This window comes from Capricornis sumatraensis, chromosome 20, assembly GCF_032405125.1.
Source record: "Capricornis sumatraensis isolate serow.1 chromosome 20, serow.2, whole genome shotgun sequence".
NCBI lineage: Eukaryota > Metazoa > Chordata > Mammalia > Artiodactyla > Bovidae > Capricornis > Capricornis sumatraensis.
In genome coordinates, this window is record NC_091088.1 from 63,277,462 (window position 1) to 63,348,798 (window position 71,337).

The 71,337-nt window shown below is 42.1% G+C and overlaps 4 protein-coding genes and 2 pseudogenes across 4 annotated transcripts in view; 1 reads left to right on the forward strand and 5 right to left on the reverse strand.

Moving 5' to 3' along the window:
* Positions 1–12,010: 12,010 nt before the first annotated feature.
* Positions 12,011–13,240, reverse strand: LOC138096886 (zinc finger protein 84-like). Its single transcript, XM_068993133.1, has 2 exons — positions 12,391–13,240; positions 12,011–12,303 (listed from the first exon to the last, which is right to left on the reverse strand). The coding sequence occupies exons 1-2, from the start codon at positions 13,238–13,240 to the stop codon at positions 12,011–12,013; spliced, it is 1,143 nt and encodes a 380-aa protein (XP_068849234.1).
* Positions 13,241–14,022: 782 nt separating this feature from the next.
* LOC138096887 (zinc finger protein 577-like) lies at positions 14,023–28,038 on the reverse strand. Its single transcript, XM_068993134.1, has 5 exons — positions 28,024–28,038; positions 25,618–25,744; positions 24,780–24,875; positions 15,947–16,042; positions 14,023–14,036 (listed from the first exon to the last, which is right to left on the reverse strand). Exons 1-5 carry the CDS (start codon positions 28,036–28,038, stop codon positions 14,023–14,025), a joined length of 348 nt encoding a protein of 115 aa, XP_068849235.1.
* Positions 22,087–22,988, reverse strand: LOC138096109 (zinc finger protein 577-like; annotated as a pseudogene).
* Positions 28,039–32,716: 4,678 nt separating the features above from the next.
* Positions 32,717–41,156, reverse strand: LOC138096888 (zinc finger protein 649-like; annotated as a pseudogene).
* Positions 41,157–47,466: 6,310 nt separating this feature from the next.
* On the reverse strand, positions 47,467–62,390 carry LOC138096890 (zinc finger protein 1 homolog). Its single transcript, XM_068993135.1, has 4 exons — positions 62,238–62,390; positions 60,071–60,100; positions 57,306–57,474; positions 47,467–49,420 (listed from the first exon to the last, which is right to left on the reverse strand). Exons 1-4 carry the CDS (start codon positions 62,388–62,390, stop codon positions 48,327–48,329), a joined length of 1,446 nt encoding a protein of 481 aa, XP_068849236.1. The 3' UTR covers positions 47,467–48,326.
* ZNF613 (zinc finger protein 613) overlaps positions 60,256–71,337 on the forward strand; it is an 11,188-nt gene continuing 106 nt past the window's right edge. Inside the window, exons 1-6 of the mRNA XM_068992096.1 lie at positions 60,256–60,327; positions 60,845–60,890; positions 62,611–62,818; positions 64,411–64,537; positions 64,822–64,914; positions 69,639–71,337. The exon at positions 69,639–71,337 is cut by the window's right edge and continues 106 nt beyond it. Of these exons, the coding sequence (XP_068848197.1) occupies positions 62,804–62,818; positions 64,411–64,537; positions 64,822–64,914; positions 69,639–71,335 (1,932 nt within the window). The 5' untranslated portion in view covers positions 60,256–60,327; positions 60,845–60,890; positions 62,611–62,803 and the 3' untranslated portion in view covers positions 71,336–71,337. The remainder of the gene's footprint in view (positions 60,328–60,844; positions 60,891–62,610; positions 62,819–64,410; positions 64,538–64,821; positions 64,915–69,638) is intronic.

Consider the following 71,337-nt stretch of genomic DNA (forward strand, 5'->3'; position numbering starts at 1 on the left):
ACAGATGCTGAGGCAGCAACAGCACGGGGCAGTCAGGGAAGCTCTCGACAGTACTCTGTATGATCCTTCTTATTAGAACCATCACAATGTCCCTGCAGTTACAGAGAGGGGGAAAGAGTACAATGGAGAAATGATGGGAAATACATGATCAAATTATATGAGGCTAAAGGGCAGTAACAGATGTCATCTCACTGTGCTACCCAATAGTTCACTGTTATGTATTCTTCCCTGAAACCTTAAATAAGGTGGGAGAGGTTAAAGCGTCTGTCTACAATGCGGGAGACCCAGGTTCGATCCCTGGGTCAGGAAGATCTGCTGCAGAAGGAAATGGCAATCCACTCCAGTACTATTGCCTGGAAAATCCCATGGACAGAGGAGCCTGGTAGGCTACAATCCATGGGGCCACAAAGAGTCAGACACGACTGAGCGACGTTCCTGTTCCTGTGCATATCCTATTAAGGAATAAAATAATTACAAAGATATAGACAGGAAAAAGTTAATCTGTGTCCTCTGTCTCTCATTTCTAGTCTTATTCCTCTCTCCCCTGAGATAATCGTATATTTTAGGTGTGCATTCTTTCACACCCGTTCACACAAAAAGTGTGCCTGTGTTTGCAATCAGTAATAATAAGTATAGGACTAAATGTGCCACTTATGTTTAGAAATTTAAGACATTCTCTCTCATAAAACATGGACCAAAGGGGAAAAAAAATCATACTGAAAACCTGACACTAAGAAAATATACTGTGGCCATGTGAGACAAGGAATGCAAGGAATTTTATTACCGAAATTCACCATATATATATATATATATCTTGATATTATAAAATCCACTTGATATATCTAAGGAGAAAATTCATATGACTATCTTCATTGATGTTAAAAAAGCCTTTGACAAAAATCAACCACATCATTTTTTTTTTTAAACCACTCTAGGATATAGGAGTTTATGGATACCTCCTTGGCATAATTATGAATTTATATATTAGCACTTTACTGAAGGGGAAATATTGCCAGAACAAAGCAAGGAGGAATGGTATTTCAATTAGTAATTCATATTGTCCTCTAAGTGCAAGTCAATATAATTACACAACAGAAAACAAATAAGCGTAAGCATTTTAAAAGAAGCAAAATTATTTTTGCGTATGATATGATGGTATAGCATGAAAACCCTAGAGAATCTATGTTGAAACTAATTCAACTAATAAAATAATTTATGGGAATTCCCTGGCAGTCCAGTGGTTAGGTCTCTGTCCTCTCACTGCCCATTGTGGAGGGCCTGGATTCAATCCCTGGTCAGGGAACTAAGATTCCCCCAAGCCCCATGAATAAACAGATAAATAATAAAATTTGGAAGGTAGAAAGCTTTAAAATTAATATATGAGTCATATACACATATAACAATCAGTTAGATTATGTAATGGAAGAGAAATTTTATTTACAAAACCAATGAAGATTTATAATTTTTTAGGGATAAACTTAACAAAAACAGAAAATATCAAATATCAAAGTCAATATAATATCAAAGAAAATACCAAAGTAATATCAAAGTCAATATAATATCAAAGAAAATATCAAAGTAATATCAAAGTCAATATAATATCAAAGAAAATATCAAAGTCAAGTGAAAGGACATTCCATGCTTTCTAAACATTCTAAAGACATCAGTTCTCTCTAAGATAATTTAAAAATTTAATGGACCTAGTAAAAATAACAACAAGCTTTTTTTCTGGAACCAAATGAGTTGGTTTTTTAAATTACATAGAAAGTAACATGCAAGATTAGGTAGGAAGAGCATAAAAGAAGTGTGATGGGCTATGGAGTAGTTCTAGCAGTTGTTAAAACATAATTCAAAATCTCTGTAATTAAAAGGGTTGTACTCGCATGTTTGTGTGTGTGTGCTCAGTCATGTCCAATTCTTTGGAACTCCAAGGACCATAGCCCACCAGTCTCCTCTGTTCATGGGATTTCCCAGACAAGAATACTGGATGGGTTGCCATTTCCTTCTCCAGGGGATCTTTCCGACCTAGGAATCTAACCCACATCTCCTGCATTGGTGGTAGTTCTTCACCACTGAGCCACTAGGGAAGCTGAACTAACTGTATATTTGTTAAAAAATACAATATAACATATATATAATATACAGGCTTCCCTGGTGGCTCAGCTGGTAAAGAATCCACCTGCAATGCGGGAGACCTGGGTTCAATCCCTGGGTTAGGAAGACCCCCTGGAGAAGGGAACAGCTACCCACTCCAATATTCTAGCCTGGAGAATTCCATGGACTGTATATTCCATGGGGTCACAAAGAGTCAGACATGACTGACTGACTTTCACTTTTCATATAATGTACGTATAATATAATATATATAATTATATAATATATATAGTATATATATCTTATATTGCAGGTGGGCTCCTTACCACTGTGCTACCTGGGAAGCCCATACTCACATAAAGATGGACAAACTGAGCAGTAGAACAGATGAAAGATCAAAATCTTTTAAAATGGAGCCCTCGATATATTGTGTATAAAAGACTATAGGTGAATTCCTCTATGACCCAGACATAGGGAAAGGCTAACTACGACTGAATATCAAAAGACAATAAAATATTGATAAAATCAACTATATAAAGGTTAAAAAGAAGAAAGTTTTCATGAAACACTGTAAGTAAAATAAAAGACAAAGAACAGTTTCTGCTTCTGTTAACAGTTGGGCAAATTCTACAAATAACAATCATAGACCCTGGACAAAAGATACATATATACATACATTTCTTTCTTTATGTTATATTATTTATATTTTTAAATGAGTATCTATAGTTAGTTCAGCTTCCCTGGTGGCGCAGTGGTGAAGAACCATCTGCCAATGCAGGAGATGTGGGTTAGATCCCTGGGTTGGGAAGATCCCCTGGAAAAGGAAATGGCAACCCACTCCAGTATTCTCGCCTGGGAAATCCCACGGACAGATGAGCCTGGCAGGCTACAGTCCATGGGATCGCAAAAGAGTTGGACACAACTGAGTGACTAAAAAACAACAGAAGTAGTTCACTAAAGAGTGAACAACAGCAGGCAAATCCTGCTGGGATGACACTTGGAAGAAGCATGAGTTTCCTTTTTCTTTTTTTAAATGACTCTTCCTGAGGGCAGGCTGTAGCTAGTATCATGCCTTAAGCCCAAATAGATTCCCCATAATCCTACTGGTCTAAAGAACCAAACGACAGGATAACCACAGAGGGTGCAAAGTAAAAAAAAAAAAAAAAAAATTCTTAAAAAAAAAGGAAGAAAAAAAGAGAGCCAGAAAAGTGTGACCATAAATCTTAACCAGCACGTCTCTCCAAGACTCTGGCTGACCCCCGGAATGTGCTTGCAAGGGGCCAGACAGCAAACAGTCCACCATAGCGTGCTGCAGTCCAGCACACTTCTAGAACTGCAGGTTCTAGGGATCTTGTCTTTACCCGCTTTACTACAGATGGTAAGTTTCTGCAATAGGACTCAAGATGTCTCTTGATTTTGCCTTTTCCGCTGGATGCTTGGTGCTTCAGGGGTTTCTCTTTATGGAAAAAAAAAATAAACTGACAGCAAGGACAAGGGGAAAAAAAGTCTTGAGTGTTCCAAGTGCCACAGGGGCAAGCATTGGGCAGAAATAAATATGAAAACGAAAATGGAATTCTGAAGATCAGGTCAAGCACTGGTGAGTCAGGCATGGTTAGACTTGCTCTTTGGAGTCAGGGACTGTGACATTTGAGAAAGCTGCCAGCTATAAGAGCACTGGAAATAAACCCTGAATCTTCAAGGAGACCGACATGAAGACAGTTGTTTAAAAAAAAAGGAAGAATGGCCTTCAGTTCAGTTCAGTTCAGTCGCTCAGTCGTGTCCGACTCTTTGCGACCCCATGAATCGCAGTACGCCAGGCCTCCCTGTCCATCACCAACTCCTGGAGTTCACTCAGACTCACGTCCATCGAGTCCGTGATGCCATCCAGCCATCTCATCCTCGGTCGTCCCCTTCTCCTTCTGCCCCCAATCCCTCCCAGAATGGCCTTAGAAGAGGCCTACTCACCCAAAGGGGAATTCTTTGAGAGGTAGAAGAATTGGAAGTGATTAGGAAGACAGAAGTAATTAACAGAGCTACCAATTTCTGTACCCTCCCTGTAGCTCAGCTGGTAAAGAATCCACCTGCAATGTAGGAAACCTGGAATCGATCACAGGCTTGGGAAGATCCCCTGGAGAAGGGAACAGCTACCCACTCCAGTATTCTGGCCTGGAGAATTCCATGGACTGTATAGACCATGGAGTCCTAAAGAGCTGGACACGACTGAGCGACTTTCACTTTCTCTTTTCACCAACTTCTGTATTTCTTTTTTTAAAATTTAATATGCACAGGCTTCTTAGTTGCTCTGTGGCATGCAAGATCTTCCCAGATCAGGGATCAAACCTATGTCTCCAGCATTGGCAGGCAGATTCTTTACCACTGAATCACAAGGAAAGCCCCAATTTCTGTATTTTTAACTCACTTCCCAATAAGCAGCTCACAGTCCATTCAGAGAATATACCAGGAGATACAATTTATTGATGAGCTTTTGAACATAGGGCCAAGAATAGGCCCTTATAAGTTAATATTGAATGTTCAGTGCCAAAGATCATTATCCGATGAATATTATCCTATTTTACATGGATGGAAAATGAGCCAGAGAGGCTTTTTTTAACATTCTCAAGGTCACTCAGTTCCAGTAAATTGTGACTCAAGGTATGTACTTCTGATTTTTTAAAAAATAAATTCATTCTTTAGTCTTGAAGCCAGATTGGTTTCTCCTTTGCTACTAAAGTTTACTCAATATATTAAGTGAATCAGTGGGTAATTCAAATCCTACTAGCTGATTTTAAGAAGGCATTTTTTTTTTTTTCCGCTGCACCACTCGGCTTGCAGGGTCTTAGTCACCCAATCAGGTACTGAATCAGGGCCCTGGCAGTGAAAGTGCTGAATCTTAACCACTGGACAGGGAATTCCCAAAGGCAGTTTTTTGTCCTTCCTTGTTGTTTATGCTACTGTATAGCACAGAGAACTAAATTTAATATCCTGTGATAAACCATCACGAAAAATAATTTATAAAGTTATATACACACGTATATAACAGTCACTTTGCAGTACAGCAGACATTAATACTGTATATCAACCACACTTCAATACATTTTTTTAAAAAGCAGTCCCCTCTCCGACCCCAGTCCTGCCTTTTAAGGTATAAGAGGCACTTTCACAAAGCTAAAGCAAAAAAAGAAAAAAAGAAAGAAAAGCACTGATCTGTGTTGTAAAGGGGTTATTCTTCTCTACTATGGAAATCTTTGCTAAGAAGAAACTCCTAAACAAATCAATAGCCTTCTTTACTGATTAAGACATCATATTTGGATGTACTGCCTTATTTTTCCTAAGTATCTTAGGATTAAATCACTGGTAGGTTGGTAAATGCAGGCATGGTCTAGGCAGTCTTTCTGTCTCTGTCTCTGTCTCACACACACAAATACACCAAGTCATTCAGATCCATCCCACAAAATCTCCAAAACACCATCAGATGGAATTGGGAAATCAACACAGAATCACTGAGATGGGGTGAAATTTAATGAGTTGTTGCAGTGTCTGTCTAGCTGCAAAATATTGGCTCTAACATCATGCAGGTGAGACCACCATGACCACCATTTACCAGAGACTTGCTGTGCACCTGCCTGTCACTCTCTTAAACATTCAGCCACCCTGCTCACTATTCAGAGTGATACTGTCCTAATCCCGGCTCACTGGCTGGGAGGCTGAGACTTGCTGTCAGGAGTCCCCGGTCCCTGAGATTGTAAGAGGCAGAGCCAGGAATTGAAGATAAGCTGCTCCCACCCCCTGAGTAAGACTGGGCTCTTACTCAGTGTTGCTTTGAAGCTGTGCCTTTTGGTGGCAAAGAAAAACATGTATGACATTACAACCCCACTAGGTCCCACGCCCGTCCATTTCTCCAGGTCCTTCCAGATTGTGGAATCAGTCTGTGAGGCAATAGTGGAGCAGTGTGAGTGTGAGTGCCCACATGTGTGCAGAGAACAGGGGCCACGGCTCAAGAGTCTACATGTTAACCCTGAACTCTAGACATCAGAAGTCTCAACTCTGGGTCCAGCGCTGAGTGGTTTGGGTTAATGGAAAATCTCATCTCCAATCTTAAGGGGCAAGAGCAGGAGGAAGAAAAGCAACCCTTACTCTTAGGCTGGGCACAGCCTGGGCAACGCCCATCCCCCTTCCAGCTGAGTACCCACTGCCCTCCCCTGCCTGCTCTGGGGTCTCTGCTGTTACACTTGCCCCGTCACTCTCTCAGCCCAGAAAGGAGTCCAGCTGAGACAAAGCTGTCCTGAGACACAAGGGGGAAAAGCCACTGTCCTACCCAGTTCCCCAGATGCCCTCTCCTCCTGGACACTGTCTCTCTCACCTTGTTGGAGTCTGAGTTGTAAGGACACACTCACCAGGGTAGATCACTGCTGCTGGAACAGGTAGCAGGACTGTGGCTGTCAGTAAATATGTGCCGTGCAAGCCATGGTAGCTATGTGTCTTGAGATCCCCTGAGTTCATCTCCCCACCTAAAGAGTTGCAATTACCCTGGCACTTGCAAGGCACTGACAACTTCTGCAGAGGGACCGAGGTACATCTGCAAAGAAGCTGTCAGTGTTAGTCCCAAGACAAGTCGGCATCCGCAGTTCCTGGGGATTAAGACAGAACTAATTAAAAGCAGGTGCAGCTGAGGGCAACATTTTCCTGCCCCCACTGCAGTGAATCCTGTGTGTCCAAGGGAGTGCAGGACAGACAGGGCATTCAGCGCTGTGCTGGGAAGGCAAAGTGGATCCTCAAATCCTGACCCCGTGCCCCCTCCCCCCCCCAGCCCTCCCTCCCCTCCCCTGCAAACCAGGGTCACAGAGATGAGACCTGTCATGTTCATGTTGGACTCTGAGCTGTGGCGTTGTAAGAGGGAAGAGTAAATCTGACTCCGTATTAGATCTGTTTCTTCCTAAACGTTGTGCTGTTGTCTGTCCTTAGTCATAATGCACATTTTGCAAAAGAATGTTGCCTAAAACCTGAAATATATAGGACAGCCCATCCTCAAGACTCTGACCATTAAGCCTGTGCTCTGCAACAAGAGAAGCCACCGCAATGAGAAGCCCATGTGCCGCACTTGAGAGTAGTTCCCACTCTCTGCAACTAGGGAAAGCCTGCACAAAGCAGTGAAGACCTAATGCAGTCAAAAATAAATACGTATATTATTTTTTAAATGTTTTTAAAAAATCAATGGTTGCTTCATAAAGTGCTCCAACCTTTTTTTAAAATTTAATCTCACTTGAATCTCACTCTCTTGAGAGTCCCTTGGACTGCAAGGAGATCTGACTAGTTTATCCTAGAGGAAATCAGTCCTGAATATTCATTGAAAGGACTGATGTTGAAGCTGAAACTCCAATATTTTGGCCACCTGATGCGAAGAACTGACTCATTGGAAAAGACCCTGATACTGGGAAAGATTGAAGGTGGGAGAAGGGACAACAGAGGATGAGATGGTTGGGTGGGATCACTGATTCAATGGACATGAGTCTGAGTAAACTCCAGGAGTTGGTGATGGACGTGGCGTGCTGCGGTCCATAGGGTTGCAAAGAGTCAGACACGACTGAGCGACTGAAATGAACTGAACTGAAGCAGAAATGAACAATGGTACTCCTTTGGTGTAGACTCAATGTCAGACACTTTCTGTTGTCCACTAGCAACATTTAAATAGGAAGCAAGAATGAAATATTTAAAAAGAAATGAAAGATCTATATATTTTACTCCCCTTGTTAAAAAAAAAACAATTCATATAAAAAGTTGCAGAAGAGACAATAATCTTTGTCTTGCTGGAGGTTTACAGGAACAAAGTGAACTGACCTATGTGGACAACAGCTGCAAAAAGCAAGGATACTCACACCAAGAAGTCAGTGATAACTAACCATGCCCCTCCCACTCCTTGCCTTTAAAAGGGCTTTGCCGAAACCCTTCCAGGAGCCAGGGCTTTTTTGAGCACGAAGCACCTGTCTCCTTCATAGCCCTGCAATACAATCTTCCCTGCTCCAAACTTTCACATTTCAGGTTGTTTGGTTTCACAGTGTGTCAAGCGCATGAACTTGCATTTGGCTAATAGTGTGTCACCATTAAGGACACAAGCTGTGTCTGAGGTGCTGGATTGCTGGGAAGGCTCTGGCTGGATCTTATTCTCACTTGCAGGAGCCCTGATTACTCCTGCTAGTCCCTCCACCTTTCGTGCCCAGATCTGTCTTTTTGAACCATCTTGGGGCCAAGTCAACACAAGTGACCCAATCACTGTTGAAACTGCTTCCACACTAACTTGTTGAGTGCCTCTTCTATGTAATGATATAATTCATATAGTTCCACTTCCTCTTTTTTTCCTTCCACTGCCCAGGGTTAACTGTACACTTGTCTTCATGTTTCTTTTTCCATTTTATGTGTATGTGAAATAAAATTCACACTTTATGCTAAGACAAGAAATATGTGTTTTTTTATATTATTATTTTTTGGCTGTGCCATGAGCCTTATGGGATTTTAGTTCCCCAAGCAGGGATCAAACTCCAGCCCTTGACAGTGAGAGCATGCAGTCCTCACCACTGGACCACCAGGGAATTCCCGGAAAAATTTAAACATAAAAAATTTTTCCTGTCCAGTGGCCTTCCCTCATCCCCCACTGTGCCTTGTGTACCTACATTAGGCATCGACCAAAACTCCCCCATCAAGAGAAATACTGGCTCAACCATTAAGAGCAACATCCTCCCAGAATCAAGACAACTCCTTAACACTCCTTCTTGACCTTGTAAGGGACCACAATGATGCTTAGATCTGGGGTGTGTAAACTGTCAACAGTATGCCATTTAACGTACAGCCATCTGTCTCAGAAAATATGTGTGTTTTGACTTCCAACAGGTAGAACAGGTTTTGGAACTTTCTGAAAGGCTGTTCCTGGGTTATAATTCTCAATTGAGCTCGAATAAAATTTTCCTTAGATTGACTAATTTTTCATTGACATGTACTTGTCTTCTATTTTTTTTATGTCAGCTTAGATGATATCTAGCTTGCTCCCTAGACTAAAATGATCAGACCCATGTTCATACATTACCTTTTATTTTCTGTCCTCACTTCTCTCCCAATAGTTGATTTACCATGTTAATTTCTGCTGTACAGCAAAATAACTCAGTTATACCCATACATTCTTTTTTATACTCTTTCCCAATATGATTTATCACAGAATATTGAATATAGTTCCCTGTGCTATGCAGTGGACTCTCTTTTTCTACATGGTTGTCTATGGGTTCTAATCTCTCCACATAGGCAATCAAATCATCTGCAAATAATGACAATTTTGTTTCCAATTTTTAAACCCATTAGTTGTTATTATTGTCATGCTATGGTGGTTAAGACCTCTAGCAGTGTTTAGCAGGAATAGAGACAGCAGATTTGTGTACCTCACTGGTGAATAACTAGAGAATATCTTCAAAATTTCATCATTAAATATGATGTTAGCTATAAAGTTTTGGTAGCTAATATCTATTAAGTTAAAGGTTGTATATTTACACTGGTTTTGCTGTGCAGGGTTTTTGGTTTCTTTTTTTTTTTCCTGTAAGCATCATCACTGACTCAATGGACATGAATTTGAGCAAACTCTGGGAGATAGTGAAGGACAGGGAAGCCTGGTGTGACCATAGGGTTGCAAAGAGTCAGACATGACTTACCCACTGGACAACAAAAAATGACTATTTGCATTTTGAGTGCAAATAAAAATCAGAGGGTGGAAACAACCAGATGCCCAAGAGCAGGACTGTAGGCTGCCAGGCTCATCTGTCCATGGGATTTTCCAGGTTCTTGCAATGTTATTCTTCTCAAATATTTTTTTATTGATGTAAAAATTCACAAAATATAGTTAACCATTTCAAACTATTCACTGAGCATTTACTACACTGAGAATGTTATGCAATCACCACCTGTATCTAATTCCAAAGCATTTTCATCATTCTAAAAGAAAACTCTGGAGCCATTAATCACTCAGTCTCTATTCCCCATTCCCCCCAGGTCCTGGTAACCACCAATTTCCTTTATGCCTCTATGTTGTTGTTTAGTCACTCAGTCGTGTCTCTTTTGAGACACCATGGACTGTAGGCCGCCAGGCTCATCTGTCCATGGGATTTTCCAGGTAAGAATACTGGAGTGGGCTGCCACTTCAGGGGATCTTCTCTGAATTGGCAAGTGATTCTTTACCACTGAGCCACCAGGGAAACTCTTTTGTCTCTATAGATTTATGCATTCTGAACATTTTATAGAAATATGTGATTTTTTTTTTTTTTTTTCAGTTGGGTGGCATGTGGGATCTTAGTTCCCCATCCAGGGACCAAACTCATGCTTCCTGCATTGGAAGTGCAGTCTTAACTAGCAGACCACCAGCAAAGTCCTAATGCGTGGTATTTTGGGTTTGGTTTCTTTCACTCAGTGTACTGTTTCTAAGGCTTATTCATTTTATAATATGTATCGATAGTTCACTTGACTATTTCTAAGGCTTATTCATTTTATAATATGTATCGATAGTTCACTTGTATGAGTGATTAATACTCTATTACATATATACATGTATTTTGTTTACCCATTTAGCCACTGATGGGCATCTGGGTTGTTTCCACCCTCTGGTTTTTGTGAACAGTGTGCTGCTATGAATATTCTTATGTAAGTATTTAATTATCTGTTTTCAACTTTATTGGGTATATATCCAAGAGTGGAATTCCTGGGTCATTGTTCACTTGCTAAGTCGTATTTGACTCTTTGTGACCCCATGGACTGCAGCATGCCAGGCTTCCCTGTCTTCCACTATCTCCCAGAGCTTGCTCAAACTCATGTCCATTGAGTCAGTGATGCCATCCAACCTTTTCATCCACTGTCACCCCCTTGTCCTCCTGCCCTCAATCTGTCCCAGCATCAGGGTCTTTTCTTATGAGTCATTCTTTGAATCAGTTGGCCAAAGAACTGGAGCTTCGGCTTCAGTATAAGTCCTTCTGATGAGTATTATGTGTTGGTTTCCTTTAGGATTGACTGGTTTGATCTCCTTGCAGTCCAAGGAGATCACCTACATTAAGGAGGTACTACGTTTACTACATTAGTAAGGCTCTCCTCCTCTCTGAGTTTGTTGACGTACGGAAGATCTGACATCATGTTGATGTGGGAAGACTACCACATCCACCACATCCATAGGATCTCTCTCCTGTACAAGATGATCAAAGAGTTTTGACTTTTCTAGGGGATACTGTCATTATCAAAACATTCCTGAAACTTCCATTTTTATGTACAATGAGATGTGACTTTTCTTAGCTTGCTTGTATTCACTGCAACTGCAGGGTCCCTCTTCTGAATGAATACCCTAATGTATAACCAACATGACTTGAAAAAGAAAAATTTCCCACTTTCCCTGCACCCACATGGGCTGCCTCTTAGATGCATAGCCTGTGACTTTCAAAGTCTTTTGACAATCGTTGCCTTTATACTACATTACATGCTCAGTCATGTCTGACTCTATGTGACCCCATGGACTGTAGCCTGCCAGGCTCCTCTGCCCACAGAATTCACTAGGCCAGAATACTGGAGTGGGTTGCCTTTTACTACTCCAGGGGATCCTCCCGATCCAGGGATCAAAGCTGCATTTCCTGCGTTGGCAGGCAGATTCTTTATACCACTGCACCACCAGAAAAGGTCATTCTCGCTGACCTTATGTTTCTTTTTTTGGCAAGATCCCTAAGGTATAACAAGGTGAATGTCTTCAGATGGAAGATGTAAAACTTTCATTCCATGTACAAGGTTTCTTTCCTATTAAGGAGTTCCAGAGCAGTCTGTATAATGAGAACACTTACGGCATTTCCATCCTGTGTGAGTTCTGTGAGTAGATAAGGTTAATAGAAAGAGCTCTGTCACATTCTCACAGTCACTGTGCACAGTATTTTCCTCTATGCTGAGTTCGCTGATGATTAGCAAGCACTGATTTCCGAAAGAAGGCTTTCTGACATTCGTTGCATCCATAGGGCCTCTCTCCTGTGTGAGTTCTCCGGTGACTGATAAGAGCTGACAGAGTAGTAAACGCTTTCTTACAATGGGGGCATTCATATGGTTTCTCTCCTGTATGAATTCTCTGATGTACAGTGAGATAGGACTTGGCTGTGAAAGCCTTATCACACACACTGCATTTGAATGGTTTTTCACCTGTGTGGGTTCTCTGATGTATAATGAGTGTTGACTTACACGACAGAACCTTCCCACATTCGGGGCATTCACACAATTTCACTTTAGCATGACAATTTTTTAGATGGTTAGTGAGACCTGACTTCTGGATGAAAGCCTGTGGACATTCACTGCATCCATAAGGTCTCTCTCCTGTGTGAATTCGCTGATGGATCATGAGATATGCCTTAGTGGAGAAGGCCTTCTCACAGTTTGAGCATTCATATGGTCTCTCTCCTGTATGAACTCTCTCGTGGATAACGAGATGTGCCTTTGACGTGAAGGCTCTATCACATGCACTGCATTTGAAGGGCTTCTCGCCAGTATGGGTTCTCTGATGTACAATGAGAGTTGACTTAGAGGACAGAATCTTCCCACATTCACTGCATTCGTGGGATTTCTCTGCTGCGTGATGACTTTTCTTATGATCGCTGAGATCTGACTTCTGGATGAAGGCTTGCTGACACTCACTACATCCATACGGTCTCTCTCCTGTGTGGATTCGCTGATGAATCAGGAGCTGAGCCTTTTTTGAGAAGGCTTTCTCACAATCGGAGCATTTGTATGGCTTCTCTCCCGTGTGAGTTCTCTGATGTACAGTGAGATGTGCTTTCACCATGAAGGCTTTATCACAAACTCCACATCTGAAGGGTCTTTCTCCTGAGTGAGTCCTCTGATGTAAGCTGAGCTTTGACTTCCAAGGAAAAGCCTTCCCACATTTGCTGCATCTGTGGGACTTTCCTTCTCTGTGTCGGGTCTTCTGATGGTAGGCAAGTGCTGACTTTGTAATGAAGGCTTTCTGACATCGACTGCATCTGTATTGGTTTTCTCCTGTGGGAGTGTCCTGATGAGTAACCAGCTTTAACTCACTGGGAAAGGTTCCCTTATAATCATGGCATCCGTGGGAATTATTTCCTGCGTGAGTTCTCCAAGGCATGGTTGTGAGTGGTTGACAAGTATCCATTGCATTTTGATTGCATCCATATAGTTTCTTGCCTAAAGAAGTTGAGTTATAATTAGCAAACCCTGACAGCTAGATGAAAGCCAGAGTACTCATAGCAGAATGAACAACATAGCAAGTAAAGGTCCAGAAAAAGGTTGTTTTTATTATTATTATAAAAATGAGTGATATAATTAGTAAAATTTGAGGAAACTCTAGATTGGGCAATAGTTCTGTATAAGTAGTAATATTCTGATTTTGATAACTATTTTATGTTTTTTAAATTACCTGTTTCTAGGAAATACACAATTATGTATTTATAAAGGGTCATTATTAGGGGTCAAGAGTTCAGGAAAGCAATATGTACGTGTGTGTGTGTGTGTGTGTGTGTGTGTGTGTGTAAAATGACAGATTACGATAAAGCAAATGTGGTAAAATACTACCACTTAAGGGAATCTGCAAAAACAATGTACATGAAATCTGTGCATAATCTTGGGATTTCACATGAAGTCTAAACTATTTAGGAATAAATATTTTCAAAAGGAAAAAATAGAAAATAAAAGAAGACATTTTTATTAAGTTATATAAGAGGATTACTCATAATGGCCTGAATGCAGAATGACTGATTTGTTTTAGATTCCCACAATGGCATCCTGCACAGTACTCCAGTATTCCCGATCTAAATGCTGGTTATACTGTGGGTTGATTGCAAAAATTAACTTCATTATACTTCATTTTTACATAAAGAAGTAAGAAAGTAGGCAGTAGTCAGGAAATGCTCATGTGTAGGACTCTGGAAGGATTCAGATATTATATTATTAATAACAGTAACAGGATGCCATTCAAGGTAATACTAGGAGAGAGATGTCTTAGCTTTCACTTCAAAAATGTCACCCTTTGTGTATGTGAATTACAAGGTCTTAAATATTGTGACATAACACTATTTTTAGGCTTGTGGACTGTGGTTATGAAAATTGGTAATGATCTGCTATGTCATATAGCATTGTTCTTAGATTACACTTTAGATTTTGCGCTCTACCCTCCCACTCAGAAGGTTGTTCTACATGATGGTTTATCTTGTCATTCCTCATTTTTTCAATCCAGGTAACTGTCAAAACATTATGTCTTTAAAAAGCCAGATGTTTCTGAAGCTTATGCTCATGACCATTGTGGGGGGTGGGGTGGTGAGTAGCTACAAACACCGATTTTCCTTACTTCCTTTTTATAAATAAATAAAAACAGCAAAATTTTTGAAAAAAAAAAATCACTTGATTATTGTGTGGAGAACAGAGAGAAGCAAGATTAAAGAAGTCAAGAGTATTTTCAAGAAAACGATCACAATTTTGGCAAAAAATACTGGACATTGATGTGTGAGTGAAAACAACAGTAACAGAAAAGAGTGGAGCCCTTGGGATATAAGGAGACAGACCAAACTTGCTGATAGATTCGATTTGTGGTGTGAGTGAAAAGAGGAACAAAAAGTGATGTGAATATGAGGTAGGTATCAGATCTCTGAGTGCAGAAAAGAAGCATCAGGTGACTATATGAGGATGAGGGAAGGTTTGGTCAGTAGACAGAAATTTGGGAGTCATCAGCAAATAAATAGTATTGTTAAGGCCATGAAATTTGATGAATTTACACTGGTTAACAAATGACAGAAATAGGCAAAAATGAAGCTTCATGCTTTGCAACTCTGAAGACTTTAGGAGATGCCCGGAGATGAATGGAGAAGGTCCATTCATCAGGCACAAACAATGACAACAAAGGAAAGACACCAAATTAAGTCTTAAACAAACATCTGGGGGAAGCAGTTTAGAATAAAGGATCCTCAGCTTTTAAAGTGTAGTCACCCTATCTTACTGATTCTTTCTTGTCTAATTAATTCTGCAGGCAATAGACAGTGAACCTTCCCAAAACTCTAATATCACATTTATAGACCACCAGTGGTCAATATCCCCACCTTCTGGTTTGCTCTGATACATTCTCACACAGCCCACAGAAAGCCACCAGCACTGGTGTTGCTGTATTAACTGGAAGAATTGTGGCATTATTTGATCAGGTAAGTGTTAGTCACTCAGTCGTGCAAGAAGCGAAAGAGAATGTGGAGAAAGGAAGTGACGCTGCCAAACAGGAAGGAGGAGGAGGAAGTCTGGATGCTGTAAGGAAACTAACTACTGAACAGTGAGTCAATCTGAGACAAAAAGAGGCACATTTTCCTGGAAACAGCATGCAAGAGAGCCTTGTCAATGATTTAGGTGTTTGTAAAGACCTTCAGAGTCCCTTGGACAGCAGGGAGATCAAACCAGTCCATCCTAAAGGAAACTAAACCTGAATATTCACTGGAAGGACTGATGCAGAAGCTGAAGCTCCAATACTTTGGCCACCTGATGCAAAGAACTGACTCACTGGAGAAGACCCTGATGCTGGGAAAGTTTGAGGGCAGGACAGGGGGGCAACAGAGGATGAGATGGTTCCACAGACTCAACAGACATGAGTTTATTTTCACCCTGGGAGACAGTGAAGGACAGGAAAGACTAGCGTGCTGCAGTTCATGGGCTTGCAGAGTCAGACACAACTTAGTGACTAACAACAACCACCACCTTCAGAGGTTTAGCCTTGCTAAACACATTCGGAAGGGTCAACCTTTCACCTCCAACTACTCTCAAGGTTTCCCATCTTGCGGCTTCTCATCTGCTTACTTACCTGAAAAGTACTGATGCTGCATTTCAACTTCTCCTTTCCATGGCCCTTCTCTGGGCTCGAAGTTAAGGATCAGAACTGGTCTGGTAGCTTGATAGCCTGTTCATGGGAAATGACAAAGACTTGGATGCTTACAATTCGACTCAGCGGGGGATGTCTAGGAAGAGCCCAAAAGGAATGGACACACTCTCACCTTGGCAGATGAAAGAGCTAATGAAGATGAAAGCACATTAAGCTCTGATGGGAACAGCAGGACTGAAAATTGACTGTCTATAAACTCAAACCCAGTATCTTGAGTCTCTCTGGACGTTAGGGCAACTAAAAAAGGAAAGGCTGTTGGCTGTGTTCTGAATGACACAGTTAACTAGTGTCACAGGTTATTAGAATTCTCCAGTAACACATCCTGATGTTGGCTCTTCTAAGCAGAACCTAGTGGCTACCACACCTCTCAGGTAAATAAGTAGAAGTGAAGTTGCTCAGCTGTATTCAACTCTTTATGACCCCATGGACTACAGCCTACCAGGCTCCTCTGTCCATGGAATTTTCCAGGCAAGAGTACTGGAGTGGGTTGCCATTTCCTTCTCCAGGGTATATTCCCGACCCAGGGATCGAACGTAGGTCTCCCGCATTGTAGGCAGACGCTTTACCATCTGAGCCAAAAGGGAAGCCCCACTCCCAAGTGAAGTCCATAGAAATATCCTCAAATGACACTAGTCCCTATTAATTATCACAGATTCTTCTTCCAATGTGTGGTGATCATTGTGAGTGTGTGTATGTGTGTGCTCAACTGTATCCAACTCTTTGTGATCCCATGGACTATAGCCTGCCAGGCTCCTCTGTGCATGGAATTTTTCTAGGCAAGAATACTGGAGTGGGTTGCCATTTCCTCCTCCAGGGGATCTTCCCAACCTAGGAATTGAACTCATGTCTCTTGGGCCTCCTGTGTTGGCAGGTGGATTCTTTCCCACTGCACAACCTAGGAAGCCGGTGATGCTCATTACTAATAAGCAAAAGACCTACAGGTATATGTTCTGGCTGTTTTCACCATAAGTTACCAAGGCTCTCTCTCTCTGGGTAACAGTTTTCATTAGTTACTATGAAAAGAAGTAAAATGCCCTTATACTGATTTTGCAATTGAACACTTAATTATCAACTAGTCTAGTAAATCAGAAGTTTCTGAAAGTATATTCACTATATTTTACAGGTAAAATATCCCTAAAACAGGGATATAAAATGTCTCTATAAAACATTTCAGACAATTATTTAAGAGGTGAAGAAGAACTAAGTGCTAACATATAAACACAGCAAAAATCTGCCCTCAAGGAGCTTTTGGACACATTTCAACAGACAGAACAAATAAAAGAATCAGATATGAAATAACTACACATGCAGGAATTATCAGTACAAGATATTAATATGTTTAATATAAAGGTTACTGTATTGAGAAACAGGATATCTAAAATATGTAGAAGGGATATTATTAAAATGACCATTTAGATGTACATAAACCAGCAGAAAAATTAAAAAATAAAGTTCAGTCAGTTCTCATTATTCATGGATTTACTGTGAATTCACCTGACTGCTAAAATTTCTTTTTAACCCAAAATCAATAATCACAGCACTTGCACGAACATCTGCAGACATCTGCATAGAATAATTTGAGCAACAAATAATTTGAGTTGCCCAATGTGTATGATCCTGGCTGAGTCTGAACAAAATGATGCTGTCTTATTTCAGTTCTCCTATTGCAAACAAGCACCCTTTTCATGGTCTACTTAGTGTCCTGTTTTTCATGACACTTTTCTTGGTAATTTATACTTTTATACTTTTTCTTGGTAATTCTGCTGATTAAAATGGTCCCAAGCACAGTGTTCAGGTACCGTCTAATGTCTTCAAGTGCAAGAAGGCAGTGATGTACCTTATGGAGCAAGGTGTTGGATAAGCTTTGTTCAAGGCTTCCCTTGTGGCTCAGTAGTGGAGAATCTGCCTGCCAATGTGGGGGACACGGGTTCAATCCCTGATCTGGGAGGATCCCACATGTCACAAAACAACTAAACCTGTGTGCCACAACTACTGAGCCTGAGCTCTAGAGCTCATGACCTGCAACTACTGATCCCACGTGCACTAGAGCCCATGCTCTGCAAAAAGAGAAGTCACTGCAATGAGAAGCCTGGGCACCACAACTAGAGAAAGCCCACACACAGCAACAAAGGCCCAGCTCAGCCAGAAATAAATAAAAAATTTAAAGAGACACTGCGCAATTGGCCACGTGCGTGTCAGTTGCTCAGCTGTGTCCGACTCTTTGCAACTCCATGGGCTATAGACTACTAGGCTCCTCTGCCCATGAGATTCACCAGGCAAGAATACTAGAAAGGGTAGCCATTCCCTTCTCCAGGGGATCTTCCTGACACAGGGATTGAACCCAGGTCTCCCATGTTGCAGGTAGATCTTTACCCTGTGAGCCACCAGGGGAGCAATCTGTCCCTTTCTTCATGTGGAGAAAATTCCACAGAAAATTATAATTTCCATAATCCACTTGACACAGCCTTCTTGACCATATATAATATTTATAGTAACTATTTTAACATAATTTTCTACTAATTCTATCACCCATGTCATTTCTGGGTCCCTTTTACTACTTTTCCCCTCTTTTTAGATTTATTGTTTTCTGTATTTTTTATTATTTTTATTTTAAGAAATATTTTTTCATTTTTTATTTTTCTGGGTCTCTTTCTATAGACTTTCCTTCTGTGTTTATGGGTCCTATTTTCCTGTTTCTTGGCATACATGCATAGGTTCTGATTGGATGTCTGACTGTGAAATCAACATTACTGGTTGATCCATGCCTGCTGAGTCATGTCCTACCTTTGTGACCCCGTGGACTATAGCCCGCCAGGATCCTCTGCCCATGGAATTTTATATGTGGATATGTTAATCTATTCAATTTCAGAATAGATACAAAGGTATGTTTTGTAGTATTTCCAGCAGTAAAAATCTCATGTTCCATTAGGAGAGAGTTCTTTTCCAGTGCTGACAATTTGATTCTTATGTTTCAAGAGCATTCCACGGTGTTCACATCTAAGAATTAGTACAAGATTCTCTGATTAAAGAAAAAAAATGTTAACGTGCAGATCAGGAAGCAACAGTTAGAACTGGACATGGAACAACAGACTGGTTCCAAATAGGAAAAGGAGTACGTCAAGGCTGTATGTTGTCACCCTGCTTATTTAACTTATATGCAGAGTACATCATGAGAATCGCTGGGCTGGAAGAAGCACAAGCTGGAATCAAGATTGCTGGGAGAAATATCAATAACCTCAGATATGCAGATGACACCACCCTTATGGCAGAAAGTGAAGAGCTAAAAAGCCTCTTGATGAAAGTGAAAGAGGAGAGTGAAAAAGTTGGCTTAAAGCCCAACATTCAGAAAATGAAAATCATGGCATCTGGTCCCATCACTTTACGGGATATAGATGGGGAAACAGTGGAAACAGTGTCAGACTTTATTTTTGGGGGCTCCAAAATCACTGCAGATGGTGACTGCAGCCATGAAATTAAAAGACACTTACTCCTTGGAAGGAAAGTTAAGACCAACCTAGATAGCATATTCAAAAGCAGAGACATTACTTTGCCAAGAATGGTCCGTCTAGTCAAGGCTATGGTTTTTCCTGTGGTCATGTATGGATGTCAGAGTTTGACTGTGAAGAAAGCTGAGTGCCGAAGAACTGATGCTTTTGAACTGTGGTGTTGGAGAAGACCCTTGAGAGTCCCTTGGACTGCAAGGAGATCCAACCAGTCCGTTCTAAAGGAGATTGGTCTTGAGTGTTCTTTGGAAGGAATGATGCTAAAGCTGAAACACCAGTACCTTGGCCACCTCATGCGAAGAGCTGACCCACTGGAAAAGACTCTGATGCTGGGATTGGGGGCAGGAGGAGAAGGGGACGACAGAGGATGAGATGGCTGGATGGTACCACCGACTCGATGGATGTGAGTCTGAGTGAACTCCAGGAGTTGGTGATGGACAGGGAGGCCTTGGCGTGCTGCAATTTATGGGGTTGCAAAGAGTCGGACATGACTGAGCGACTGAACTGAACTGAACTGTACTTAGATCATAATTACTTTAGATAACTGCTTCACTGAGAACATGCTCTTTCTAATTTATTTAAGGGGTAGGCAGGAATTTATTGAAGTGCAACTCTCTGAAATCTAATGCTTTTGTGGTAGGCAATATCATGGCAAATCCCAAAGATGTTCATGTCCCAATTCCCAGAATATGGAAACCTGTTACATTGTATGGTGAAGGGGAATTAAGGCAGAAGATGGCATTAAGTCATTTTAAGGCCAAATAAATTGTTTCTAGAGTTTTAAGGTTCACATGGTGCCCCAGGGCAGATTATACCCAGAGGCTCACCAATATTAGCTTTAGAAGGTGAGATTTGGCACTCTCGAGTGGATCAATTTTAGGTGAGATTTTGGACTCTGAGTTGGTCCTATAACAGGCTGAGACACTTGGAGATGGTGGGATAGGGTGAATCCATTTTACATGTGGGATGGACATGAACCATTGGGTGCCAAAGGGTGACCTTTGGTAGGCAGCACAGTGGCCTCCCAAAGATGTCTACATCCTTATATCCAGGACTTGTGAATATGCTATATTATAAGGCAAAGGGGACACAAGTTAGCGATGAAGTTAAAGTTGCTAATTAGCTGATTTTAAGATAGGACATTATTTTGAATTCTCTGGGTGGGCCCAATGTAATCACAAGGGTCCTTAAGCATGGAAGGAAGAGGCAGAAAAGCAAGAGATGAAGAGCTGACCAGTCATCACTGGCCTTAAGGAAAGAAAGGGGCCAAAAGTCATGGAATTTGGGCAGCTGCTAGAAGCTGGGAAAACAAAGAAACCGAGTCTGCTCTAGAACCTCCATAAAGAAATGTGACCTTGCCAACAACCTTGTTTTTAAGCCTAGAGAGATGCATTTTTTGGATTTCAGATCTCTGGACTAATACACTGTGTTATTCTGAAACACTAACTTTGTGAAAATTGGTTACACCAGCCACAAGAAACTAATACAGCTGTACTTTTACATTCATTATATTCTGAGGTTTTCACTCCATACTGCAATTCCTGACGTCTAATGGACGCGAGTCTGAGTGAACTCCGGGAGTTGGTGATGGACAGGGAGGCCTGGCATGCTGCGATTCATGGGGTTGCAAAGAGTCGGACACGACTGAGTGACTGAACTGAAGATTTCCTTTACTTAGAGAAGTCTCTCCCCATTTCCAAAGGTAAAACTGTGATACAGGACTTAATTTGGGGATACAATTTCCTTTTTTTTTTTTTATGGCTTTCAGGGGATTTCTCTTTTCTATGAGTTCTTCCCCACTTTATAAATGTGTTTTTTCCACTTTCAGTGCCTCTAGAGTTGTCTTTCTATGCTTCTCTGACAAGTGAGAAGGTATAATTGATCACTGAAGACCATCACACTCTTTCCTAAGGTTTTGGTCCCATGGGAACTCTTTGAAACTCACTAGGATATCACTTCTGGGAAAAAGGTTCCCCCCAAGAGCTACATTTCTGCTCCATATGATCTCACTGATATTTACTAAGTCTAACTTCTCATGGAAGTGTTCTACACAATCACTGCAAACACGGCATTTCTGTCCCCAAATCAACTCTTTATATATATATTTTTGGCTCCACCCCACAACAGCCAGTGAGATTTTAGTTCCTCAACCAGGGATTTAACCTGTGCCCCTTGCATAGGAAGCTTAGAGTCTTAACCACTGGACCTCCAGGGAAATCCAGCATTTCTGCCCTAAGTGAGCACTGACACATAATGAATGTGGGGAAGATTCTGGCTCAAGGCTCCCCCATCTCTGGAGGAAAAATCCCCCAAGGATTTTTCTTTCTATGCAGTATCTGTAACATATAAGACATAATTTATTACTGAAGGGGTGATCACATTCACTGCATTTCTGAGGCTTATTCCCTGAGTAAACCCCTGATTATCTACTGAGGCCTGACTTCTTAGAAAAGACTGGGCCACAATCACTCTGTTTCTGCCCATTAGCAGCTCACTGCTTGATAAGGACTGGGTTCCCAAAGACACCATCTCTGCAGGCACTGTGTTAACAGGGCGTTGCTATTGTATGAGTTCACTCAGGCATAAAGAGCTATGATGCCCGGAGGAGGGTATCTCCAGCTCTGGGGATTCTACAGCTTTCTCTCCCCAGTGAGTCTTCTTATGTTTGATGAGAACATGTCGGCCAAGGCTTCGCCACATTCACTGCAGCCATATGGTCTCTCTGGTGTGAGTCCGCTGGTGCTGAATGAGCTTTGCCTTGCTTCAGAAGGCCTTTTTGCAGTCACTGCACTCACACAGTTTCTCTTCCCTGTGAATTCTCTGATGCTTGGTCAGGTCAGACTTAAAAAAGAAGGTTCTTCTGCATTTGCAGCACTCATAAGGCTTCTCTCCTGTGTGGTGTCTCTGATGGGCAATGAGGTAAGCCTTTTGGGAAAAGGCCTTCCCACACATACTGCAGCCATACAGTTTCTCTCTGGTGTGAGAACGCTGATGTCTCTTGAGCCAGTAACCTCTGGCTGAAGGCTTTTCCACACTCACCATATCCTGTAGGGCTTCTCTCCTGTGTGACTTCTCTGGAGGCCCATGAGCTGCAACCTTCTGGAAAAGGCTTTCCCATTCATTAGGTTCATGGGGCTTCCCTCCCATATGAGTTCTCTGATGTTCAGTGAGCTGAATCTTGATGAATGCTTTTCTACATGTGTTGCATCTGTGGGGCTTCTCTCCCCTTTCAGTTCTCTGATGTCTAATGAGCTGTGCCTTCCTGGAGAACGCTTTCCCACATTCACTGCATGCATACGGCTTCTTTCCTGAACAAGTTTTCTGACGGCCACTGAGCGGTGATTTAGTGCTACTGGGTTTTACACAACCATGGTATTTGATTCCACTAAGAGTTTTATTATCCTAGAGACAGACAGATGATTTCCCATACCCACTGAACCCATCAGAGTCGTTTCCTGCATATCTTCTATTCTCAGCAACAAAACCTAACTGTGACTTTAAACTTTTACAGTGTGAGCCAAACTTATTGTGTTTTTGTGTTAAAGTAACAAGGCTTTTGCATGAGTCAAAATTATTTGCATAACTTTGTGGACATCTTTCCAAAGTTTTAATCCTGTTTTGGTTTTCTGGGTGCCACTGCATAGGATCAATCTCCCACATTTCTTCTAGGACAAAGAACAATGAAAACATCCATGATAATTCTAGGGGGGGAAACAGAGTATAAAAATGCCATGGTTTGAGTTAGCTCTTGTAAGATCCCAGTCTAAGAGAAATGTCTACTATGGAAGTGTATGCTATGCTCTGTGAAAAAATGACAGTATTATAAAACAAAATTCAATAGAACAGCAGTTAGTTAGTGTTAGTCACTCAGTCATGTCCAACTTTTTGTGACCCCATGGACTGTAGCCTGCCAGGCTCCTCTATCCAAGGAATTCTCCAGGCAAGAATACTGGAGTGCGTAGCCATTTCCTTCTCCAGGGGATCTTCTTGACCCAGGGCTCGAACCCAGGTCTCCTGCATTGCAGGCAGATTCTTTACCATCTGAGCCACCAGGGAAGCCCAAAAGAAGGCACCTGGAATCCATACAGAAGGTCTTTCAAGTTTTTTTGGCCGTGTCCTGTGCCATATGGGACCTTAGTTCCCTGACCAGGGATCAAACCTGTGACCCCTGCAGAGGAAGCATGGAGTCTTAACTACTGGACCACCACAGAGACCTTCAGAAATAATAGAGCAAATAGGAAAGACTCAAGGTAACTGAAAGGCAGAGCAATATGGTAGAACCTAAACAAAATGCATGGGGAGGAAAAGAATTCACCAGGAGGAAAAATGATCTCATTCATGAAACTGAAGGAAAAAGGATTTCGCAGAACAATTACTTCGGATCCAGGCAAAATGCAGAATCAGAGGGCAGATTAGATTATAGACAGAGAGTTGTCAACCCAGGGATATCTGTCAGAGAGCTTAAATCTTCCATATGTGTGAACACACACTCTGAGGGTGAAGACAGGATCTGGGAGAAAAGAGGATTCTGGTCTCATGCACAGGAAGTAGAGCAACACAGGCCAGTGGCCCTGGTGGCTGGCAACACACAGAGGGTTAGAGTGCAGGTCAGACGTTAGCAGGAGTCAACCTGGGGCCCTCCAGCAGAGAACAGAAAGCTCAGGCCCTGAGACTGAGTCAAACTTTTAACAGAAGATTAACAAAACCCCTGACCTGAAAGCTGGGGAAGCAGAGGGTCAATCAGTAGACAGAGGTCCCCTGGGAAACAAGATGTGTGTGGTTTTCAGATGAATGAAGGTGACACGGGTTGTCAGGGAGGGAGAAAAGCTCTCAAAAGGGGAGCTGATACTGCAGAGGCAGGGGGCAGCGCTAAGTGCAAAACGACCTGTATGGGTGGTGAGAGGGACCTCGGAGTGAGCAAGGTGGAGGACAGACAGTGAGCCCTTGCAGACAAAGGAAAGGAGAAGGCATGAGGGAGCGTGCTGGGAAGCACGGAACAAGCTTAAGACCGCAAGGTCTAGGATGAGACAAACCACGGTAAGATCCCGAAAACTAGGAAAGAAGACATCATCCTTTAATAGCAGGCAAAGAAGAACAGCCCTAATAACAACATGCAGAAAAGTGTTAGGTTATTGGGTCACCAACGGTGTCAGGGAAGTTCTCTACATAACACTTCAGAAATGTCAACCTGTCACTGACTAACTGAATTTTTGTGTCATTTCTTCCCACCTTCTTGTTTTGAGCTCACTCACCTGGGCAGGTTGGACTCAGGGCTGCTCCCTTGACCGTCCATGGGGGTCCTCCTTGTTCCAACTGAAAGAGTGAATCTGGTTTGGGAGCCTGATATCCTGTAAACGGGAAATCATGGGATGGCTGGTGCTGACCATTTGAGCCAGGGTGATCTACGAGAACTGTACAAAGTTTGATTTTGGGGACCACATCCCTTGTACTTTGGTAAAGTAAAAACCTTTAACTTGGAAAGGGAGAACATGCATTGTAGGACCTACAGTGCTTTAGTCCCAACCATAAAATACAACATTCCAGGAACCCTACAGATTTCACTGAATGAGAAAGAAAAGGCAACTGACTATAATGCTGTCTGCTGGGATGCACCTTGCAGTCCTCCAAGCCAAGCCCTGGACTCACCCAACTTCAAACCAAAGAAAAAGAGCCCAGAGTCAGCGACAGAGACATCAATGGTTTAACGGAGGGAGGAGCTTACTTGTCTGACACAAGGTCCTGGAGCAACACCCCACTGTGTGCGGTACATGGCAGGTGGGACATGACGGCAGTCTTTGCTGGGGTGGGGGTGCGTTACCAGTTACAGGGGAAATTGATGTCAGGTTGGCTTATTGGTTACCAGGGAAACCAGCAGAGAGGCACGCCCGTCACCATCCCTATGAAAAGCTCTCATAGTGGAGATGTTCTGATCTAAAGCCAGAATGGGCATTAGCTGGGACCAGGGTAAATTTGTAGACAGGGAGGTCAGTCATTTGAGAAGGGTGTAGGTGAAGCAGGCCTGGGCTGAGCTAGAGATGGACAGAGAGCAGAACAGCCATCCTGGGTGGCCTGAGCACACGTTGCCCTTACCTACTGACACTAAGTTGCAGTAGTTCTCCAACATGACGTCCCAGTACAGGGCCTTCTGAGATGGGCCCAGTAGCTGCCACTCCTCCCCGCTGAAGCCCACAGCCACATCCTCGAATGACACAGGGCCCTGTAATAACAAATTCCAGTGCAATTCGTGATGGAATATATGATGTGGAAAAAAGAATAAGAACATGTTCTTTTATTTTTTTATAAATCAGAAGAGATCTCATTTTTATTTTATTTTTTGGCCGTACAACATAGCTCATGGGATCTCAGTTCCCAGACCAGGGACTGAACCCAGATCACAGCAGTGAAAGCCCGGAATCCTAACCACTAGACCACCACGGAAGTCCCAGGAACACGTTCTGTTTATCTTCCCCATGATAAAAAATTATGGGCACTGTAGCTGTGGCTATTTCACGTAGGACAGACCATGTGTCTTTTTTAAAAAAAAAAATCTGTATTTATTTATTTTTGTGCTGTGTCTTTGTTGCTGCATGGGCTTTTCTCTAGCTGTGGGGGCCACGCCCTAGCTGTGGTGTGTGGGCCTCTCACTGTCACAGCTTCTCCTGTTGCAGAGCACAAGTTCTAGGCCAGTGGGCTTTAGCAGTTGCGCCTCCCGTGCTCCAGGGCACAGGCTCAGTAGCTGTGGTGCTCGGGCTTAGCTCTGGGGCTATGTGGGATCTTCCTGGCCCAGGGATTGAACCTGTGTCCCCTGCATTGGCAGGTGGGTTCCTTACCACTGAGCCACCAGGGAAAAGCCTGTGACTGTGTCTTACTCCACTTGGGTTGCTATAATAAAATACCACAGACTGGGTAGCTTATAAAAACAAATTTATTTCTCACAGTTGTGGAGGCTGGGAAGTCTGGGATCAAGGGCCATCATGGCCACCTTTTAGTGAGGGCCCGCTCCCTTGTTCATAGCGGGAACCTTCGCAGGGAAGGGTGAGGGATCCCTGTGCATTCTCTCGTAAAAGGACACTCATCCTATTTGTGAAGACCTCACCCTCATGACTGATCTACACACCTCCAAATGGTCCCACCTCCTAATACCATCATCTTTGATTGGTTAAGATTTTAACAATGAATTGTAGAGGCACACAAACATTCAAACCACAGCCCTGTGGAATTTTACAAATTAGTCCTTCCCAGCCTAGAAAAGAACTCAAATAATATTTGCATAGAAATAAAAGACACTGTGTAGTAAGAATGTCTTTGTTTATATGAGTGAAAAATTTGTTATTAATTTAGATGTCTCTTAGAGGCAGACAAAAGAAGTGAAGTGAAGTCGCTCAGTCGTGTCCGACTCTTTGCGATCCGCGGACTGTAGGCCACCAAGTTCCTCCGTCCATGGGATTCTCCAGGCAAGAATATTGGAGTGGGTTGCCATTTCCTTCTCCAGGGGATCTTCCCGACCCAGGCAGCGAACCCAGGTCTCCCACATTGCAGGGAGACGCTTTAACCTCTGCACCACAAGGTATCCTAAACCTCCATGCTATGAAATATTATGCAAACATTAACATCAATGCGATGGATTTAAATATACTGGTATCAATGATTTTCAAGGCATTCTCTTAAATGAAAAGAATCAAGCCCCCAAATAGTATATAGTCTATAGTATATAGTCTATATAGTATATAGTCTCATCCCAGACATATGAAAAACTCTTAATAATACATCCAGCTACATATCTATAAGTTTACATATGTATGCACATACAAATACATATATTAAGATATACATAAATTAATCTAAATATAGATATATTTTACCAAACATGAATTTGATGGGAAACCCAAATTATTAACATGTTACCCTTCGAGTTGGGCCTTTGGTGAGAAAAAAGTGAAAGAGGATATTCTCTTTTGGTGCAAAGACTTGTGTGTGCTTAAACCTTGTGCACGTGAACGGAGCTATGTATCATTTGTGTAAATAAAAATACAAAGATCACCCAAGAATAATTGGCTTTGACTTCATTTTTTTTGGAAACTGGGGTTAAGAAGTTATAAGGGAAGAATTTGCCTCTATTTTAAGATTTTAGCCTAAACTTACTGTCCACCAGATCCTAATTTTTATTAACATATACTCTTCTCAGGGCTTTCCTGGTGGCTCAGAAGGTAGAGAATCTGCCTGCAACGGAGGAGACCAGGATTCTGTCTCCAGGTCAGAAAGATCCTCTAGAGAAGGGAATGGTTAACCACTCCAGTATTCTGGCCTGGAGAACTCCACAGACAGAGGAGCCTGGTGGGCTACACTCCATGGGAGGCCCAAAGAGTCTGACACAACTTAGTGACCATCATTTTCACTTTTTACTTCATATTGTTCTCATTTCACCAGACTGCTTTTCAGAAGCTTCCACAAGTCCCCTGGGAAACAAAGGATTAAAACAGATAACACAAACCTCACCTGGACCTTGCTCATCTTCTCTACTTCTTAAGAAAGGGTGTGTAACTCCAGGCTGTGTTCTGTCTTCTCTTTCCAGGCCTGCCTGGAGGTTATGGTCAGGGATCTCAGGTCAGGCTGCTGCCAAAATCCATGCTCTCCCAAGCCTGGAGCCTCCTTCTTCTATCACTGAAAATGTTCCTGTAGACTAGAACCTGCGGATTCAAGAGCAAATTCAATGACTGAACCTGTGGCCACAGCTCTCTCTAGCCACGAGTACTCATTCTAACAGAATGTCCCAATAGTTCAAGTCTCTTTAACTCCTTGAAAGGCTTTTCTATCATGGGGCCAGGTCCCACAGAAACATGAAATGGGTGAGAGGAATGCCTTTTTTGACAAAGCTGGAAAAGAGTGAAAGCAGAAGAGAAGATGGGAAATAAAAACCAGTTCCTGGTCTTGTCCATGGCTAAGATGTCACAGATCCAGTTCAGGAAAAATGAAGCACGAAAATGTTGGCCCTATAAACAACAAGGTCCTACTGTACAGCGCAGGGAACTATGTATTCAGTGTCTTACAATAAACAGTACTGGAAAAGAACGTAACAGAATGTGTACATATATACAACATAGTGGAGTAGGAAATGGCAATCCAGTCCAGTTTCTTGCCTGGAGAGGCAAGAGAATTCCATGGAGAAGCCTGATGGTTACAGTCCATGGGGTTACAAGAATCAGACATGACTGAGCAATAAAAACAAATGAGATGGTAAAGAATCTGCCTGCAATACAGGAGACCTGGGTTCAATCTGAGTCGGGATGATTCCCTGGAAAAGGGAATGGCTACCCACTCCAGAACTCTTGCCTGGAGAATTCCATGGACAGAGGAACCTGGAGGGTGCTACAGTGCACGGGGTCGCAAAGAGGCAGACTCAACTGAGGGACTAACAATTTCTTTTACTTTCATATAGTGGGATACTAATAGCAATGAAAAGAAATAATATTTTGCTACATGCAGTAACTTAGATGAATTTCACAACAAAATATTGAACATAAGAAGCCAGACACAAGAGAATATGTAATACATGATTCCACTTACATAAACTAAGTCAGGCAAATTTAATATGTTTTTAGGAAAGTAACTGCCTCTGGAGGAGGGAGATTAGCAGGTGGAGGCTTCTAGGGTAGTGGAATACTCTTTTTTTTTTTAGCCATGCTGTTTGGCATGTGAGATCTTAGCTCCCTAACCAGGGATGACCAGGAATTGAACCCATGCCTCTGTAGTGGAAGGGCAGAGTCTTAACCACTGGACTGCCAAGGAAGTCCCTGTAATATTCTATTCTTTTTAATTTGGTTTTTATTTTATTTCTGTAACATTCTAGCTTTTAATTTGGGGTGTATACTTGAAAGAAGCTTTTAAAGAAAAGTACAGATCAGTTTCACTTATACATTTTCACAATCTTTTTTTTACAATTTCAAGAAAAAGAAAGAACAGTCATTTAAACCTCATGTACAAAAACCCTGATAGAGAACAGTGTACTCAGGGACCCCCCTGGTGGTTCAGTGCTTAAGAACCTGCCTGCCAAGGCAGGGAACACAGGTTCGATCCATGGTCCAGAAAGATCCCACACGCCTTGGGGCAACTAAGCCCAGGCACACACAACTACTGAGCCCGTGTGCCTACAGTCCGTGCTCTGCGACAAGAGAAGCCACCTCAGTGAGAAGCCCCGTGCACCACAACCAGAAAGTAAATTCCACTTGTCGCACTAGAGAAAGCCCATGTGCAGCAATGAAGACCCAGTGCAGCCATAGATTAAAAAAAAAAAAAAAAAAAGGAACAGCATAATCAAACTCCACATATCCATTGTGTGACTTCAATAATTATCAACTCAAACCTAATTTGTTTTATCTACACTGCCATTCACTCCCCCACCACCACTGGATTATTTTGAAGCAAATCCAAAACATTTTTTTATTTCTAGGTGCAAAAATATTAGGTAGACTATAAGCAAACAGAATTCAGTCCCATGTTAAAAGAAGAAATCATTATGAACAGGTATGGTTTATTCCCGGAATATAAAATAGAGAAATCTCACAACATAAAGAAAACTTTAAAGAGAAAGAAATTATCAATGAAATAAAATTTAAAAGCCTTTAAGGGGACTGTAATGTACAGCATGGTGATTACAGTTAAATACCATATTAGACCTGGGTTCAATCCCTGGGTTGCGACGATCCCCTGGAGGAGGGCATGGCAACCCATTCCAGTATTCTGGCCTGAAGAATCCTCATGGAGAGCAGAGCCTGGAGGGCTACAGTCCATGGGGTCGCAAAGAGCCGGACACGACTGAGCAACTAAGCACATACACTTGAAAGTTAATTAAAAAAAGTAGATCTTCAGTGTTCTCACCTCTAAAAAGAAATGGTAATTATGTCACATGATGCAGATGTTGGCTAACTTACGGTGGTGATCATTTTGCAATATGTAAGTGTATTAAATAAACACAACTGTACACCTTTAAACTTACAGAATTACATATGTATATGCCAACTACATCTCAATAAAGAGTGTGGGACACCTTTGAGAAAGAGTAATAACTTGATAAAGTGCAGGTACCATTTATTCAGACTATCAGGCACTCTGCTTTGTACTCAAAGAACTTTTGCTCATTCCATATTTCTAACAGCTATGAAGTGGGAATCACGACAGCTTTTTTCACAACTGATGAAGCCTGACTCAGAGATTAACCTACCCAAGTCAGAGGGAGAAGCAGGTTCTTCTTACTCCAGTCCATAAACTTGCCACCTGGCCAACTCTATTTGTAGGTAACAAAGATGCTCAACTAGAAAACATAAAGGAATCAATTTGAAGGAATCAATCAGTAATATCTGAGTGGAATGAGGTGACAAAATAAGTATATCTTTTTAATTTTTGCTCTTGTGCATTACATAAAATTAGAAAACACAAAATTGAGGGAGCGGGGTAGTATGGGAAAAAAATGACACTATTTACAGTTACAACAAAAGTATAACCTGTTTACAAACAAACGTAATAAAACATGTCCAAAACACATAGAGAAAAACATCACAGCTGGTCAAAGAAACAAAAAAACTTCAGTTAAAAGAAATCCATTTATGCGATCCTAAAAGTGTAGTACCTACATCTGTATTGCTTCTTCCCAAATTAAAATACCCACTTGATGGAACATAACTGCGATAGTTTTTTTAAAAGAAAAGAAATAAAACTTTCAAATGTTATGACAGGATGTTAGATTAAAATGTATAAAATCATACCAATACCTACACACCTGATCCCAATGCTAAAAATGAAATATACTAAATTTTAATAAGAGTTGCTTTCTGGAGGAGTATTTAAAGTGTGTTAGTCGCTCAGTCGTGTCCAATTCTTTGTGAGCCCGTGGACTGTAGCCTGCCAGGCTCCTCTGTCCATGGGATTTCCCAAACAAGAATACTGGAAAGTGAAAGTTGTTCAGTTGTGTCTGACTCTTTGCGGCCCCATGGACTATACAGTCCATGGAATTCTCTAGGCCAGAATACTGGAGTGGGTAGCCTTTCCCTTCTCCAGGGGATCTTCCCAACCCAGGGATCAAACCCAGGTCTCCCGCATTGCAGGCGGATTGTTTATCAGCTGACCCACAAGCGAAGCCCAAGAATACTGGAGTGGGTTGCCGTTCCCTTCTCCAAGAGATTTTCCCCACCCAGGGATCAAGCCTCGGTCTCCTGCATTGGCAGGCAGATTCTTTACTGCTGAACACCAGGGAAGCCCTGATTTTAGGATGAACCTGAAAACCAAGGATTTTCAATAGGAATATACAGTAAACATGGATTCAAGACCAGAAACTTCACATCTAAAATTAAACATGCAATAAGCTCCCCAAACGCTGTCCCTAATGCAGACACAAGTTCCAATCCCCAACAACAGACACCCCAAATGTTATTCTCCAGCAAAGACCTCCCAATTTGTCATGCTGTAAGACACAGCAAAGCCAAACAAACTGAAACGCTGTTGTCTGGAACAGTGAAATGTTTATTTCAAGGCCTTGCAATGAGACAAGACGGCTCTTGCCCTAAAATGCCAAGGGATCTGGCAAAGCACTTTAAAAAGCCAGGTGAGGGAGGGGGTTTGCACGGTCTAAGATCAGCTTGTGCACAATTCTTTAACTGGCTGATGGTGAGGTAGCAGGATGGTTTCACAGGGGTTAACATTATCAGTCCTTGGGTTCCAGGAGGCGTGGGGTTCTGTGCCCTACCTCACTAAATAGTTTATTAATATCTTCTTCTTTGTTAGAGAGGGGGAGTTTTTTTTTTTTTTTTTTAACTTCTGCAAAACAACTCATGAAATGTACATCAAGTACTATTATCTAGGTACTTCAGAGAGGAGCTGAAGCACAGGATATGAGGGAAGGCCTGTGCCAGGAAGGCCTGGTGGCGTCCAGCTAGGTTACAGATCCAACACGGTAACCCGTGCTCCCCCACCAGAGAAAACACTCAACACGAATCCCCGGGTTGGTCCACAAACACAAAAGGCACCAGCTGGCATAACCACTCGCTTCACCCCAACGCCTACCCCTACGCAATCTGGAACCACAACAACAAACACCCTAAGGCGCTCTCCCTGGGCCTGAAACACGCCCAGAACCCAACACCGACCTGATGGATGACTTCCGTCTTCACCGCTGGAGACAAATCACAGGACAGCTGTTTTAAAACCTGGCGACCACCCTCTGCCGCAGGCAAGAATTCTGGAAGCTGAAAGGATGGCGGCCGACGAGGTTCACAAGCGGCCGTTCCAAAGACCCGGATCCTGACTTCTCGCGAGCCTTCGATGACGCAATATTTCCGCGCCGGGTTCGCGGCTCTTTACCAGTAGCAGCCGTTTTTCCACATAGTTCCGTTTGATCGGTGAGGGCTTCGTTTTTCTTCCTTTCGCGGGAAGGTGTAAAACGGTGAGAAGCTATCGAAAAGGACTTATTTCACCCTATTTTCAGCCCACGTGACCCATTGGGCCATGACTTTGAACATTTGCCAGGGCCGCTGCACAAACGCTTAGCTTCTCAGAAACTCAAGGGTACCTGGATCTCTGCAGGCTGGGCAGAGATGTTCGCGGACATGAAGGCCCTTTGATTTAAGATGAAGCTAAGAAGCGCGACCGTCTCAAAGAAATTCAACAGGGAGGGATCCCAATCCGAACCTAGCAACAATTGAAGGAGAATGCGGACTGGAGAGGGTGTTGTAGGGTTTAGAGAACCGTTCAGAAGCGCACAGGTCTGAAAGTGGGTAAAACGGCGGGATTATACAGCTCTTGTAATGACTGGTGTAGAGGAAATGGGAAACACTTTTGATCAGGGGCATAGCCAGCGGAGAAGCATGGTTCCCCCCTTCCACAGTGGGATGAGCCAAAGATGGGGTAAGGTTTTACTTGCACACTTGCACAAAGGTGAGAAATACTTGAATCAAAAGCTCTAAGGGAAGTGATTCTGTTGAGTACTGTGACGCAACTGATAAAGCACCGCTCCCTACGTGAGGAAGGTCAGAAAAGGAAATGGCAACCCCCTCCAGTATTCTTGCCTGTGAAATCCCATGGACAGAGGTGCCTGGAGAGCTACAGTCCATGGGGTCGCAAAAGAGTCGGACACGATGTACCAACTAAACAACAACCCTGTAATTATACAACTTGGTTCAGAGAACATTCAAGCTAAAGGGGTTACTCATTTATTTATTGACCCAGCAGATGTGTATAAAATGCATACTCTGTGGCAAACAGGGATCTGGGTACTGGAAATACAGAAGGTATAAGTGCAGGAAAAATAAAATGGTTTCATTGAGCTGTACATTCTGTTACTGACCAAGTTCTTGGATTCTAGCCAATAGAAATTGGTAAGAGGCCAGATAAATTCAGGCAGTGCTTTACTGGGCCTGGTGCTGTAGCAGGAGGAAGTGAAAACAAGTAACAGGTACCCTTTCTTGCTACAGGGCAGGTGGTGATCTGGTCCATTAAATGGTGTGAGGGTAGGGCAGGCCCAGGGGAGGGGTGGCTTGGGTGGTCTGCCCATTCCTTTTAGGACTGTTTGCAGGGAACACACATAGGAGCCTGCTTTTGCTCACAGTACCTCAGAAGTAGCAGTTGGGTTTGGGTCTTTGTGTATCTTGTTCACAATTTGCCCCTATTGCCTATGCCAGGCAGTTATTTTTAGTCCCTTATAGTTCCTCTGTATTCTGGATGGGCCGTTTGTCCAGATGCAGGCACTGCAGCAAAGTGTCCTGGGTCCCAGCCTGTCTCAGTACTGGTGTGCAGAATGTAAAAGGAAAGTTGTTGGCTTGTCTTCCTCATTATAGTGAGAGTTTTGATTCCCACCTACAAGGTGATCTATAGTGCCTGGAGGGCAGAGCAGTGAACCAAAGACATTAGCCCTAAGATTTAATGGAATTTGCTCCTCTAACTTTTGGACTTGCTTGGGACCAGTCACTCTTTTTTCCTTATGATTTATCTGTCTTATGATGGAAGTATGTATCATACCTCTGTCCCACCATTGTATTTTTGAAGAACATAACTTACCTGGTTTCACGGGTCCAAAGATGGAGAGGAATTTTTCCTCAGGATGAATTGGACATCACGTCTCACCTGTATTTGGCTCAGATGAGACTTTGGATATAGACTTTTTTTTTTTAAGGTATTGTTTTTGGCTGTGTTGGGTCTTCCTTGTTGGGCAGGGGCTTTATTTAGTTGCAGTATGTGGGCTCAGTAGTTGTGGCACACAGGCTTAGTTGCCATAGGCATGTGGAATCTTCCTGGACCAAGGGTCAAACCCATTTCCCTTGCATTGGCAGGTGGATTCTTAACCAGTGAACCACCAGGGAAGTCCTGGATTAGAGTTAATCCAGGGGGCTATTGGGATGCTATTGGGATGAAATGTATGTATTTTGCATGCAAGAGGGGCGTGATTGGAGGGGACAGGGCCAGTGGTGGAATTTTAAGGACTGAATGTTTGTGTCCCCTCAGATTCACATGCTGAAGCCCTGAAACCCACTGTGGCTCTATTTGGAGATGGGACTCCTAAGGTAAGTAATTCAGGTTAAATGAAGTTGTAAGGGTGGGGCTCTACTCCAGTTGTATCTGCTGGAACCTTGACCTTGGACTTCTAGTCTCTGGAACTATGAGAAAATTAACTTCTGTTTAAGCCACCTACACTGGTATTTCAGTATGGCAGCCAGAGCAGTGTAATACAGGAATGTTTATGTATGGCCTAGGATCTTAATATATTCCACATTAAAACCCTTAAGAAAACAATTAAGATGTTCACTCCAAGTGAGTCTTAAGTTTTCACATCATGTGTTAATTGTTAAAGAACATTTACAGTGCCTTTAGATACCTCATCTACTTACATGCCTCTACCGCTAGCTTCTCCCTAAGGGACCTGACATCATGCCTTTCCTCAAACCCAGTTTTCCAGCAGTAGTCCCTACTGACATTACTCCTGGCTACAGCTCAGTGATTATAGAGATTCAGAAAACATTTGCCAGATAGGTTAAAGGCCTGTAGTATTCCAGTCTAGAACCAGATTCAGCCCACTCTTGTAGGGCTCCTCGACTCATTCTCGATCTGATTCAGTCTCTCCAGCTCTGTGGAGAATGAGGTAACAGGCCAAAGTTGATTCTACAAACTCTACTTCTCTCTTCCTCATGTGACTCCCAAACATGTTAGACTCAAGAGTGCCTGAGTTAGGAGGAAATGGAACTACCCACCTTTCTTCCTGGCATCTGTTTCCATCCCATCAGTGAGGCAAAAGATAGGGTTAGGGAACTATGTCCAGAAGGAAGAATGCAGCTGAGTTAACCAGTGTAGACTTTCATATTCCCAGGATTCTGAGAATAATCTGGATAACCAGAGAAGGGGAGAGCTAGGAGAGAAGCAATCTTAATTTGTGTTCAGATTGCCCATCTTTTCATGTTTTAAGGGAAAAGAAAAAAACAAAAAAACCGAAGGTCTGTGTTGCAATGTATTTTATTATCTAATTTATAGGTTTAAATTACTAATTGTTTTTGGGCTTTCAGTTCACTTTGCAAACCTTCATTTCACTACCTTTGCAAGTCTAGGAAATCTTAAAAATCACATTTAAGGTGACCTTTATTGTATAATGCTTGGTCTTATTTATCAGTTGAAGTTAAGCTTATTCAAGGACATTAAGTTGCATTTATGACCTTAATATTCATTTTTCTTATTAGAAAATTCAATTTGCTGAAATAATATTTAAATATGTTTAGAGTCAAAGAAATGTAGCAGCTAATTATCATATACTGGGTGGGTGTTGAAGATAATTTTTTTTTCAGTTGGGAGAAATGAATGAATATATGAAATGAATATAACCAGTGATGTGAGGTAGATTATCTCCTTAAAATTATGGAAACATAAGCATAGTAACCAGGCTTCCCTTGTTGCTCAGACAGGAAAGAATCTGCCAGCAATATAGGAGACCCTAGTTTGATCCCTGGGTCAAACCCCTGGCAAATGGAATGGCAACCTACTCCAGTATTCTTGCTTGGAGAATTCCGTGGACAGAGGAGCTTGGCAGGTACAGTCCATGGGGTCACAAAGAGTCAGACATGACTGAGTGACTAACATTTTCAATTTTAAGCATAGTAACTAAGAATATGGTTCCAGGTTTCCTGTCCAAAAATGTACATCAGGTATATTATGTAATGCATTAAAGTGGGAAATGGTACATAAAGCTCTCAAATACCCCTCATTTTCACAGGCTTTGCCTCACAAGAACTAATTAAGATACTTGTCAAGTAGTGATGTTCACAGTGTTTTGTGTATGATTTCACTAGCTGATGGATAAGGCAGAATGTACCACTGAAAACCTTGCCACATTCACTGCCTTCCAACAGTTTCTCTCTAGTATGTAATGATACCTATTAGGGGCAAGTTTTACCACTCTCATATTTTTTACCCACTATAAGCTCACCTATGACCAATGGTAATCACTGATGATGCGGTCTTTCTTCCAAAACACAGCTTTTCTAACTTCTGCATTCACAGGCTTCCTGTTTACATATAACCATGCAGTCAGCTATACATTATGGCCCAAGGCTTTTCCAAACAGAATGCACCAGTTTTCATCCTATGTATTTTTCATGACATAAAATAAGATGTAATTGACCACTGAAGGCATAACCACATTCATGGCATCCATAAACCTTTCTCTCCTGCACACACTCTCTATTACCTCCTGAGGGTGCACATCTGGCAGCTGGCTGTTCCCTCAGGACTACATTCCCACCTGCTAGGAGTCCACTGATATGTAATGATGTCTGAGGGGTCACAGAAGGCATCTGCACAGTCACTATATTAACAGGGTTTTTCCCCTGCAAGAGTTCACTAGTATCTAAGAAGCTGTGACCCTTTGTCCACCTTCACGGAATCTACTTGTTTCTCTCTTGTGTGTGTCCTCCTATGTTTAACCAGACATGACGTGGGAGAAAGCTCTCCCACAGTTGTTGCATCCATAGGGCCTCTCTCCCATGTGAGTTCTTCGATGGACAGTGAGCATTGTCTTTGTGTTGAAGGCTTTCCTACAGTCACTGCACACATAAGGTTTCTCTCTTGTGTGAATTCTCTGAGGTTTAGAGTCCTGATTTCTGCGAACGAAGATTTTCCATGGTCAGTACATACAAAGGAAGTCTTTCCTGTATAGAATCGCTGATGTGCTATGAGGCATGCCTTCTGAATGAAGGCCTTACCACATTCAGTGCATCCATAGGGTTTCTCTCCAGTGTGAGTTAGTTGATGTATGAGGAGATTGCCCTTCTGTATGAAACCTTTCCCACACTCACTGCATATGTAAGATTTCTCTCCTGTATGAATTTTCTGATGCAGAATGAGCTGTGATTTTCTGGAGAAAGCTTTTCCACACTCACTGCATACATGGAGTTTTTCTCCTGTTTTGTTTTGTTGGTGTGTAGTGAGTTTTGCCTTCCTAAAGAAGGCTTTTCCACATTCAGTACCTTTGTAGGCTTTCTCTCCTGTATGAGTTCTCTGGTGCTCAGTTAGCTTGAACTTTCTGTAGAATGCTTTCCCACATATACTGCATACATGGAGTTTATTTCCCATATGCGTCTTCTGATGTTCAATAAGCTAAAATTCCCTGAGGAGGGCTCTTCCACACTCACAACACTCATGGAGTTTCTCTCCTTTGTAAGTTCACTGATGTTCAGTGAGCTTGAACTTCTCGAAGAAGGTTTTCCCACACAGACTACATCCATGGGGTTTCTTTCCTGTGTGAATTATTTTATGTTCATTGAGCTGAGACTTCTTGAGGAAGGCTTTCCCATATTCAGGACATTCATGGGCGTTCTCTGTTTTGTGTATTTCCTGATGTTCAGTTTCAGTATGAGTTTGTTCATGATGAGCATGGAGCAAGGATCTCCCATCCCCATTAAGCTCAGCAGGCTCCTTTTTGTTGCAGCTTTTATTCTGGTTGGTTATATCTATATATGATTTCAGAGTTTTCCTGTGTAAATCAAATCCATCATAATTTGGCCTTAAAGGAAAACAACTTCTGCTGTGATGAATAATATTCCCAAATGCATTCTGTTCATAACACTTCAGCATATTTTGGTTTTGCCAGTGCAACTGCACATGATCATCCACTTCCTTAATGTTTAGGAAAGATAACAATGAACACTTTATGAGCATCAGATGGAATAAAACTATTTCAAAAATACCTTGGGGTGATCTGGCTCTTTAATGAAAAACTCAAGATATCAAATAGAAAAGAAATTCCAAGCATAAAAGTACCTTATCTTTAAAAAAACTTTTCAAAATTATAGTTAAATATATATAAGATAAATTTTACTGTTTTAATGGTTTTAGGGGGGCTGGATCATGCAGGATCTAAGTTACCTGACCAGGGATTGAACCCATGCTCCCTGCAGTGGAAGCAGAGTCCTACCACTGGACCACCAGGGAAGTCCCTTAACCATTTTTAAGTGTACAGTTCTGTGGCATTAAGTATAATCACAATGTTGTACAACCATCAGCACCTTTCATCACTAGTTTTTTGGGTTTTTTTTCCATCTTCTCCAACTGAAAAACTCTGCATCCATTAAGCACTAACTCCTGTCTCTTGGAAATGGTTAAAAACATGATAATATAAAACACCAAACAACCCAAAAGATGTCAGCCATCAGTGTAAAATAGAGTAAATTCACAATGAATAAATATAGATTTGTTTGCTTTATAAATAAGGCCCTGGGGACAGTTAAATACCGTCACTGTTAGCATCACCTCACAGAGACTGGAGGGACACCCAATTTCAAAATGGTGAAAGACATTCATTCAACACATCCTTATTAAATGGCTACTCCACAAACCAGACATAGTGCCGGTACTGGAGAAACACAAAAAAATTCTTAAACTGAAGTCATATTCTGCGGGTGGAAAGGAAACAGAATAAACAAGATAAGGAATAATGTAGGCAGTTCAAACATGACAGTGGTTTGAAGAAGCAAAGGAAGTAACGAGATGTAGAAGAAATGAGGATTTATTTACAAGGAAGGATAAGACTCACTCATGAGATTTTATGATTTTGTTTAGGCTCCCTAGCCTAATGAACTGAGAATGAGAAATTTTAGAAAGATCTTCTCTAATGAAACAAAGAATAGGAACAGCAAAGGTGTTAGACCCAGGAGCACAGAGGGTAAAGAGGGGCTTCCCAGGTGGTGCTTGTAAAGAACCCGCCTGCCAGTGCAGGAGATGTGGGAGACGCAGTTTCGATCTCTGGGTCACGAGGATCCCCTGGCGAACGAAATGGCCCCCCTCTCCAGTATTTTTGCCTGGAGAGTCTCATGGACAGATGGGGCTGGCAGGCTACAGTCCATAGCGTTGCAAAAAGCTGGAAATGACTGCAGTGACACATGCACACACACAGAAAGTAAAGAAGATTCAAGGTAATGTCAGGATTTAAGATGTACAGAGGTATAACAGAATCTCAATTTCAGAAACGATGTTGGAAAGGGATTTTCTTGGAGGGAAGATGGTTCTAGTATCTCACACAAAAAGTGTGAACTTATTGGGAGTTTCCATGGAGTCAGGTAAAATATATGGTAGCAGCAGGTGTATTAGACATTGTTACGGAACATGGGCCAGAGAACAAGGGCTTAACACATTTAAATAAATAAGGTTTTATAGTCTATGAGAGCAGAGGATAACAACAGAACCTTTGAAGCAGCTCAGAGTGGGAAAAAAGAAAAACATAAATACATGTTAAGAGATCATGTCACCGTAAGAATAAAGGCTTCCAAGGTGTGGCTGGATGTCATAAGGGGAAATATTTTCCAATGGGGCAGGAACGTGTATGTGTCAGAAGATAATGATGAATTCAAAGTTTCCTCTTAGAAGCGAGACACAGAAGGAGGAGTTTCATAGCAAGAGACATGAAAGGAACATAAAATCATACTCTGACAAATGTTGAAGTATGGGAAGATTTGAAAATCCAAGCAAGACTGTGGGGTGTGGCAGGGGGGAACGTTGACATCTAAGGAGAAATGTATAGATTCTTTCCAAGAAGAGATAAAGAGGTATATTTTCCTTTAAATTCCCACCCAGAAAAAGAGTTCTTATGGAGAGAGGGCTACATGGAGGCTGTTTCTGTGTCTTCTGCACCCCTCCCCACTGGGATGCCTTCTCTAAGGAACTGAAAGGTGATTTCCACAGCCTTGCCCGTCTTGCTGCTTCTCTCTCACCTACTTGGATGAGGGTGACCGGGAACTTAATCATCTGAGGTCCATGGTGGTTCTTCTCATTCCAACTTGGAGAGTACATCAGGTTTGCTAACCTGATACCCTGTTCATGGGAAATGCCAGAAGACTCAGGCTCATCAGATGTCACCCGAGATTTGTGATGCTGAGAACAGTATGCTTTTTAGGGACTACACAATTTGTATGTTTGTAAATTAAAGGCTTTTCTCTAAAATGAAAAGAGAGTATACCTTCTTGTCTGGGACAAGAGACGAGACCGAAAATCTAACACTTCAGAGCATGACAGACACAACAAAGCCTTCAGAAGCTGAAGAAAGAAAAGCCACTGTCCTCACCCACAGACACCAGGTTGCTGTAGTTCTCCATCATCACATCCCAGTACAGGGCCTTCTGAGCAGGGGCCAGGAGCTGCCACTCCTCCCACGTGACATCCACGGCCACATCCGTGTTACAGTGTCAGTGATCTCTATAACAACACAGTCCCCTATAATATGAGTGTTTCTCTTATCACTAAAATGGAGGGTGTGAAATAATAGAGGTTTCTATCCCTGGTTGTTGGCTTAGAGATCCTAAAACCCTTGTAGTCTCCTAAGTGGTAAAAGCACTAGCAACATCTTTTGTTCTAATATTTGGTCTTCAGCTTCAACCCTAATCTGACACTGACAACTTAGAATTAGCATCAGGCTCCACAGGCTAAAGGGCTCAGTATCACAAGAGTGCCTTCAGTTCAGACACCAGTCCAAAGTCCCAGGTTCCCTGCATTTGTGTCCAGCTTGGCTACAACTCAGGGGTTCCCATAATTTCCGTGCTAAGACTGGATAAATTGCTAGAACAACTGACAGAACTGAGGACAATGTTATGCTTACCTTTATAGTTTATTATCAAGGATATAGGGCCTCCCGTGTGTGGCTCAGCGAGTAAAGAATCCGCCTGCAATGTGGGAGACCTGGGTTCAATCCCTGGGTTGGTAAGATCCCCTAAGAGAAAAGCTACCCACTCCAGTATTCTGGCCTGGAGAATTCCATGGACTGTATAGTTCATGTCGTTGTAAAGAGTCGGACATGACTGAACGACTTTCACTTTCATCAAGGATATTAATGAACACCCACATGAAAAGGTAAGGAGAGCCAAGTGTAAAAAGGTCCTGAATGCAAGGGCCTCTTTCCCCATCGAGTTGGGATGAGTCACCCTCCCAGCACGAGGATCGGCCTGCCTCCTTGGAAGTTCTCTGAACCCTGCTGGGGTTTTTATGGTGGTTCTATTACACAGGAATGATTGATTAAACCCCTGCCTACTAGTGACAGAGTTCAATCTCCAGTTCCTTTCCTGTCTACTGAGATCAGAAGGTAGAGCCAAACATTCCAGTCAAGGCTTGGTCTTTCTGGGATCAGCTCCCGTCTTAAAGTTTTCTAGAGACCTGTCCTGAGTCACCTCATTAGCATACACTCACAGATGGTTCAGAGGGGCTTGTTATCAATAAAAAAAGGATACTCCTCTATTTCTCAGGAAATTGCAGACGTTTTAGGAACTCTGTCCCAAGAACCAGCGACAAAGACCAAGTATGTACAAAGACCAAATATGTGACAATAAGTCATTTGTGTAATTAAAGGCAATACAAGGGCTTCCCTGATGGCTCAACAGGTAAAGAATCCGCCTGCAATGCAGGAGACACAGGTTGTTGACCACAAGTTCATGTGCCAGATACAGAGTGAGGCCAGACAAACCAAAATGTTGCAGTTTGGAGCAGAGAGAGGTTTACTGCAGGGCCAAGGAAGGAGAAGGATGGCTTGTGCTAAAAAAACCCTGAACTCCCTGATGGTTTTGAGGGAAGAGTATTTGTTTGAGGTTTTTTTTGTTTTTTTTTTTAAATATTTATTTGGGTGCATCAGATCTTAGTTGAGGCATGTGGGATCTTCATTGCAGCATGGGAGCTTAGTCACCATGCTTAATTGAAGCATATGGGCTGTTCCCTGACCAGGGATCAAAAATGCATCCCCCGTGTTGGAAGGCAGACTCTTAACCACTGGACCACCAGCGAAGTCCCTGTTTGTTAATTAATTGATTTTTGGCTGCATTGGGCCCTTGTTGCTGTGTGCTGGCCTTCTCTAGTGGCAGAGTCGGGCAGTTCTTCACTGCAGTGCATGGGCTTCTCATTACGGTGGCTTCTCTTGTTGCAGAGCAACGGCTCTAGGCGCAAGGGCTTCAGTAGTTGAAGCTTGCCAGCTCAGTAGTTGTGGCCCACAGGTATGTGGAGATCCTCCCAGACCAAGGATTGAAACTTGGTCCCCTGCATTGGCAGGAGGATTCTTATCCACTAGACCACCAGGGAAATCTGGGGAAGAGTTTTTAAAGGCAAAATTCGGGGCGGGGGGGCTACAGGATATGTGATTTTCTTCTGTTTGGTTGGTGGTGAGGTAATGGATAGTGTTCCAGGAATGTTCTGCTCAGCCAAAAGCTGAAAGGTATGTTGTTATGTATATCCTTGGAAGAAGAACCAGGACCCTGCTTTATTGCTGCAATATTATTTCTTGACTGCTTTTCCTTTGTTACTGAGTTCCCTTACTTCCTTAATTAGAAAAACTATTTGAATCTGCTCTTTTGAACTCCTGGAAAGTCAAGGAGCCCAAAGCCTTTTTCCTATGAACAGGAAGCCCCACAGGGTTCTGGTAGGTCTCAAAATACACACAACCATTCTTTCTGCGACAACATCATTAAGGCCTTAGCACCTCTGCTTTCATCTAATATTATTGGGAGACAATTCTGGGGCATCTTTGTGCTGTTTTGTTACTTTTTAATGTCCAGCCAAAAATGTCCCGCCACCTGATGTGAAGAGCTGACTCATTTGAAAAGACCCTGATGTTGGGGAAGATTTAAGGCAGGAGGAGAAGGGGACAACAGAGGATGAGATGGTTGGATGGCATCACTGACTCGATGGACATGAGTTTGGGTAAACTCTGGGAGTCGGTGATGGACAGGGAGGACTGGCATGCTGTGGTTCATGGGGTTGCAAAGAGTCAGACACGACTGAGCGACTGAACTGAACTAATGTACAGCCCCTTCTCTCTGCTCACCCATCACCCTATCTGTGCATCTTAGTCCAAGCTTCTTCCAGCTGTAGCAGCAGTGGGTTGTGGTTGCAGGAGAAGGGAGGAGCAAGAGAATGATCACATCCCAGGTCTCAGGAGAGAGTGAGCCATAGTAAAGTGAGAGTGAGTTTATTCAGAGAAATACACATGCCCTAGGCAAGTGAGAGCAGTCTAGGGGTAGAGGGTTGTTAGTTTTTATGGGTTGAATAATTTTATAGGTTAACAAGTGGGAGGATTATTTAAACTATTTGTGGGGAAAAGCAGTTTTCAGGAATTGGGCCACCACCCCCTTTTTGGTCTTTTAAAATGGTCAACCTTGTCCTGGCATTGGTGGGTGTGTTATTTAGCATATTAATGTACTACTGCTGCTGCTAAGTCGCTTCAGTCGTGTCCAACTCTGTGTGACCCCATAGACGGCAGCCCACCAGGCTCCCCCATCCAGGCAAGAACACTGGAGTGGGTTGCCATTTCCTTCTCCAATGCATGAAAGTGAAAAGTGAAAGTGAAGTCGCTCAGTCGTATCCGACTCTTCATGACCCCATGGACTGCAGCCTACCAGGCTCCTCCGCCCATGAGATTTTCCAGGCAAGAGTACTGGAGTGGGGTGCCATTGCCTTCTCTGTTAATGTACTACAATGAGTGTATAATGAGGCTCAAGGTCTATGGGAAGTCGTATAGGCTAGTCAAAGCCTTGTAGGTTCTAACCAGTTTGTCATATCTTCAATGGCTGTGTCAGTCTTGTAATGGCTGTGTCCTGCCCCCTTCCATCCTGTCATACTTTGGCAAAGACAAATCAAGTGTTCCTTACAAATTTTTAGGATACTATAAGTTGGTCAGCTGTCACTTTACAGATATGTTCCCCAAAACTATTAAAACTATCCTATCCAGCAGGAATTGCTATAATTTTTAAGATAAAAGAAGTAAAATCTGAGAATTCGCTGTCCAAAAATGGGCCTGCTTTCAGTTAAAAATGCAGTTTAGTATCTTTTCATGTTAATTGGCTATTCAGAATCATCTCTTCTATGGATATTTACCTATTGATTTTTACTCTTATTTTCTTTTTGATCTGTTGACTGGAAAACACACAAAATAACAGTTGTGAGCTTTAAGTTTTATTCAGGTTCTTGCTAAGGACCACAGCCACCCAGTTAGTGTAAGCATATGGGTTAGGGAGATTTCTCAGAGAAAGAGAACCAGGCGTGGCTTTCTTGACATGAGAGAACCCATAGCCTAAGCCGTTTTGTCATCTAAGCCTGGCCATAATTCTTGCCCTTGAACAGTCTCCGTAATCAATGATCTTAAGGGGACAATGGGGCTTCCCAGGTAACGCAGTGGTAAAGAATCCACCTGCCAATGCAGGAGCCACAGGAGACATGGGTTTGATCCCTGAGTCAGGAAGATCCCCTGGAGAAGGGAATGGCGGCCCACTGCAGTATTCTTGCCTGGAGAATTCGATGTAGCCTGGTGGACTAGAGTCCATGGGGTCGCAAAGAACTGGACACCACTAAGCAACTAAACTTTCACTTTCACTAGGTAAAGGACCAAACTGATGATCTTGACCCTCTGACTTCAATCTACTAAAGCTGGACACTCAACTTTTGCCCAATTTTATGCTGAATTCTCTGCTCAAGCCCCTTCATGAATGTGCACGTGCCCTTAGCTTAAAACTTCTTCACTTTTGCAGTTTCCAGGAGCCACTGCTTTGGTAAAGATCCCTGGTGTTCTTACTTGCTGCAAGTAATAAATCCTTCCTTCTTCTATTCTTTGGCTTGGGTGTACCTATTGGCTTGACACCCACCAAGAGGTGAACCCAGTTTGGGGATGACATTAGCTCTGAGGAAGTTGCTCCGAAAAGGTAAGGGAGAAGCCCGTTTATATATACTTTCTGGAGAAATACATGCAGTTAGGCATACATCTTGGTAAAAGATTTACTGCTAATCATAAAGGAAAAAAAAAAGTCTCAAGTTAATCTTTTTAAGGCTTATCTCTGTATGGGAAGATGCTAGAATCTAGTGTCACTAAAATTCTTCCTGAGATATACATCTAACGATCTGTGAGCCCTGCCTGCCTATTCACTTGCATTCTAAGCACAGAATGCCTGTTGTTTCCTATTTAAATTCCTCTCAGTGCACTGTCAGCAACTGTAGTGGGTTACAACTTAGAGTGAAGTGAGTGAGTGAAGTCGCTCAGTCGTGTCCGACTCTTTGCAACCCATGTACTGTAGCCCACAAAGCTCCTCCATCCATGGGATTCTCCAGGCAAGAATACTGGAGTGGGTTGCCATTAACCCCTGTCAAAACTGGATGGTGAGCAACCCTCTTTGTCTTAATGATCCTAATTTTTCTGCATCCACAGATTCATAAGAGTTCTTTATACACTCTAAGTTTTCATCTTTTTCAGTTAAGTGTTGAGGTATAGTCTCCCAGTCTGCAGATTGTTCTTTGAGGTTTGTGTTTTACTTTAATGTAAAATGTGCTTCAAAAGGAAACCAGAGTCAAGCTCCTTGTAACTTAAGAGTTTAATTCTCATTTAAGAAAAAAAAATTGAGATTTTGTATTACATTCTAGAAAGGGATTAATAAAAACATCTCTAAAGTTTGGTTTATACTCTTTCAAAAGGAAGTGCATCTTGAGCTGTATGGGGGAAATATTTTATTTGTCCTTAGGAACAAACCACACATCCTATCAGGCAATACCAGGACTCAAGCTAATATTTAATTTTATATTCTGATACCAGGGACTTTATCTCAAACTGTTCAGAATTCAAAGGGGGTATATAAAACCTATGAATAGTCATCATCTTCAAACCCTAAATATCTGGCTGGTTTAGAAGAAAGACTATTATAAAGATGATGATTTCTACTGTATTTCATCCAATCTAAGGCACCTTTGGGCTTCCCTGGTGGCTCAGAGGATAAAGTGTCTGCCTGCAATGCAGGAGACCCGGGTTCGATCCCTGGGTTGGGAAGATCCCCTGGAGAAGGAAATGGCAACCCACTCCTGTATTCTTGCCTGGAGAATCCCATAGACAGAGGAGCCTGGTGGGCTGCAGTCCATGGGGTCGCAAAGAGTTGGACACAACTGAGCGACTTCACTTTCACTTTCACTTAAGTTACCTTTGGTTGTATGATACACTAATATTTTATGTACCCATTTCTCCACTTAAATATGTCAAGCAATCAACTGTGTGCTGCATTTTCACTTAAGCGTTGTTAATACACGGGACAATTTTTCCATCTTCAGATCAATGAAAACAAAAGTTTTACTCAAGAAAGATTCAGAAATTTCCAGGCCCACTTACTAATAAAGCATACAATGGGGCATGGTAGAGGTGGCAAGATATTAAGTCATAAGATTCTTTTACTAAAATAATGAACCATGTAGTTTAGTTACAATTCATGTAGCATTATGATGATACAAAGACACAGTGCAGATATTCTGTGGTAAAATTTTATGACATTTAAGCACATGAACTAGGGAGTCACAATCATTAATGCTCACACACACAATTCCCAAATACAAAAATCATGTTATTATTAAAATAGGTACAGAACACTTATATATTTTCACATGGTTCTGCTATAATTTTTGCTTTGTTTTCTAACTACTGTTTTTATTTACATATTTAATAATTTCTGTAATGCTGTGTATTATGTCAAAATTACAGGAAATGAATTCCCTCATAAATGATTCCATGAAAGCATGACTTTCCCCCTAAATGTCAATTCTCTGTAGCTGAATTTCATACCAACAACATCCCCACCATTAATACATACACAGAAGTTCCTATTTGTTCCCTCTAGCCTACATTCAATTGACATTTATCGGGAAAGGTATTTCCTCCTGTCTGGCATTCTATGTAGTACCATTGTCTGATAAAAGTAACGTGGTATGAATCTGGAAAGTGTCCAAATCTGCTTCATTCTTAAGGTTTCACTCCTACGTAAACTCTGGAGTGTAGTGAGCTATTTCCTTTCAATGACAACTTTTGGATATTAACTTTCTTCATGACTTTTCTTGATGAGTTTTCTGATGTAAAATGAGGCTAAATTTGTGGGAGAAAGTTTTCCAGCACTCACTGCATCTGTAACGTTTCTCACCTGTGTGAGTTCTTTGAGGTATAATAAGATGTGGCATCTGGGCAAAAGATTTGACACTCATGGCATTCGTGGGGTTTTTCTCCCGTATGTGTTTTCTGATGTAAAACAAGGCTAAACTTCATAGGGAAAGTTTTCCCACATTCACCGCATCCATAGGGTTTCTCTCCTGAATGGATTCTCTGATGAATGATGAGGCTAAACTTGTGGGAGAGTTTTCCCACATTTGTGGCATTGATAAGGCTTCTCTTCAGAGTGAATTCTCTGATGAATAAGGAAATACGACTTCCGGCTGAAGGCTTTATGGCATTCACTGCATTTGTAGGGTTTTTCTCCTGTGTGAGACCTCTGATAAATAGTGAGATGTGACTTTTAGGTGGAAGCTTTCTGACACTGATGGCATTCGTAGGGTTTCTCACCTGTGTGAGTTCTTTGGTGTAGGATGAGACTAAATTTGATGGAGAATGTTTTTCCACATTCATTGCATCCATAGGGCTTCTCTCCTGCATGAGTTCTCCAGTGAGTGTTGAGGAGTGACTTTACACTAAAGCCTTTTCCACATTCACTGCAATTATAAGGTTTCTCTCCTGTGTGAGTTCTCTGATGTCTGATGAGCTCAGATCTCTGGATGAAGGCTTTCCCACAATCACTGCATCCATAAGGTTTTCCCCCTGTATGTGTTTTTTGATGTAAAATGAAGCTAAACTTAAGGGGAAATGTCTTTCCGCATTCATGGCAACCATAGGGTTTCTCTCCAGTGTGAGATCTCTGATGAATAATGAGCTGTGACTTATTGCCGAAGCTTTTCTGACATTCATCACATCTGTAGGACTTCTCTCCTGTATGTGTTCTTCGATGTAATGTGACTTGTGACTCATCACTGAAGCCTTTCTGACACATGCAGCACTCAAACCATTTCTCTCCTGTGTGGGTTCTCTGGTGTAAAATGAGATGGGACTTCTGGCTGAAGGCTTTCTGACACCTACTGCACCCGTAGGGTTTCTCTCCGGTGTGTGTTCTCTGATGCTTAATGAGGTCTGACTTCTGGGAAAAGGCTTTCCCACAGTCAGTGCAGCTGTAGTGTCTCTCTGCCATTTGAGTTTTCCAGTGTTTAATAAGCTGTGACTTACGGCTGAAAGCTTTAATGTGTTCCCTATATTCGTCGTATTTTTGTCTGTTAAGAATTTTCTCATGCTTAGTATAAAGAAATAACTTGTCACATTGATTAAATTCCACTTCATTTCTTGTGTAGCTTTTATCCTGAGTAATACATTCTAGATTAGGTTTCAAGTATTTCCCAAGTATGTCAGGTGTATGAGATATTTGTGCTAAAGAAACTTCAAGGTTTAAGCTCAGAGAAGATACTTTTCCAAATGCATTATCTCTGTGGTGACGCTCCATAGTTTCCAGGTTGCCATGGTTTACTTCGTGCCAGTCTCTGTAATTATCAACTTGCCAGGTGTCTTCTAGAAACAGACCAATGAATCCACAATGACCATGTAACAGAAGGAAGAGGATCTCAGCAAAGGCCAAAGAGAAAAGAGGAAGGGAAACTGTGAGTATAAACCTAAAGTCTGTGACATTTATAAGTAAAAGGAGATTTAAAGATGGGGAAAAAAAAAAAAGGAATAAACTACAAGTATCTTCCCAGGTAACGATAGTGGTAAAGAACTCGCCTGCCAATGCAGGAGATGCAGGTTCAATCCTTGGGTCCGAGAGATCCCCTGGAGAAGGGCATGGCAACCAACTTCAGTATTCTTGCCTGGAGAATCCCATGGACAGAGGGGCCTGGCAGGCTACAGTCTATGGGGTCACAAAGAGTCGGACACGACTGAAGCAACTTAGCATGCACGCACAAGAGGCATGAGAGATACACAGAATGAGAAGAATGGAGAATTTATGTATGCTTGAATATATAAGAAAAGAGAGCTATTAATATAAACATGGATTAAGGAGATTGAGACAAGGAGAAGGCAAGTACACTGAGGATAACAGAGAGAAAGGTTAATTAGGAGAGCAAGTTCCAAGATGGACTAGAGAGGGATCTGATCAGAATATCTAAAATAAAGAAATGTGTGTGTGTGTGTGTTTTAAACCAGGCAAAAGAGACCTAATACAGGTTTCCCAGGTGGCTCAGTGGTGAAGAATCTACCTGCCGATGCAGGAGACCTAACATGGAGAGATTAAAATGTGAAGTCACAGCACTTTCACTGCCAAGGGCCCGAGTTGGATCCCTGGTGGTCAGGGAACTAAGATTCCACAAGCCATGCTGCATGGCCAAGAAAAAGAGAAAAGGAGTCAATGTTCACGTTAGGTGGGAACTCAGGTCAGCTGTTCTGAGTCATATTGAAAGCTTAAAAATTTCAAGAAGATTTCTCCAGGTATTTTTGAGGTGCCTCCCTCTTTCTGGCCAGCAAAGACTGATACTTCCCTTTATCCCATGGCGCTGGTTTTTCATTCACCTGAATGAGTCTGACTCTGGATTTTTCCCTGTTATCCATGGTGCTTGTTGCAACTGGTAGAATGCATGTGCTTTGGTAACATCATACCCTATTCAAGGGGAATTACAGAGGACCCACAGACTCAAATACAAGTCCTCTGTAGACTAAGGTTATATTTAAGGGGTTGAACAAATTCCAGCTTGGCCAAGTAAAGGACTTTTGCTTTGGGAGTGGGAGAAGAAAACTAAGAGGCCAGAAGTTACTAAAATCTATGACGTATGACACTCAAGTCTAGAAAAGTAAGGCAGTTGTAAGACTCCACCCCTTCCATCCCTGAGAAAGAAAAGGCAGTCCACTGCCTACAGTACCCAGAATGCTCTTCTTACCCACTGATACTAAGTTGATAAAATTTTCCAGCATCACATCTTGATACAAGTTCTTCTGAAAGGGGTCCAGTAGCTGCTACTCCTCCCAGTTGAAAACCACAGCCACATCCTTGAATGACGCTGAGCCCTGTAATAGAACATTCCTATTCATTCTAAAGGAATTATCATTGATGACTACTATGAAGATAAATAGGAATGTCTCAGAAGTTTTCCTGTAAGTTTTCCCATGATGAGCTATTTGACTGCTTTCTGTGTAATAAGTTTTGCATTTTACTTTGTAGGAAAAGCCAATTTTTTAAAATTTAAAACTGAAGCAACTGAGCACACACCCGAGATGTGTTCTTACAAATCATTGTTGGGAAAAGAAAACAAAATCCACATGATTTCATTGAGAAGCTTCAGCCTGTGCTTCTGTTCAGTCATTCTGAGACTCACATGTTCATCGATTCACAAAAGAAGAATAGAACAGAGAACATCCTTAAATCTTTAATCTGGAAACCACCTACAGCCTATGTGTATGCACCTATGACAGACAATGTATTAAGTATTCCTTTATAAGGAAGACTTTCTTTTACCCTGAAGGAACACACTAGCTTACAGAGAGGGAAATATAACACATTGCTCTTTTGAGTCCTGTGAGGTTTTCTAGAGAATCACTGAGTTTGAGTCATGGGCCCTCAACTCAAATTCATACAAATACATATTTACATATGTGAGTACTGACACAGGAAGTCAGAAGAATATACATAAAAAGTTTTTGGATTATTTATCTTGCAGGTAAAGAAAAAGGACTGATGGGGGACATATGGGTTTAACTCTATAAACTTCTGGACTATATGAAACTTTGACACTGAGAATATCTTAAGCTTCACTAATATTATCAATGTGATTTATATTAGAGGTCTTGGGCCACATTGTAGCAACTTGACTTCTGGAAGTTGCTTGACTTCTGAAGTTGTCCACTGGCTGGACACCAATGTCAGCCATTGATGTAGTCAGCCTTCCCTATGTGACCCACTGCAAATAAAAAGCCTAGACACTAATTAGCAATACCGGAGATGTGTTGTTGGGCTTCCCAGGTGGCGCTAGTGGTAAAGAACCAAAGAACCCGCCTGCCAATGAAGGAGATGTAAGAGACGCCGGTTCGATCCCCAGGTCAGGAAGATCCCCTGGAGGAGGGCACAGCCCACTCCAGTATTCTTGCCTGGCAAATCCCATGGACAGAGGAGTCTGGTGGGCTACAGTCCATAGGGTCGCAAAGAGTTGGACACAACTGAAGCAACTGAGCACACACACGAGATGTGTTCTTACAAATCATTGTTGGGAAAAGGAAACAAAATCCATATGACTTCATTGAGACAACAGGAAGCTTCTGCCTGGTGTCTTCTAGACCTGGCCTTATGCACCATTTTCTCTTGCTGATTTTAATCTGTATCCTTTTGTTGTAATAAATCATAACCATGAAAATAAATGCTTTGCTGAGTACTGTTGAGCCCTTATAGCAAATCACTGAAACTGAGGATGGTCTTTGAAACCTGAAAAGATACATGCCATCGCCATAGGGCCCATAGGGCCCACTAAATTGTTCATTAGATCTAAAATTATATATATATATACCTTCCTGCATTTTTGAAGCATAAAATAGTACATTGTACATAACTGTAAGCTAGTATATTTGTGTTACCATTTGTAATGTTTAAGAAATTCTCACTCATTATAGAACAAAAGTATTATGTATCCAAAAAACTGCTGCTGCTGCTGCTAAGTCGCTTCAGTCGTGTCTGACTCTGTGCGACCCCACAGACGGCAGCCCACCAGGCTCCGCTGTCCTTGGGATTCTCCAGGCAAGAACACTGGAGTGGGTTGCCATTTCCTTCTCCAATGCATGAAGGTAAAAAGTGAAAGTGAAGTTGCTCAGTCGTGTCCGACTCTTAGCGACCCCATGGACTGCAGTCTACCAGGCTGATACTTAATTTTTTTTTTTTTTCAAAATTTGTAATGTGTTGCTCCTACATAAGCTCTCTGGAAACAATCATAACTAATGGGACACATGTAAACACTCAAAGATCCATCCTAGAATTCAGTGTCACACAAAAACTGTGTGGACAGAATATTTATACCCACTGAATCCTTGAGGATTATAAATGTTTATCACCAGATTTTGGGGTGACTAACAAGCCAACAATAGATAAGTGGAAAAACAGGGGATACCAGAGACAAGTTTCTACTCTTTATTTATTTTGGCACACTGTGAGGCATGGTGGGATGTTAGTTTACTAACCAGGGATCAAACCCATGCCCCCTGCAGTGGAAGGACAGTCTTAACCACTGGACTGCCAGGACTGGCACACAGGACTCCCATGTGCTCAATTTTACTAAACATTTAGAGCCTCACAGGCTATAATCTATGTTCTGACTTCAAACAATTTATATAAACATATGATTTATAAATTCTTATTTATAAATTTTATAAATTTATTAGTAAAATTTATAAATTATAAAAATAATAAATTTTATAAATTTATAAACCTTACTGTGAAGTTGATCTTTTGTCTCAGTACTTTTTTCTGAATTCAGACATTCATCTTTCCATGCTGTGTCTGGTATAGAGTAACCTTCATAAATACTGAATAAACATTTTCTCTTAATATATGTATTATTTAACCTCCTAAAATCCACTAGAAAGCTGAAAGGAAAATAAATGTGCAGAATACTACTCACTTGGGATGCAGGCATTTTCTGGAGCCCTAGGTTCAGCCAGCACCCCTTGTATCTGCTCTGTTGTTGGTTCTGGCTGCCTCCCTGCAGCTCCAGTACAAAGTCTCTGGTGAAGGACGCCAGGCTGCTCTGGCACCTTCAGTTCCTGCCCTCACTGGAACTGTTTCATCCCAGGAAGCCTGGGGATTACAGAAATTCACTCCTGTGACAAACTGTAACTGGGAGCACAATATTTTTCTGAGTTGTAAGAGTTTTTATTTGTATGTGGTGGTAGGTTAACATGATAGTTTAAGGAGGAAAAAAGTACCATATACTACATGATGGTCTATTTTACAAGAAAGAAACACAAGCAACAAAGCTCTCTTCATTAAATTATGTAATTGTGCTAAAACTGTATTGAAAACTAAATCTACATTTAGAGAAGGGTCACTATAAAGAAATTTTTTTTAAAACTAAATTTTTAAAAGGCTAAAATTCAGAGAAACAGTATATATATGTGTGTGTGCTAAGTTGCTTCAGTTCAGTTCAGTCGCTCAGTTGTGTCTGACTTTTTGCGACCCCATGAATCGCAGCACGCCAGGCCTCCCTGTCCATCACCAGCTCCTGGAGTTCACTCAGATTGACGTCTATCGAGTCAGTGATGCCCTCCAGCCATCTCATCCTCTGTCGTCCCCTTCTCCTCCTGCCCCCAATCCCTCCCAGCATCACAGTCTTTTCCAATGAGTCAACTCTTTGCATGAGGTGGCCAGAGTACTGGAGTTTCAGCTTCAGCATCATTCTTTCCAAAGAAATCCCAGGGCTGATCTCCTTTAGAATGGACTGGTTGGATCTCCTTGCAGTCCAAGGGACTCTCAAGAGTCTTCTCCAACACCACAGTTCAAAAGCATCAATTCTTCGGCGCTCAGCCTTCTTCACAGTCCAACTCTCATATCCATACATGACTACTGGAAAAACCATAGCCTGGACTAGACAGATGGACCTTAGTCGGCCAAGTAATGTCTCTGCTTTTGAATATGCTATCTAGGTTGGTCATAACTTTTCTTCCAAGGAGTAAGTGTCTTTTAATTTCATGGATGCAGTCACCATCTGCAGTGATTTTGGAGCCCCCCAAAATAAAGTCTGACACTGTTTCCCCATCTATTTCCCATGAAGTGATGGGACCAGATGCCATGATCTTCGTTTTCTGAATGTTGAGATTTAAGCCAACTTTTTCGCTTTCCTCTTTCACTTTCATCAAGAGGCTTTTGAGTTCCTCTTCACTTTCTGCCATAAGGATGGTGTCATCTGCATATCTGAGGTTATTGATATTTCTCCCAGCAATCTTCATTCCAGCTTGTGTTTCTTCCAGTCTAGTGTTTCTCATGATGTACTCTGCATATAAGTTAAAGAAGCAGGGTGACAATATATAGCCTTGATGTACTCCTTTTCCTATTTGGAACCAGTCTGTTGTTCTATGTCCAGTTCTAACTGTTGCTTCCTGACCTGCAAACAGATTTCTCAAGAGGCAGGTCAGGTGGTGTGGTATTCCCATCTCTTTCAGAATTTTCCACAGTTTATTGTGATCCACACAGTCAAAGGCTTTGGCATAGTCAGTAAAGCAGAAATAGATGTTTTTCTGGAACTCTCTTGCTTTTTCCATGATTCAGCAGATGTTGGCAATTTAATCTCTGGTTCCTCTGCCTTTTCTAAAACCAGCTTGAACATCAGGAAGTTCATGGTTCACATATTGCTGAAGCCTGGCTTCAGTCATGTCCAATTCGTTGTGACCCTATGGACTGTATGTAGCCTGTCAGGCTCCTCTGTCTATGGGATTCTCTAGGCAAGAATACTGGAGTGGGTTGCCATGCCCTCCTTCAGGGGATCTTCCTGGCCCAGATCAAACCCAAGTCTCTTATGTCTCCTGCATTGGAAGGTGAGTTCTTTATCACTAGAGCCATCTGGGAAGCATGTGTGCATGTAAGTGTGTGTGTGTATACTGGAATAGTGCTTGCTAACCTCTCTTGGGTACTTACTATGTGCTAGGTATTCTAAGTATTTGAATAGTTAGTACTGGTAGTTTTTTAACCAAATGGGAAAAGCAGCATAGGTTTAGAAATGCCCAAGTTCACATAGTAAGTGGCAGAATATGAATAAAAACATAGGTCTGCCCAAATCTGAAGTCCATATTCTTTTCTCTGAGTTAAATTTATCTGCAGGTGTTCTGACTGCTCACCTGGAAAACCTAAAAGGATCAGTTCAAACACATTAGTAATAAAAGGAGTTCAGTAAGGCTATGCTGCTGCTGCTAACTCATTTCAGTCTTGTCTGACTCTGTGTGATCCCACAGACGGCAAGCCCATCAGTTTCCCCTGTCCCTGGGATTCTCCAGGCAAGAGCACTGGAGTGGGTTGCCATTTCCTTCTCCAATGCATGAAAGTGAAAAGTGAAAGGGAAGTCGCTCAGTCATGTCCGACTCTTCGCGACCCCATGGACTGCAGCCTACCAGGCTCCTCCGTCCATGGGATTTGCCAGGCAAGAGTACTGGAGTGGGGTGCCATTGCCTTCTCCTCAGTAAGGCTATTGAAGAGAAAAAAGTTGATTACTTTTATACCTATAAAATAAAAATAACTGAAGTCTCAAAAGAAAGAGAAGCTGTTTGAAATGGCAGCAAACATAGATAAGATCTAGGCATAAACTTAACAAGCAATGTCCAGACCTATGTGAATATTTCAAAGTCACGTGTATCCAAATTAGTGCAAAGAATATAAGGAGATTCACATTGTAGAATACTACGCAGCTATCAATAAGACTTTGTACCAAAAGTCAGTAATCTGGAACAATTTTACCATATAAGGTTAATTTTCTTTTTTTGAAGGTTTTGAAGTTTCTTTGAAAATGCAAATTATAAGCTATTTATGCAGTTATCACATTTTTCTAATAAACAGTTTCATACCCCAATTTCATAGTTCATGACTTCTAACAGATTATTATTCGTTTATCCAGACTCAAATACATAGATCCCCATGACTCTCAGTGACCACTGGGGACTCAAAGACAAGAAACAGTTGCCCCAAGCATTAACCTCCCTACAAGGCCACCCAGAAGGATATTCCAAACACTGAACCCCTCACTAAGTACATCCCAAATATTCGCCCAGGCCAAGAACATCAAAAACACTGAACTGCCAACCAAGGATGTCTGAATCACGAACCTGCCATTCTGGACACTTCCATTAGAGAACCTCCCAAAAGACGTCTCAATCACTGACTTATGCCCAAAGATTCCGCAGTCACTGACCTTCATCCAGGAAAGCTCCAATCGCTGACATCCCTCTAAGGCTGTCCTAAGAACTGATCTTGCTCCAGGAGACGTTTTCAGGCTCTGACACACTCTCAAACCCCAATTTCTGACTTCCTCTAACACCTCATGTCATTCACCCCCAATCAATAACATTCCCCCGAAGGATGCCCCAAATCCCTGACCTATCCCCTAAGTGCATCCCAATCGCTGACTACCCCGCTAAACCATGCCAAACACTGGTTTGCCTCCAGGACCGCAAAGTCACTGACCTCTCCCATAAATGCTAACCCCAAGCCACCCCAAATCTGTCTCCACGCTACTGCGATACCCTGACCCCCAGGGCTGCCTTATTTCTGACCATTCTGTTCCCTCATTAACGGAATGCATCCCCTCCCCAACAAGGGCTTGCTTCTCCTAAAGACTCCCCATAGGACTTCCTTACCTCAAAGCTCATATCTCCACAAAGCTCAAACTGATTCTGCTCCCAGAAAGCGAAACTGAGACTCCTTAATAGATTCTTCACGCACCGCTGCGTGGGTAGCAATAGGCACAGTCCATCACTTTCTTCAGTGTCACAAGCCCGGGTGTTCCACCTCGCAGGTCAAGTTTATTCTCTATAGCACCAGAGTCTGCAGGCTGACAACCGTCACCCCGGGGCGTCCTTCCACCAACGACAATTCCGTTTAGTTTTCGCGTCTTTTAAACAGAGACACTATGGCAAGAGTATGGCGGCACCCTATTAGCCGATATCTAGGGGGCCCGCCATTTTAGAAGCCAGCCGTACAACCAATTTCCTTGCCCTATTTGTAGGGATTGTTACGCCAATCGCTAGCGTTGCAAAGGGGAATTAGCATGGTCTATCTCGGCGGAATACTGTTGTCCTCCTAGTAAGGCGCACTAAACTCAAACATGTACGCCTTCGCTTTGCCGCTGGTACGTGCGAGGTACAAAACTTCACAGTGGGCGCAGCCATATTTAAAAAGGTGCGCATGTCCGAACCGCAAAAGGAGTCCTCTAGAGAGTTGGGAGCAGGCGGAGAAGGCAATGGCCCGCCACTCCAGTACTCTTGCCCGGAAAATCCCATGGATGGAGGAGCCTGGTGGGCTACAGTCCATGGGGTCGCGAGGAGTTGGACACGACTGAGCGACTTCCCTTTCACTTTTCACTTTCATGCACTGGAGAAGGAAATGACAATCCACTCCAGTGTTTTTGCCTGGAGAATCCTAGGGACGGGGAAGCCTGGTGGGCTGCCGTCTATGGGGTCGCACAGAGTCGGACACGACTGAAGCGGCTTAGCAGCAGCAGCAGGAGGAGCGATTTCAGGGAACGGTACAGGGTTTGCAGAAGCCAAGGTGGTAGAGGAAGGCAGCATGCCTTTCTGCGGACACACGGGAAACACATTTAGTTGAAGGAAAAGGTCTTCAGTCAAAGTTGGGGGTGGAAGTTTGATGACATCCCTAGGGTGAAAGGTGAGAGGGTTGCTGGCAGGGTTGAGCTAGCTTGGAGGGGTTTTGTTCTGACTAAGATGAAAGGTAGTGAATTGGGGAGGAATAGAAGATCAGAAACTGTGGGTACAGAATCCGTCTGCAAGGCAGAAGATCGGATTCGATCCCTGGGTCGGGAAGATCCCTGGAAAAGGGAACGACTACAGCCACTCCAGCCTTCTTGCCTGGAGAATCCCATGGATAGAGGAGCAAGAGTGGGGCACCACTGAGTGACAAACACACTTTTTTCCAGGCCAGAAATTGTTGGGAGGAGTTTCTGTGCAGGCTTTATCTCAGTTGAAATGTTTTCACATTTGTCTAGTGAAGAATTGTTTAGAATTGGAGTTGTTGAAAGAGTCAGAGAGAATGAAAAGTTTGAATTGGATTGATTATTCCAGGTTGTCCAAAACTGTTCTATTAGTTGAGTCCACGTTACTAATCTGTCCTCCCTCAAGAACTCCAGCTGAAAAGTAAGAGCTAATTTTTACTAAATGTATGCACATTTTTTTGATTAGGGGTGTATTTCAAACTAATTTTATTATTTTACTTAATATTATGAAAGCTGTCAATGGTGGGCAGAAATATTATCCTCATTTTAGATATGGGGAAAAAAGGTCTAATTCTGTCAGAGTGCCTGCTTTCTAAATACCTCATCCATCTTTTAGTCTTTGCCTGTTCTAAAGAGTGAAAAAATATTATTTTAACTTTGCTTATTTATTTTACTTGATAACATTTGTTAAGTCTTTTGTTGTATTCTTCGTGTGCTGGGGGTTTTGGGAACCTTGGTCCCCAACCTGGGATTGAACCCCAGTCCCCTTCAGTGGACCACTGGACCACAAGGGAATTCTTTTATTACTTTTATAAATTATTTATTTTCTTATATCATTATTGCTTTTTTGTTTTAGGTTGATTATCTTTTTCTTAATCATATTGTAGATATTTATAACTATCAATTCAGCCTCCATTCTCCCCATCTTTTAGTTCAGTTCAGTTCAGTCACTCAGTCATGTCCGACTCTTTGCAACCACATGAACTGCAGCACGCCAGGCTTCCCTCTCCATCACCAATTCCCGCAGCTTATTCAAACTCATGTCCATCGCGTTGGTAATGCCCTCCTCCAGGGGAGATACCCGATCCAGGGATCGAACCCGCGTCTTCTGTGTCTCTTGCATTGCGGCCGGACCTGGGAACTATAAGTAGTATTTATTTATATATGACTATATACTACTATATACTGTATAATACTGTAGTTCAACCACTAGTATACGATGATTACTTTTCCTTTCTTGTACGACTTTTTATTCTGCACGGAATTATCTTATTTATTCCTTACAAAATTTCTGGACTCTCGTTTTCAGAAAGCCTGGCCCTTGATACTGGCTCAAGCTTAGCCCGGTATCAGGGGCAAAAAATTTCCCCAGACGTTGGATTCCCTGTTCCCATTGGCTCCTGGCTACTCTTCTCCCCTTTTCTGGGCGGAAATCAGTGTAGTTTGCCGAGGAGCGTTTAAGGTGCAAATCACTGCTGGCTCAGCGTGAAGAATCCTCCTGTAATACAGGAGACGCGAGTTCCATTCTCGGGTTGGGAAAATTCTCCGGGAGAACGAAGTGGAAACCCACTCCAGTATTCTTGCCTAAAAAAAAAAAAAAAAAAAAAAAATCCCATGGACAGAGGAGCCTGTCGGGCTACAATCGGACGCGAAGGAGCAAAGAGGAGCAGAGACGTGAGGGTGGTGTGGCTTTTGTCACTTATGTGCTTGTGCCTGGCTTTCTGTACGGCAATTCCTAAAAGATGGCAGCCTCGGGTACCGTGGCGAGCAGGGCGCAGACATTAGCTCCCTGGAAAAGCCGGAAAAAACAAACAAACAAGCAAACAAAAAAACGGGTGTGCGTTCTCCGCGTTCTCCGTACAAATGCCGCAGCCCCTAGTCGGCCGCCGTAGTCCAGCTAGGGCGCAGTAGTGAAAAGAATTCTCGGAAGTGCGGGTTCGAGGAGGTCGCGGTGGGATCAGGGGAAAATCAGGATAGTGTGTGGATTTCTGCGTGGAATAGGATGAGAGGACTGAGGTGAAGTTCGCGTCCGGGTGGGGTGGAGCCATGCTGTCCGCAGAGGGAGAGGAAGCAAGTGGGAGTTGGTGACTGGGCTATTTATGCTTGGGGTGACGTTGGAGTCAGTTCTGAAGGATTCTGGCGTTTAGTCCAGTCGAGATCAAGGATTGAAAATCCGTAATCGGGGTTTTGTGTCTCTTGGCCGTGCTTGATTGAGGACTGCGGCAGGGAGTGATATTTGTCAATAAAAGTGGTGTCTGGTTTGGATTCGGGATTTAGTAGGCGGTTTAATGACAGGATCGGGGGACTCCTGGTTAGCGAACCTGGGTGTCTAGTGCAGGTTTGGGGATAATCCAGTGTTTGCGGGAGCTGGGGTGGTGTCCAGTTGTGTCAGTCGTTGAGAGGTTTGTGAAAGCTGAAGCTGTTCGGTGGGTGGGTGTTTCAAACGTTACTTTCTCCTTCAGTCCCTCAAGTCCAGGGCTTCGTTTGTAAAATTGCCTTTGGCTTTTTGTATCTTTTCCTCTCGGACCGGTAGAAATGAGAGCGTTGTCGGAGACCGAGGGCTAAGCACATCTAAAGTGGTAAGGTTTCTACTAAAAACGAGGATTTTGCCTTTTCTGCTCGTTTACTATGTGTGTACATGCACACACTTGTAAATATTTCCTTTCAGAGTTCTAACAAGAGTACAATAGCATCTCTGTTATCCCAATTCTGTTCTCCAATGATCACGTTTTTTAAAGTTTTCCTAAGTTTACTTTTTAGTCTTCATTTTTCTATGCTTGATTTTCACAATTCCAGTAAACTGCCGAAATATTGATATAATTAGCCTCATTATTTAATTTCCTATCATAAATATTCATAATGAGTGTATCATACAATTTTTTGTGTGTGTGAAAATTCTTTTTAAAAAATTCCTAACAAAATACCAAGAGACAAACTTAAGCCATTAATGACTGGCATCACTCAATATGTACATTCATTTAGTTGGAATTTAAATGCTTAAATAGTCAGCATTTTTGAGAACAGGTTATGATTCTGGATTTACACAAGAATATGGTTCCCTGTCCCTCATCTCCATCTTGATTTTTAACTTTTTTGCCATTGTGAATGGTGTCTTTTTACTTTGGATCTTTTTACTGACTTTTAATTTTCTATTGCATAGAATTGCAATTATATTGGAAAGATTTGGTTTTTTTGCTCACCCTGCTCATTATTACAGACTTCCCCATCCCCCGTGATTTTATTATGAAAATTTTCAAACATATATCAAGGATTACAGAATTAAACATTTGAATTCCTGTGCACCTGTCACCTAGATTTTATCATCATGATTTTTTTGTGTTTCCTTTATTGTATATGTATCCATATATCACTCTTCTATTCATCATCAACCCACCTTTTTACTTTTGGGGGGGTATATTTCACTGTAAGTTGCAGACACTTATGCATTTCCCTCTAAATATTTTAGTAAGCAAATAATTAGAGCTCTACTCATAGTTTTTTCCTAATAGCTTTTTTAATTCAAACATCATACAGTTTATCTGCTTCAAGTGTACAATTTAGTGATTTTTATTGTAATCACATTTCTTGAACTTGTTTTTATACTTTTACTAAATGAGTTATTGTTGTTTTGTTGCCAAGTCATGTTCGACTCTCTTGCTGCTCCATGGACTGTATCCCACCAGGCTCGTCTGTCCATGGGATTCTCCAGGCAGGAATACTGGAGTGGGTTGCCATTTCTTTCTGCAGGGGATCTTCCCAACCCAGGGATCGAACCCTTGTTTCCTGTGTCTCCTGCTTGGTAGGTGAATTCTTTACTATTGAGCCACCTGGGAAGCCCACTAAATGTGGATATATCCACAAATAATAATCTTGATCTGTACACTTTAATTTTTTCCCCTTGGTTTTCCTTCATTTGTTTCTTTCACACTGTGGAGTAGTTCAGCAGGTCCACGAGCACACATGGTTTCCAGGGCAAAGCTGTCCAGGTCGTCATGTTTGTATGTTCTCTTTCCAGAAACTGGCCTGTGATGATTCCCCTGCTGCGGGAGCTTCATGTTGGGCTGGTTCTCTTTTCCCATCTCCCGTTTCACAGTCACCCCACTTCCACCTCACAGGAGGAAGAAACACTATCCACACATTTACAGTCTTCTATTTTATTGCTCCAGCATGTAATAGCCTGTGAGTCCCCAAATAAAGGGACAGGTGACCTTGAAATTAGGTCGGTGACGATATCAATGACAAACATCTGGGTCCTGAGGAAATGAACACTCAAAAGTTAATTTACTTTTCACCCCACAGGTCCTGGCTCCCTGATACATCAAGATACAAGATATGTCAAGTGACATGAGGAGGTTTCCCTTCCTGGACATCATCACTTGCAGGGACATCACTGCCTTGGCACTAAGATTTCTAACCCGAAATTGAGGGAAGTCCAAAAAGAGACTCAAGACACATCCTAGTCTTTGGCCAGTTCTCAATATATCAGAAGAAAATGATCAAGGACCAGGTAACTTTTCGGCTTGTCTTATTCCTTCCATCATTCTGCAATTGGTTTCTTGGGGGGGCGGGGACTGTAAAATGCAATGGAATTCAATAGAAAATAACAAATTGGAAAAGTAGGATTTGTGCAGAAATAAATTTAGATTTAAATTCAGCATCAAGGGAAAGTAGCACCAGGAATATATTGTTAGCGGGATCTACACTGAAGGACTAACGTTGGAACAACGTGTGTGATTGGAGTATCCTATGGATTATATTTGCTGTCAACTTATGTTTAACATTTTTTTTTTCTTTATAATTTTATTTATTTTTGGCTATGCTGGGTCTTCTTTGATGTGCAGGCTTTTCTGTAGTTGTGGTGAACAAGGGCTGCTGTCTAATTGCAGTGCGAGAACTTTCTTTGCCGTGGCTTCTATTGTTGCAGAGCACAAGCTCTCAGGTACAGGATCAGTGGTTGTGCTTAGTTGCTCTGAGGCATGGGGGATCTTCTTAGACCAAGGATCAAACCCACATCCCCTGCACTGGGAGATGGATTCTTTACTGCTGAGCCAGCAGGGAGGCCCAGGAGTTCACAGCTACAAGTAGATGATCCTGCCGCGTTGAAGACCCGGTGCAGCCTAATAAATAATAATAATAATAAAAAAACCTGCAGTGATTACGAATTACATCTAGCAAAAAAGTAAGAGTCCTCTTCACAGGCTTATTTCCTAATCCCCTGAGTATGTCTGTGCAGATGTTTGTGCATGGATCTCGCTCAGCTCTTAGGCCTTTGGATAGTGCCCTTCTTTGACTGTATTTACAGTTTCATAAACTGAGTTGGGGAATGTGAGATCTTTCTCAATCCTCTCTATTTATTGTTCTGGTTTATATTGTTCTGGTCCATCATTATATGTTTGTGCTGCATTTTGAGTAATTTCTTCCGATCTTACTATTCATTTAATTATCTCTTCAATGTATTTCATATGCTGTGAATCTGACTGGTAATGTAAATATAAATAATGTACATAGGTATGTAAGTATTTGTGTGTTTTTTGAAGGATGCTATTTATTTTCTTAGTTTGCATAATGTGCTTTCCTAGTCTCTCACTGTTTGGACATGTTTTAGAAAGATGTCTTTATTCCTCCTAACATACCTATCTTGTAATTATAGTGTGTGGTGTTTCTTCACAGTTGATTCTGATAATGGTTACAAAGATTCATGGTGAATGTAGGAATGTGTTCCATTCATCCTGGTGTCACTAGAATATACTTAGTGCCTGGTACATATGTACTTGCTTCAAAAAAAGTTACATATGTAGCAAATGGTTCAACTCTATATTGCAAATGTTTCTAGTTTAGCAAAAGGATTTAATGAGGACTTATAGAAACTTCTGATTTGTTGAATGATGGTTGACTGAACAGTTACAGAATATTTTGGGAGACAGGTTTGAACATGGTTAGATTTTGCTTCTATGACAATGTAGTTTAAAAAAAACAAAAAACACCTCTGTATATAGATGTAGCCTACATGATAAAAGGGAAGAGAGCAGAACAACTTCCTTCACATGCCTTCCATTATGGTAACCAGAGAAACACTCTAGCAGGACTGTGTTGTTACAGGGATCTCTGACACTGGAGGATGTGGCCGTGGACTTCACGTGGGAGGAGTGGCAGCTCCTGGCCCCTCCTCAGAAGGCCCTGTACCGGGACGTGATGCTGGAGAACTATAGCAACCTGGTGTCTGTGGGTGAGGATGGCTGCTCCGGGACCCTCAGAGAGTCCCCAGTCAGGGGCCTTTCCTATTTCGGCTTCGGCTTCTGAAAGCTCTGCAGTGTCCATGGTGCCCTGAAGTGGTACCTGAGTCTCAGTTTCTTCTCTGGTCCCGGACTAGAGAGTATGACATGCCCTTTCCTGAGAGATGAGCCTTCTCTTGGCTGAGCTGCACACTGTGTACTTCCTAAAATATAACTCCACGCTGGCAGACCACAACCCAAGTCAAGAGCCTGTCTGTCTCTCATTTCCCATGAACAGGGTATCAAGCCAGCAAGCCAGCTGCTCTCTCCAGATTGGAACGAGGAGAACTGTGGCCCATGGAAGACGAAGTCCACAGTCGAATCTGTCCAGGTGAGTGAGAGCACCAGCACTGGGTTGGCCGCAGGACTTACATTCTCATCATTCAGAGATGTCACAGCCATGAGCGTCTGATAACATGGAAGCTTGGCTTCCATGATACTCTCATAGAAGAGCTCTTTATCTTTTAGGTGTGTCGAAGAATGTCTCTCTTCTTGGATTTCATCCTTGTTTATTTCATCTTGGTCTTGATTTTTTTTTTTTTCTCTGAAGTTTCTGTTTAGAATTCTCAAATCTTGCTCTCCTGCCCCCAGCACTGTATCACTGACGGTTTCTTCTGCTTCCTTGCTGTGAAATTACACCTTCCACGCCTCTCTCTGAAGAGACACGTTTAATTCTTTTTTAAAAATTTTGGCTACACAATTTTTCAGTCAGAACTTGTTTTAGGGAAATTTTTCAGTTCTCTGGACAGGGATGAAACCTGGGGCCCCTGCACTGGAAGCATGGAGTCTTAACCACTGGACCACCAAGGAAGTCCCAAGATTTTTAGCACTGTCTTCTGGCAATTGTACCTTCTTGCCCCTTTGGATAATATTTATTTCCAGTCCTAACATTCATATCATCTTTGATTGGCAGATAGAGTTTCAACATATAAACTGTGGAGGGAGGAAAGATAAACCCTTAAGGCAGTCTCTGGAACCTTCGATTTCTTTCTTCATAGATCTGTGTTGGGAAAGCCTCGGTCTTCTGTGTTTCTCCTCTGTTCTCACACCACTGCTACACTCACAGCACTTCTGACACCGGATCTGTGTTGGGTTTTTCCCATAATAAGCAGTTTTCTGTGACACCAGCTGTATGTTTGTGTGCTCAGTCGTGTCTGACTCTTTGCAACCCCATGCACTGTAGCCCAGCAGGCTCCTCTGTCCATGGGATTTCCTAGTCAAGGATACTGGAGTGGGTTACTGTTTCCCTCTCCAAGGGATCTTTCCGACCTAGCGATCTAACCTGCGTCTCTTGCATCTCCTGCATTTGTAGGTGGATTCTTTACCACTAGCGCCCCCTGGGAAGCCTGACACCAGCAGAATGTCCTACAGTTTAACTCAGTTCTGACACTGTCTTCCTGGAGAAAGCATCAGGTCCCACAGGTTAAGGGCTCCATCACACCAGACACCACCCCCCAACTCCACTTCCAAACACAAGTCCAGGTTGTACCCTGTGCTTTTGACTCACTTGCTCTAGACTGGGGCTTCCCAAGACTCCCTCCTCCCTCAGGTTCAATTCATTTGTTAGAGCAGCTCACAAAACTCAGAGAACCATTGCACATACTAGATCACCAGTTTGTTATGAAAGGATCTAAGTCAGAGAGAGCCAGATGAAGGAGGTGCCCAGGGCAGGGTGTGGGGAAGGGGCTTAGGGCTTCCACAATGTGTCTGGGCATAACGCTCTCCCATCACCACCATGTGTTCAGGCACCCAGAAGCCCTCTAAATCCTGTAATTTTGTTATTTTTATGGAGACTTCATCCCCCTAGGCATGATTGATCACTGACTTTGTCTCCAGCCCTTCTCCCCTCTCTGGAGAATGGAGGTGGAGGTGAGACTGAAAATTGGATCAGATCCAAGCATCTGATCAAGCTTTGGTCTTTCTGCTGATCAGCCCTACCCAGCATCCCCCTCCCCAAAATATAGGGGAAATAGAGCTTACAAAATGACATAGAATGAGAAAGCAATAGCCTGATATGTAGAAGGCATAGCTGGGATTTGAGTAAAGATGATGGAGAGCAGAGAATGAAGGTGTGAAGTTGGAAGCATGCTAGGTCTTGAGGGAACTGTTGAAAGATTAGCCTGAAGCCCCTTGAAGGCCGGTTTTAGGAGGCAGTTGTACAGGAACAAGTGGGATGTGTACAATAAATAAAGTAGATGTTGGTCATATAACTTTAATTTCCAGGCTAACTGTTCTGGTCTTTGTTAGTAGAGTTGCCCCTGAATAACACAGGTTTGAATGGGTCCACTTACATGTGGAATTTTTTTCCATAAATACATAATGGAGTGCTATGCTATCTGAGGTTGCTTGAATCCTTGACTATGGAGGGATGTCTATAAATTTTATCTTTATAAAGTTAAATTGGATCTTGACTTTGAGGAGGGTCTGTACCCCTAACCCCGTGTCGTTCAAGAGTCAGCTGTAATTGAGGTATAGTGGTGGTGTTGTGAGTTTGGTTTATATTATCCTTGGATATGTAGTCTTACTTTTTAATTGGGTGGCAGTAGTGTGAGCTGTAGTTAAGTACATCCAATAGTTCTGAGACAAATGGCAGCTGAACTGTCAAGAGTCCTGAGATCAGTCCAGTGATCCTTTAGGATTCCTTAAATGATGGAAACCAGGATGAATATGTAAGCTGTTGAAAGAAAATGCTGTTAGTGGCAAGAGGTAGGCTTAGGGATTGTTACAACGAAATGGGGACAATTTGGATATTACATGTGTACATGTACAAAGGGCAAAAGAAAAAGGTGCCAGTTCCCTAGTATGAAATTGTGATATAAGATACATATATATCTTGGTCTTTGACTCTGGTTTAGCACTCCTAAAACCCTTGTAGTTTCCTGAGTACAGGACTGCTTATTTCCTTTATCAGTATTGGTATAGTCAATGTTGAATGCTCCTCACTGGGCTTTTATTTATTTTTTTTCCCACTGGGCTTTTTAAAACTCAAAGTTGTGAGACTTTCCTGTTGGTCCAGTGGCTGGGTCTCTGAGCTCCCAATGCAGGAGGCCTGGGTTTGATCCCTGGTCAGGGAACTAGATCCCACATGCTGCAACTTAAAAAAAAAAAAAAATACTATATGCTGCAACTAAGACACAGCGCAGCCAAATAAATAAATAAATATTTTCAAAAAAAACCCAAAGTCTTAATGTTACAAAAACTATAAACTTTGACCCAGGCCTTCATCTACTTTCAATCTACACTTTTTTCCAAATATCTCATCCTATCCCCTATCCTTATATAATATTTATATACAGATGATTCCCACAGTGTTGTTTTCAGTGAGGACCTTTATCAGGATCTGTATGTTCAGTTGAATTCTTCATGTCTGCTTTGAATATCCAGAACCTACCTGAAGATTGATTTGCTTTGAAATGCACACTTGATTTAGCAACATTGTGAACCTCAGTGATAGTCCCCATCTCATTAAAAACCACTACTCATCTATCCAGTGGCCTAGGTCAGGTAATCAGGAATAACACTTGATTCCTTACATTTATCATAGCAACCATGAATGAATCTTGTTTTTTCTCTCTCTAGATTATACCTAATTTTTTCCACCTGGTTCTCTATTGCTTCCTCAAACCACTATTCACAATTTGCTCCTGCTTTCTTAATTGTTGCTTTAATGTTCAGTTTTACCCTAACTGGAATTTATGCTCAGTGACAATAAGGACTTTGTTTCTATTTCCTCATCACTGGCATATTGCTTGATACATAGCCATAATTTAATAAAGATTTATGGATGTATGAAAGTGTGCCACATCATTTGGAAACAAATAGCCCTCTGTCTTTGTTCATAATGAAAGTGAAAGTGTTAGTCACTCAGTTATGTCTGACTCTTTGTGACCCCATGGACTGCAGCCCTCCAGGCTCCTCCGTCCATGGAATTCTCCAGGCAAGAATACTGGAGTGGGTTGCCACTTCTTTGTCCAGGAGATCTTCCTGACCCAGGGATTGAACCTGGTCTCTCATGTTGCAGGCAGACTCTTTACTGTCTGAACCTCATAATAACTTGATTTTATTTTACTCTCTCAGCATACTTCATAAGTTCACAATTACAAAGCAGCCAAATCTGTATTTGCTCAATTTGAATGCTCTAACCTCATTTGTGCCCTATTTTACCCTTTATTTATATTACTGTGTTGTATTCTTGTCCCGGTAATAACAAACATATTTCTTGAAGTTTCTTTCTTTTTTTTTTTTGAGTTAAGGTATAGTTGATTTACAGCTTTGTGTTAATTTCTGCTATACAAAGTGTTTCATTCTTTTTCATATTCTTTTCCATTATGATTTCTCACAGTATATTGAATATAATTCCCTGCGCTATACAGGAGGTCATTGTTGTTTATCTATCCTGTTTATAATAGTTTACATCTGCTCATCCCAAAATCCCAATCCATCCCCTGCTTCCCTTTGGCAACTACAAGTCTGTTCTCTAAGTCTGTAAGTCTTTCTGTTTCGTAGACAAATTCATTTGTGTCATATCTTAGATTCTACATATAAGTGATATCATATCTTTCTCTTTCTGACTTACTTCACTTAGTTTGATAATTTCTAGGTCCATCCATGTTGCTACAAATAGCATTATTCATTCTTTTTTTTATGTCTGGGTAGTATTACATTATGTACCACATCTTTATCCATTCGAATGCTGATGGACATTTAGGTTGTTCCATGTTTTGGGTATTGTGAATTCTGCTGCTATGAACATAGGGGTGCATGTATCTTTTCAAATTATAGATTTTTCAGATATATGCTCAAGAGTGGGATTGCTGGATTGTATGGCATCTCTATTTTTAGTTTTTTAAAACCTCCATACTGTTTTCCAGAGTAGCTACACCAATTTAATTTACATTCCCACCAACAATGTAGGAGGGTTCTCTTTTCTACTTGGAGTTTCTTTAAACTGAGGTCATAGTGTTGTCTATAAAGAGCCCACCTACCCAAAATTTGTTGAACAGTTTCACTCTTTACCAAGTTCATGGGAAGGTTCATTCTTCTCTTCTTTCCTAGAAATGAGGAAAGATGACTGTCTTCTACAGGAGAACTTGCAAAATCAGAGCTGTCCAAAAAGAGTGGAACGATGTCACGAACATAATGCACTTGGAAATGTTTATCAGAGCAAAAGTCTGATTTTATGCCAAAATCATGATATACTTTACTTACATGGGAAAACACTGAAATCAAACTTAAGTTCAATCAGCCAGAACAGAAACTATGAAGTAAAGAACCCCGTTAAGGCTAATGTAGATGGGACATTCTTCCTCCATGCAAAGCATGAGGAATTTCACAGTGAAAGTAAGCTTCCTGAGTGTGGAATTCCTATGAGCACAAATTCACAGATCATTACCTGTCTGGGAACTCAACAGATAAATAAACCTCATGTTTGCACTGCATGTGGGAAAGCCTTCATCAAGAAGTCCCGCCTCATCGATCATCAGAGAGTTCACACAGGAGAAAAACCCCACGGATGCAGTGTATGTGGGAAAGCTTTCTCTAGAAAGTCTAGACTCACTGAACACCAGAAAACCCACGTAGGAGAGAAACGGTATGCATGCACTGAGTGTGACAAAGTCTTCCCTAAGAAGTCACGGCTGCTTATCCATCAAAAAACTCATACAAGTGAGAAGCCCTACATATGCGATGATTGTGGAAAAGGCTTTGTCAAGAAGTCTCGGCTCATTAATCATCAGAGAGTTCATACAGGAGAGAAACCTCATGGGTGCAGCCTGTGTGACAAAGCATTCTCCAGGAAGTCCAGGCTCATGGAACACCAGAGAACTCACACGGGAGAAAAACCTTATGAATGCATGGAATGTGACAAAGCCTTCCGCTGGAAATCGCAGCTCAATGCACACCAGAAAACTCATACAGGGGAGAAATCATATATATGTAGCGATTGTGGAAAGGGCTTCATTCAGAAGGGCAATCTCATTGTACATCAGCGAACTCACACTGGAGAGAAACCCTATGTATGCACTGAATGTGGGAAAGGCTTCATCCAGAAGGGCAATCTCCTGATACATCAGCGAACTCACACTGGAGAGAAACCCTATGTATGCACTGAATGTGGGAAAGGCTTCAGCCAGAAAACCTGCCTCATCTCACATCAGAGATTTCACACTGGAAAGACTCCCTTTGTGTGTACCGAGTGTGGAAAATCCTGTTCACACAAATCGGGTCTCATTAACCACCAGAGAATTCACACAGGAGAGAAACCCTACACGTGTAATGACTGTGGGAAAGCATTCAGGGATAAGTCGTGTCTCAACAGACACCGGAGAATTCACACAGGAGAGAGACCCTATGGCTGCAACGACTGCGGGAAAGCTTTCTCCCACTTGTCATGCCTTGTGTATCACAAGGGGATGCTACATGCAAGAGAGAACCGTGGTGACTCAGTCAAGTTGGAAAATCCTTTCTCAAAGCATCTCAGCCCATCATGTCCAAGTGATATGGTACAGAGGAAAAACCCTGTTAGTGTGGTGACTGTGCAGATGCCTTCTGTGGCAACTCAGACTCCATCCCACAGTGATAAGCCCCTAGAAGATGAGAACATAACCCTTGTGGGACAGCTAGGGGGCAGATATGCACCCTCAGCAGATAATAGAATTTGCACAGAAGAGAAACCTAGTGAATGCAGTGAATGTGGTAGCACCCTCAGTGGTCAATTACATCTTATTTTTGTCACAAAAGACACCCAGGAATAAAC

Coding starts and splice junctions, on each gene's coding strand:
- LOC138096886 (XM_068993133.1), bottom strand. CDS start 13,240: ATGCCTTGGAGAACTCACGCAGGAAATAATTCCCACGGATGCCATGAT. Junction 12,304..12,390: donor GAAGTCAGGTCTCACTAACC/ATCTAAAAAATT, acceptor CACTCATTATAC/ATCAGAGAACCCACACAGGT.
- LOC138096887 (XM_068993134.1), bottom strand. Junction 24,876..25,617: donor CTGCAACTTAGTGTCAGTAG/GTAAGGGCAACG, acceptor TCCCGTTTACAG/GATATCAGGCTCCCAAACCA. Junction 16,043..24,779: donor CCTGAGTCCAACCTGCCCAG/GTGAGTGAGCTC, acceptor TCCCATGAACAG/GCTATCAAGCTACCAGACCA.
- LOC138096890 (XM_068993135.1), bottom strand. CDS start 62,390: ATGGGAAAAGAGAACCAGCCCAACATGAAGCTCCCGCAGCAGGGGAAT. Junction 60,101..62,237: donor CTGCTGAACTACTCCACAGT/GTGAAAGAAACA, acceptor CGGCTTTTCCAG/GGAGCTAATGTCTGCGCCCT. Junction 49,421..57,305: donor CTATTGCTACCCACGCAGCG/GTGCGTGAAGAA, acceptor GTCTGTTTCTAG/AAGACACCTGGCAAGTTGAT.